Below are 72,089 nucleotides of genomic sequence, written 5' to 3'. Positions count from 1 at the left end.
TCCTCTTCATAATTTCCTTATAAACTAAGTAGGACGATTTAAAACTCACTTAATTGGGTTAATTTAGAAATTGCTTCAGTTTATCATCATAACAGATCAAAAAGTTCAGATTAATTTTACAATAAATCAAGGAATGATGCACTTCTACAAACAAAAACAACATAATTAAAACATTTAAACAAACTACTAAAAGTAGATGAACTACATTATTCAACAGTTTACAGTAACTTCTGATAACACAGGGGAAATAAACGAGGCATCTCTTTTCCTCTCTCTCTCTCCCTCTCCTGACAGCCCGTCAGTATCAGGGTTAGTCAAAATGAATCCCTTGGCGGTTCTAGTGTTCATTTACCGTTTTGTCTTCTCTTTGTAATGCTTAATCGATTTGAAACCAAGTCTAACGTAGCTTAAACTTAACGTTAGCTTTCTAGCTAACACAACACATTCACGCACCTTTCTCTGTGGGGTTTTTTGTAGTGACGAATGAAGTTGGATGTTGTGGTGGTCGTGTCACTGATCTTTATGCTGCAGACCCTGCATACCGCTGTTCTCTTCTTATTAGCGTCATCGACAACATAATCCTTGAATCCAAACTTCACTATTTGTGGAGTAACGCTAGCCGCTGCCATGTTAACTGACACTCCTGCCGTTTAGTGGGTTGCCAGGTTTGCGCGCACGGCGCTATAATCACCCAATCACGTTTCGAAAAAACTAAACGTAATATCTCACTACAAAAACAAACGCAAATATTTAATTTTAAACAGTCAAGTCCTTTCAAGTCATCTGTCTCAAGCTTAAGTCAAGTCTCAAGTCATGAACACCAAGTCAAAGTCAAGTCAAGTCTTTTATCAATGTTAGTCAAGCAAGTCTCAAGTCAAAAAATATGCGACTCGAGTCTGACTCGAGTCAAGTCATGTGACTCGAGTCCCCACCTCTGGTATTGGTTATAGTAAAATAATGCAGATATATTATATATATATATCCCAACAGGCCACCTTGTTTATGGTTAGATTCAGTTTTAGTAGAATATAAAATACATGAATGATGAAATGAGCACATAAAGTGCAGACATACTATAAAATCAGAGTTAATAGACCTGCATCTGATGATCACAGTGTTCTGGTGGGTGTGTAGTTTATTGAGTCAGCAATGTAGTAATGTAATAATGGCCACTTCTTGCTAAATTTACATTTCCATGTGATGCTTTTATCCGAGGCGACTCACAATAGGTAAATGAACAGCAGTAGACAGTATCTCATTTACTTAGACACTGTACTTAAGGACAATGTTGAGGTACTTGAGACTAATCCTGCAACTTTATACTGACAAATAAACAGATGAGATGAAAAACCGGACTTGACCAAACAAATCACGGAGCTCTCAGCAGAGGACAGCCGGGGACGCTCCCGCCGATATCAGAGATGTCCCTGCTTGATGTGTGGGAGGTAAGAGAGGACATTTAAGGGCTATGTTTGATGTCTTTAAGTATCACCTGCTGGGGTTTAGCTGCTGTCCTGTGCCTTCTTAAATTGTTTGTTTACGTCCCTCACTTCCGTTTCGCTTCTCATTTGCTAGCTGAACAGCTGATCAGAGTGGTTTCTTGGCCCGATAGCTTGTGTCCGACACACGGCCGATTCAACATGTTGAATCGGCCGTGTGTCGACCGTGAAAGGCCAAATAAGGCGTGTCGCGGCCGAGGGTTCGGGACACACCAAATTGACTTTGGGCGACAGGGCACGCTTCGTCGTCAGACAACCAAAGACGGCCGATTTCGGCCTGGTGTGTCTGGGCCTTAACGGTCAGAAAGAGGTGTCAACCATCAAAATCGAGCAAGGGAAGCCAGAGATATGGAAAATCCACCCAAATGACCCCAGAAGTGGTTTCTTTTTGCTAAATCTCTCTAAAAAGGTCAAATGTCACTTGTTTTGCATCAATCTTGATACAGGGTACTTATTATATGTTGTACTTTGGATTCCTAAAGCTTTTAGTCTACTAACCCATCATCCAAGGGTGGTTTTCACTATAAGTAAAAAAGAATTTTTGGACAGACACTATAATTTACAGTTTTTTACTATGTAAAATCTGAATTTTCTTTAAAATAAAAAACATCTATATTGATTCTGACTTTTCTACTTCCAACTCACAGGTTTATCATTACTTTGAGAAAAAAGATTATTAATTTAACCCTTTTAGAAGGGAAGATATGGTCAATTGTTCTGGGAATGTCATTTTCGAGCCTGAGACCTGAAAAACAGGCTCAGGGCTTAACAGGTTAAATGCTAATGAGCTGCTGCTGGCCACGCCCCTCTGCAAGATGATTTGTTAAAAAAACACAATGGTGCCCTAGGAGGAGATTCAGGTGATAAGGTGGGTTGGTGTTACCTGGGTTGGTTATTGGCTAATGGTTACACAACCCAAGATAACATTGTGACATCAAAAAGTGGCTAAAATCGTATCCGCTCAATTTCAGACAGGTTTTTATATAAATGGACCAGGACAAACAGAGAGAGGATCTTTTTCCTGAAACTTTCAGAGAGGGGACACATAGTTATGTATAAAAGACATGAAAAGTGGATTTTGAATAATAGGTGACCTTTAACACAATGTTGAAAACAGTGCTGAATCTTACAGTTTTCACACAAACAAGTAACAGAACACCTCAGGTATTTAACAAAATTAAACACACATATTTAATTAAAACTCAATCGTGTCACCATGTAGCACATATACAATCTGATTATATTAGAAGCAGTTACACACTGCTGTGCTCACTGCAAACTGATGGAAATATGTAATACCCTTCACAATTTTAAATGAGTCAACACATCTATTCATTTACAAAGAAAAAAAAATAATTCTCTATCCTTGAACAAGTGTACTTCACTACATTCCAACACTGCTTGACATGCAATATGCTATATAAAAAGATATTTAAAATGTGTAATGGGGAGCTAAGGGCGGCAGCATGTTCTACAATTTTACACACACACACGCGCACACACACACACACACACACACACACACACACACACACACACACACACACACACACACACACACACACACACACACACACACACACACACACACACACACACACACACACACACACACACACACACACACACAATAAAGGCCTCAAACCGATGTGTGTGTGGTGTGTGATGATCCTGTTAGTGTGTCAGAGCATCATTCCTCCCACTGTCTGACCTCAGAGGGGCTCAGTCACCGCTCTGTGGTGACACAAAGTTTAACTCCCCCACAGAAAGGGGGAGTCAGCCCCAGACAGCAGGCAGCATGTTCCACCCACTCTGTCATTTTCTTTTGTCACAAACCAAAGGCCTCCTCTAATGGGACCTTATTTTCTTTTCCATGTTTGTTTAAAGAATTGCCTCTATTACCCCAAAATGGAAGCAGGGTGTGTGCACAGTCAGATCCCCATCCTCTGTGTGACGCAGTGCCACAGTGACCCAGAGAGCAGAGAGGGGGTGGCAGAGCCTTTATCCCGTCTGGCTCGCCAAAATAGAACTCAAATGAAAGGGTTTTGGTTCAAAGAAAACCCCCTAACCTTTATTGAAACAGCGTAGTCTACCACAGCAGACAGAGGACACGACATAGGGAGGACTTCACATGATGACCAGACACAGAGACACAAGAGAAATAAAAAACAGTTCAAACATAAACCGCTCTTTCTTTTTCTTCATTTGGTGTTACAGTAGCATGTAGTGCTAATTGTTTTCCATATGTGTAATATAAAAATATTTAATTAAAGGGCCCTATTGTACTTTTTTGGGTTGTCCCTTTCCTGTAGTGTGTTTTATAGTTTTTTTTGCATGTAAATGGTCTTCAAAGGCTAAAATCCCAAAGTTCACGCCATCCGCCCCTGGGATCCATTGGACTCCTTGATTTTCTACCATAACATAGTGACGTTACTACGTAACACTCACGCTTCTATTGGCTAGCGCTCCAACACATTTTATGTGATGAGGGGCAGGAGATCTCTAATGCCCCTTTTCCACCAATCCAGTTCTAGCTCTGACCTAGTGCTCATCTGGTTCCGAACCGTTTCTTCTTTTAAGCCCCACTTGTGTTTCCACCGCTCAGAGCCCGACTGGTGCTGCCGCTACTGCGTCATGACATCACCGTTTACGTCACAGATTTTCTGCCCAACACCGCTCACAACAACAACAATAGGGGACTGCGTCGGGTCGATGATCGTGTTGCTTCTAATCAAACGAAGCCAGATTAAATTAAATAACTACTTCTCAACCCTTGTACTTTTCTCCATGGTTAATTGTTTATTAATGTGCTTCAGCGGCATTTACCGACCGCTGTAGTGCCGCTCGTCCACCGGAGTTTGGTCTACTTTTAACTCACGCCATGGCCGCTGGAAAGTATTCACTTTCATACTGTCACACAAGCAGCTGATAAATATCCCCCATCCCCATAAGTGAATGTGTTTCAGTATGAATTTACGCTTTTTGGCAACCTGTGTAGCCCATGTATTGATTCCATCCGATAGCTGCTATAATTAAAGGCCCTGACACACCAGGCCGTCACCAGAGAACTCGCCGACACCGACAGTTCCATCGACGAGTTCTCCTGCGTCTTGGCCATGTGTCGCACTGGAACACACCGCAAAGACTTCAGCCGAGCACGTACGAACTGCGCATGCGTGAGTGGCAATAACTGTCCTTACCAGCAGGCGGTGGTAGTGTGTATTCGTCATTCAAAATAGGCAACAACCGGAAGAAAGAGAAGAAGAACAGATTGTGATATAAACAAACAGCAAATAGCGTGTGCGTTCCATTTTCACTCTCGTCCATCGAAAACATGTATCGTGCGGCACTGGGGATATCAGCCATTGGAGTGTTGCTTGTGCAAGACATTATCAAGAAACAGTATCTCAAGAGGCAGAAGCGACGAATTACGAGAAACCGCACTAAATGGGTGAAATCATGGATACTGCAGCGAGAGGCTCATGGGGCTTTCCCGAACCTGTGTCGAGAGCTGGAGTTACATGAAATGCCAGATTTCAGACATTTTGCTCTGCTTTTTCCTGTTCAGTTCCACATGTTGGAGGAACTCATCACTCCAATCATCCAGAGGGAAAACACTAACTACTGGGATTGTATCTCCGTGGGGACACGTTTGATGGTTACGCTGCGATTTTTGGCAACAGATATGCAAGCTAAAGATGTTGCTATATCTGAAATTGCAGCACTTTGTATATTATTGTATATTGTGCTTTAGTAGTAATACCGCAGTGTAATGTAGATGTACTAGTGTAAGTACAAAACCAAAGTACCAAAGTACTGCTTGGTTGCTTGAGAATTTACCAAGGGATCAATAAAGCGTTATCTTCTTCCTATAATAATGCATGTTAAAATATTTCATTATTATATGTTGTATCATTTGTCTGAATCTTCATAGTACTTAAAGTAATCAACTATCTTGTAAACTATAACCTGTAGTTTTGTAGCTAATGAGTGTTTTGTTCAGCTGCTTGTGTAGATAACTCAGTTATGTGTTTGTTAATATTTGCAGGGGAAAGCTTCAGGAGCCTTTCCTACCAGTTCCGAGTGGGAGTGTCAACCATCCGGCAATTCGTTCCTGAGACCTGTACAGCCATCTACGAGGTTTTAAAAGAGAAATACCTGAAGATATGTGTGGATACTTACTAGTTTTACTGTGCAAACTGTATGTAATACAGTGAGGTCTGTAGGCATTTGAACAGCAAATGCCATATGAAACATGGCTCTTAAAAAAAATATATATATGTTTTTCAGTGCCCAGACACAGTGGAAGAGTGGCAGCAAGTAGCTGATGGATTCCAGGCTCAGTGGGACTTCCCAAACTGCCTAGGTGCCCTGGATGGGAAACACATCAACATCCGCCCCCCTCCAGGAACTGGATCAACATACTACAACTACAAACATACATTTTCCATTGTGCTAATGGCACTGGTCGACAGCAACTACAAGTTCTTGTATGTAGATGTAGGTTGTAATGGGAGGATTTCAGATGGTGGTGTGTTTGGTGGATGCTCACTGCAGGATGCCTTGGAGAATAGGACATGCAACATCCCTGCACCTGCACCACTTCCTGCTTCTGACCAGGCGGTTTGTTACCACATTGTGGCAGATGAGGCATTTCCCCTGAAAGAGTACCTCATGAAGCCCTATCCGAACCGCAGGCTAGCTGTAGAGCAACGCATCTTCAACTACAGGCTGTCGCGGGCTCGGAGGGTGGTAGAAAATGCCTTTGGCATCCTAACCACCATAAACATTCAAGACACTGCCAAAGTGGAGGCCATTGTTTTGGCTTGCTGTGCTCTGCACAACTTCCTGTGCACAGAGAACTGTAGCGCATACATGGCGGGAGTTGTTGACCAGGAAGGACCCGATCATGGCACTGTCCCAGGAAGCTGGAGACAAGACCCTGACCTACGGCAAGCCACCCTGCCACCCACCACCAATAATTCAGCTCGAGCCAAGCAGCACAGGGATGAACTGTGCCAATATTTTAACGGTATCGGTGCAGTGCCTTTTCAGTGGGATATAGTACCATCTTTTTCTCTCATGGTGGTTTGGCTCATAAAGGGGTTGTGTTGTGTTGTGATATTTTCCTCAAGCTTTGGGAAAGTGTCTTCTTTGAATGCAGATTTGGGTTCTGCCCGCTCTGTTGATAAAAGCTCATTCTAATGTTGTGTTATGTGTGTATGAAGGTACTAAATAAAGTTGTGCATTGCCTATCCTGCTATTTGTGTTTATTCTTTTAATCACACAGCGATAAGAAACAATAACAATGTGCCTACATAACTGTCAGTTGCAGCCCTAGCATTAGTATTGGTTATAGTAACAGCTACAACATTAAAATACTTCTAGGCAGATTGAGGAGGATAATGGGAGAATGAACAGAGGGGCAGAAACATCCATCTGAATAATAATAATAACTTTATTTGTATAGCACCTTTCATATAGGGGATTGCAGTTCAAAGTGCTTTACATCAGTTAAAAATAAGACATAAAATCAGTGTAAAACAAGCAGCAAAGCATAAAGTGGGATAAAATAATGCAGATATATACATATACATATATATATGTATATGTATATATCACACCCTCACACTAAGCCTGGTTAGTGTTGCCGGACTTAATAAAGTGTGTGGTCGCGTTCTAGTCAACTTGTATTTGCCGTACTCCCCATGAACTGTTATGGCTCAGGTTACTCCCTGAAGTCACCTGACCTGTTGTTCACTTCAGCCCAGTGTTTCCGCCAGGGGGGCGTCTGTAAGAAATTAAAATCAATGTTTATATGGCGTTGGCGTCATTTGAAAAAATAAATAATTTGAGAGAAGATCGCAAGTTTTTATCGCTTGAAATGACGAATAGGAAAAAGGACAAGGACATCCCTCTGTTGGAGGGGCAAAGGAGTCTGGTGGGATTATTTTCGCCGCCAGCAAAGCACGTTCCTGTGACGAAAAAAAACAAAAACACCGCCGCATCTTTCAAGGACCATGCCAGGAGGGGTGTCCCTGTCGGCAGGGAGACGTAAAGAGATAGTATAAGGGACGGCGCAATTCAAAATTGTGTGTGTGTGCATACGTAAAGAGATAGTAGGCTCGTTTGAGATGAGCGAGACCGACGCAGACCTGCGCAATTGCGACCGCCGTCTTGCTAGTGCGTTGCATGATGGTTAGTAATTTTGTCCGACTTGCTCTGGAGGCTCGACTGCATGACTCTCGCGGGACAAAGACGCCGGCAGCCTTGAGAGCGAGGCGGAGCAGTTTCTCTCCACGAGCTGCAGAAGCGAAATGCTTGATGGGAAACGACTCACTGAGCGCTCATTGTTGTTTTTTGCTGGTGATGAAACTCTCCAATTGGCTCCGCAAAGGTTTGATGTTGTTTTGTGTCAGTTTTACTTCGCCACTTCCATTCACATTTTTCATCATTGTTCCACAATGTTTATCATCATGAAATTAATATCTATATATTTTATACTATACTTGCACTGCTTACCGTTTTCATACTTTATATATCTTAGCATATTCATACACACTGTTAATACTGCTCATACTGCTCATAGGCTACTGTGTATATCTAGTGTATACCTCACTGTTTATTCATCATTCAATTCATTCTATATTTTATTCTGTAGATTGTGTACATTACTTTTCACTTTACTGCTTTTTGCACTCCTGGTTAGAAGCTAAACTGCATTTTGTTGTCTCAATACCTGTAATCTGTGCAATAATAATAAAGTTGAATCTAATCTTGAGCAGGAACAAATGTATTTACTGAGTCAAGCCGACTCCGAGCTGTCCGACTTCAGGCGAGCCTTTTGAGACCTCCCCCGGCTGCAATCGGCTATTCTCGTCTACTTTCGAGGCGAGCCGCAGTTCATCTCAAACAAGCCTACTATCTATAAAGGACGGCTCAATTCAAAATCCCCCCCAGCTCTCGGGGTGGACGCCCTGGTCTGGCGGAAAAACTGCTTCAGCCCTTTATTGGTTTCAGCTTGTCCTGGTTTTCTGCTCGTTTGTCTGATTTTTTAACAGTATGTCAGTGTATGTCATAAAACGTGTAGCAGTTATGTTACAAACCAAATGTATTTTCAGTTAAATGTGCCTGACTCCTGCACTGGTTCCACCTTGCTCCACTCCATCCTGCCACACACTGCTTCTGTGACCTATGATGCTCCTACACTCCCTTTAAGTGTAGCCCCCCCCCCCCCCGCTCTTGTTAGTGCTCTTGGGGTATCTGTCATACTTACATGTGTAGTCGTCATCCATATTTAGCAGCCTGACATCTTTTCCACTCATTAAACCATTAACCAACAGACTCCATGACTGACGTCAGCGTGCAGGCCCCACACACTCTTGTGGTGTGTGAGTATGAGACACTGCAGGGTCCTGGTAGCTCGCTCACTGCTGATTGGGTCGAGAGGATAAGAGTGTGTGAATTGTGTGCACATTCCGCGGTTGCAGCCTTTTTATTTCATGAAGCGACACATAGTAGGTGTTGAGACAGAGCTTCACACACTGGGTGTCTTAAAGGGATTAACATGACACGACAAGGCAGAACAGCAATAAAGAAGGGAACGTGTGTGTGTGTGTGTGTGTGTGTGTGTGTGTGTGTGTGTGTGTGTGTGTGTGTGTGTGTGTGTGTGTGTGTGTGTGTGTGTGTGTGTGTGTGTGTGTGTGTGTGTGTGTGTGTGTGTGTGTGTGTGTGTGTGTGTGTGTGTAAATAAGCGTGCAGGGCAGACTACTGTGTGAGGTTTTGTGAGTGTGTGTGCAAGTGAAGAGAAGACAAAGCGGGAAGGGTTTTTTGAGAGGGAGAATACGGTGGCCGGCCATGGGACAAGTCCCCCCCACTTTTTCAAATGATTAGTTTAGACCCCCCCACTTTTACTATGCGGAAAGTCCGTGAATCGGTCTATCCACTCGCCGCACTTTGTAGAGCGCTGTGTCAGTGCTTCACTATCAAATGAAATCCATTCCACTTGCTTATTGAGAGAATGCCCAAATCAATGAAACTCCGTACCATGTTTTCACTGCTACTTTGTACCAAGGCAGATTCTCACATAGCACGCGCATGTTCAAGGAGTGTTGTCATAGACAGCTCAGATCTATCAACTAGTTTTCTCGTTAAGAACTGCGTGATCGCTGTGTATGCTTTGGATACCATTAGTGTTGTCAAGGACAAGGTACACAGAAAACTAGTTGCTAAAACAAAACACGGGAGAGTACCTTGTTAGCTAATGTTAGCTAGCTGACATTACCGTTAGCTAGCTGACATTAACGTTACACATTACACTTGTTTAACACTCACCGAAACCTTGTACAGCCGGTCCCACATACATGCTGGCTCTTACGGAACGGACTAACTCCCCTTTTGTGTAACAGCAGCTCTCAAAATGCCCAGACGTGTAATGATTTTCACCTCGTTTAATACTTTTCACCTCATTCTGGTGTTGGTGACGTGTATTGTGTGAGACCAGAGATGTAGTTCATTGAGCGGTTTCACACACAAATAAGTGTTACTTCACAGTTTTACGACAAACTGACTTTTTTGACTTGGAAATTATTTTTTAAGATTGACAAACATCTTATGTGTAATTCATGGCACAATTCAAACGGGATCAAAAGATAATTTCTCTCTCGCCATTGACTTCAATACATATTTTTTACGAAATAAGGTCCCATGGTGGATCACCGGAAAGGGAGGGACTTCGGCTCTCTATACACGTTTCAAAATGATGCCGAAGTAACAACATACTGATACCGGTTAGTAAAAACCATGAATTAATGCTTTGACAAGTGTGCAGACAAGATGGCAGGCGAAAAAACATTTAAAATGCGTGTTTTCTGAATGGAGATCTGATCGATCAGGCTAAACTAAAGAAACATTTTCACAACTTGCAATGTTTTAATTGTTTTATACCATTTATCAAGACCTGTACCGGCAATGCTGGAGAAGAGGGGGGATGGGAGAGTTGTCACATTCCGATGGGCCATTATTTGAAACAAAGAGAGTCCACAACATACTACTTGCACTCCAAGCTTAGGTTGTAGCCACACGGAGACGAAACGGGTCGTATCCGCTACAGTTCTTTATCATATTGGTTCGGCCACACGAGGCCGACAGGGAAACGCAGAAACGATAACGATAACGGGTCCCAAGGTGGGTAGTTCTGCAGACGCAACGCTCTGGGGGGCCAAACGGCATCGTGAGTACGCCCTATACCAGGGGTGCCCAACCTTTTTTGAACCGAGAGCTACTTTTAAAGTTGCCAGTCTGCCGAGATCTACCAGTCCAAATAGAGAGGCGTAGCCATTACTGACAGCCTACTACCAGGTAAATACACACTTCTACTTGTATACAACTGACCTTTGTACGATTAATACTTCATAAAATACTGCAGATCCTTTATCTTACCTCTTTCTAATCTACTCACATAGTAACTGAAGTTACACAACAGTGTTGTTGATACAGAGTTGGAGTTTATTCACACGTCACATACTACAGTGGGTAATGTTTTCAAGAAACATTGAACAGTGCTGCCACATATGACACAGGAAAAAAAGAAAAGACTCTGAACCCTTTCTTTGCCATTATATAAAAATAGTGTTGCTACAAAAGTATAAATTAGGCTTGCTCATAAGACAACTCAGATCTGAAGCTACACAGGAATCTGCTGCCAAAGTGCAATAAAAAAGACAAAATTAATAGAATCAAACCCTTTTTTTGTTGCATTTTAGTAGAGTATAAAAATAAATGCCTTTAAAATAGGATGCAAGCAACACTAGTTTCTTAACCTGAATTGATAATAGACTATAATTAATTTAAGTTTGCATTCTTATACCATTTTGTACAATAATTATAATGAATAAGTTCAAACAAACTAAAACTTACAGCTGATTAATAACGGTATCTAACTTGAGTTTTTATTATATCAAAAACCTGTTATTTGTACTGTCCCCAAAAAGCGCGTCGGCAGCCTCCAGGAATGCTTCTTTCACAACTTCGCCGTCTTTGAAATACTTCATGTGTTTCGCAAGAACGTGACTGACACGATAAGATGCTATGGTAGCAGCCTTGCTCTTTTTGTTGGGCCTGGTGAAAATGGACTGCTGTGCATTTAGCTGTCCTTTCAGGTCCCTCACCTTTTGGGAGCGTAGGGCAGAATTAGGAGGGAATCCCGTCTCGTAGCGTTTGTGCACTGTTTTGAAATGCCGCTCCTAAATTACCCTTCTTCGATAAAGCCACGCTCGCATTGCAGATGAGACAGAATGGACTTTGAATTGGAATAGATACAAAAATAATCATCCTCCCACTCGGAGTGAAAATTATATATTTTGGGCTTTTTTGCTTCTGCCATAATTGCGGTCTTGTGTGTGTGCGGACTGTCACTCCTGTTGACACCAAGCCCCCAGGAAGTGCGCCGGACTCTGATGAAAATATTCGTGCTGGCCAAACGGCGGTACTACACTTCCTTTTGGTTGCCAGGCCCGGAAACACTTTTTCCCATTGACTTACATGGGGAAAGAGTGGTCTGTAAATCGTTGGATAATTTTTTTTAAACTAAATAAACTGCCCAGTATGAACACTTGTATAGCCCTTATTAAAAACATTCGTTCCTCAAGTTGTAAAATGTGCTAATAACGTTATTCTGAGAGTTATTTCCCTCTGCATTATGAACGCGCATCTAACCCACGGGACCGCGCCGCCCGGCACGTTCATGTTACGTGTTCAGCACTACATGCGTTTATCTTTACCCATTGTTGGAGCAGAACACCTATCTGGTGGCTGATAGCCCCCCCCTCCGCGCCGTTCGTTGGATGAGGCTGATCTCTATTTAATAAAGAAAGGAATTGAAAACACCGGAATCAAAAGTTATAACAATTATCTGAGTTTACTGGTAGGAAATAGAAACACGTATACAAGTTTTACAGAGTACTCCGGACTTCAGGTTTGTGATGCGGTTTACAGGTAGACAGACCAGCTTTCAGAAAACGAGAAGTACGGACTTCAGGTTTGTGATGCGGTTTACCGTCTCTAGACCAGCTTTCAGCAAACAAAAAGCATTTTACATTCAAAAACAACAGTATTCATAATCATATTTTGGGGCGGAGATGTGTTGACTTTTTCCTTCCCATTTTACTCCGAAGCGAATTAGAGAGTCCGTGGGGAGGAGCTGTGTGAGCTGCTCACATCCCCCAGGTGTTTTTACTGGTTGGATTCACTTCTGGTCGGGTTCAATACAGCGAATCAGAGTTCTGACCAGAACGTGAGATTCTAAGGTTCCACAAGGTCAAAGTCAATTTTATCTCTGCCCCGATATCCACTCCCTTACTTTCCCATGGCATCTTTCACATACAATTAAACCTTGTGCACAAATATAATGATGCCCATAAAGAACCTTGAAAAGAATATGTGTGTGTGTGCTGGTAAAAAGGAGGAGTGTGTGAAACAGGATCTCTGGGTCAGTGAGTTGTAAGTGAGAATATCATTTCTATATATGTGATTACTTAAAACAGTTCAAACAATACATGTTCACTAAAATACAATTCAAAATAATACATGTTTACTTCAATACAGTTTAGAATCATATCTTTTTACTTCACCATGGATGCACAATAAGAACGGACCCATATCGCCTTACTGCCAGCCCACGGAGCTGTAATAATGGATATATTGCACATGTTTGCTGTAATTCATCATTTGTAAAATATTATACTACATGGGCTGTATGATTAAATCTTGTACCGTAAATGTTGTATTAAATAAAGTTAATATTACCGACGTAGATTAACGTCCCTGTAGCTTCTTATTGCACTAAGAAGCTTATTGCACTGTGTATATATATATATATATATACAGTGCAATAATTCTTTCATGCTAAATGAAGCTCTGTTGCTTGGATATCACTAGATCCTGTTACAGCGTAATATAAAAGTACATAACGATTGATGTGTAAATTAGCATAATTACTAGCTAACCGCTAGCTGCTAACTGCCGCCTCGTTAATATCAAATCTATCATAACAAACATTACCATGCTGTCATGAACGTGCGGTGCTGTTACGTGTACGCAAATTGACGTGCTTGATGTGAACGAGCATTTTGGGGAGCATGGTTAAAGTTGCGCATGTGCTATGAGCGCACATACGGGTACTTCTCAGGCATGCCGGGTAATCTGTGACGTTTTGCTCTCTCAAGTTGGGCCATTTTATCATCATGCGCGAATGAGCAACTCTCATAGGAATGAATGAGGCCCCGCCTCCCACGCTGTATCCAGTTATTATTATACATCCATGGTTGACACGGACAACGTCAGCGAAATAGTGCCCACCAGCCACGCCCCGACACATGGGGTCACGCCGGCCAATCACAAAGCTTTGATGCGTTCAAGTGCATTATTCTGGCACAGGAAGATTATGTTATAGGACATTAACGATAAAACAGAATATTGTTGTTCTATTTTTAGACACATCTCGCGATCGACTGGGAATCTCCGGTCGATCGCGATCGACTGGTTGGGCACCCCTGCCCTATACGATCATTTCCTGATAACGAAAATACTGACGGGCTGTCAGGAGAGGGGGAGGAAAAGAGAGACTCCGTATATTATTCTTATATTATTATATAGAGTCGTTATTCATTTGTTTTAAAGCTCAATAAATAACAAAGAAGACCTTTGACCGGCACTTTTATAATTTTGTCTGGAAGATTTAAACTTTAACGGACATGTTGACCTGCGGAAAAAAATTATATCGGAAACTCTGCCGCACGGTTCCCTCGTCCCTTGGAAGAGGCGGAGAGGTGGGTGTTTTTCATCTGCTGGTGGACTACCGGGGAGATTTACAGCAGGAGCACACGCTTGCCTCGAGGAGGGAGAAAAAGAGCCAGAGCCCTGGCCCCTTAAATCCACCGCGGAGAATAAACAGAAGGGCAACCATGGCAACCATGCATGCTCGTGAAGTCTTCTTCGCTGCTTTTGGTGTATTTTGTGCCACTTACAGGCCCGGCATCTGTACTACAGCGGGTCGAGCGGTCTCGTGTGGACGGACACGTTTCTGGTGCCGATTGCGTGTGGACGGTAGACTTTTTTGATATCGAATTCGGTTCGTTTTCGTTACCGTCTCCGTGTGGCTAGGGTCTTAGTTAACAGAGGGGGGATGGGAGAGTTTTGTCAAATTCCGTGGATAGGAGAATTCAAAAGGATTTAGGAGAAGAGACTGCGGTGCTTTGAGAATCCGACTGCACTTACACTATCAACGTATTTATGATGCGCCAGCGGACGTTATGAATATGCGTCTGCTGCTGTGGGGAAACTGAGAGCTGTGGCTGATGGGCCATTAGGTGTGTAAACAAAGAGAGTCACACACACAGCTGATCACCTGAAAGCTGCCGTTTCATTCAGACTATTAAAAAAAAAAAACGGTCTGATTTGAACATTGCACAACAATGAACTCAATGTGTGATTGTTATAGCAGCAATATTAAACACGAATTATACAGTAAACTGTTAACAATAGTATAATATTATAGTAAATATTATTGTTTGCCCGTGGTGAGATGACGAGGCTCCATTAAAAATAAACCTCTTTTTAGTGAATTACTGAGTTTAGGCAAGTTAATAAAGTTGTAATGAAGTTGACTACAGCATATTCATATTTGTTAGTGCTTTCATGTCAATTCGGCGAACATAAATATAAATGATCGTGAAGATGATGATTAAATTATGATTACAAATCGGTAGTGAGAGCCGTGCTGCATTTCCTCCCGTCGGATGTGATACAAAAACAAACTGATTATTTTTGTAGTTGTAAACTCACGTGGATTAAACCACATTTATTTTGTTAAATAGAAAGGAAATATGATTTTTTTTAAATGATTAAATGTATCTTATTCAATGCAGAATATGATTATATCCGTGACAGTGGGAATAAAAAACGATATGCTACAGTATAGTAATCAAATATAAATCCCACTTGTTGTACCTGGCAGAGCAAGAAACACTCCAGCCTTTTATTTAAACTTGTTTAAAACGTATCTAAATAAATATGTGTTTCCCTGGCAAGCGGCAAACTCTGGGGCAGAGCCGGGACGCCAATAAGGAAGTGCCACAAACTGCAGTTCATCTATTGGCCGATAGGCGATGACTGCAGAAAGGATCAATTTTCATGGACCCCCATGTTAAAATGCCCAACTTTACAGCAGAAATAAACATGTTTCTAACCCTGGATGCAATAAAATTATTCGGAATATAGTTAGATTCCACCTTCATGATTATGAATTGGTGAGTGAATTGTTTTATAACATGAACCTTTTATTTATATTAGGTCTTAACGTTTTTGCATAAATTAGGGCGTGGTCACATTGAGTGACAGCTCTGTCAAGTGACTGCTGCTGTAAGCTTCTTGTCTCTCTGCTAGCTGCTCCGTGAAGCATGCTACAGGGACTCTGCCTGCTCAGCTCATCCAGGGAACACAACTTGAACCCGGCCGCGTTTGTTTGTTCTTCATGCTTATATCGGACTATTGTGACTCGCTCTGCGGTTAAAACAGACGGTGCATGAATGCGGTTTTGCGGTAAGTGAAATTCGAGTACTTGATTTATGTGTTTATGATTTTAATCAGCTACGTAAGGAATATTAAAGAGCCTGTGACACGGGTTTCCCCCATCATCCAAACCCATCAATTTTAGTAAATAGTGTCCCCTTGAAACCGTTACTGAACTGATTTGGGATATTTGTACTTTGATAACCATTAATCTGCCCTTCAATGTTGGCCATATTCTGGATTTTCTCTGGGATTCTTCAAATCCCGCCAAATTATGTGTGACGTAATTGCGGGCCAAGAGCTCCAGCTGCACCGTTCCGGATCCCAGCATCTGCATGCAAACGCACGATGGTGCACACAGCAGCAAGCTCAGACAGCGATGACAGTTTAATTTTGAACGTGTCTGAGAGCTCATATGAGGCTGAAGGATCGGAAAGTGATAGTCATGACATCGTAGACGATATTGGCTATATGCCCTACAGATTCTAACCATATGCCTCTGAGTCTGAATCGGATTAAACGAACTCCGAGTCGGACAGTGGAGACGACAACCCGCCCGACGATCGTGAGATACCTCTCGATCTACAACGCTTGAACAATGTGGAATGGTTTGTAAACTATTTTATTTACGGAGTTTGACTAAATAACGATTCGGTTTTAAAATAATGGCAGTGGACACTAATCAGTTTATGTTTTATCTGTTAGAAGTTTAGGAATTAGGTGCGTCAATATGGGCGATAATACGGTCATGTAGCCAGTGGCGGACTGGGACAAAAAATCTGCCCGGGACTCTCGACCAGCCCACTTCGGTACCGCTAGTAAATTGTCAACGGGGGGAGTGGGGGATGTGCTAGTGACTTATCCGACCGGCCCACTTCGGTACCGGCCCATCGGGATTCGTCCCGATGGCCAGTCCGCCACTGCACCCAGCCCAGCCCACGTAAACTGTCAACGGGGGGAGCCTCGCTGCGGGGAAACGCTGGACCTAGTGGCCCGATCGGAGTGGGAATAATAATAATAATCATGATCATAAATCATAATCCGTGCATTTTATCCATTAATTTCCCCAACATTGTGGTAAAAAAACAAAACAGAAATGGGGTGGTCATGTCCAAGCTTGGTCACGCATCACTGCCAAAAGTGCCTTTGACCACTTGTGAATGGGGTGCTCTACAAATTGTGCATAATAATTATATTTCAAATGGATGTTACCCCTACCCCTGAAAATCTATAGCTTCTGGAGTAAAATATATTCCATTAGGCAACAATTAATTGTTGGCTTCCTATTAATTAATGCATGTTAATAAAATAAAGATGTGGTAGATTACAAACAGCAAATATGTGATGAATCATGTTTACAATGATATTTATTACACACAATATATACCACATTTTACTGATGTTTATTACAATTCATGCAGCATTTCTAAAAATACAACTGTTGTTTTCAAGGTGCACATGTGGATGCTGCAGAGCAGACAACCTGGAAGCAGTACAGGAGTGTATATGCTGCAGAGAGCTGGCAAAGGTCCAGGCACTCATTAGGCGCGTTCACACCAAGCGGCAAACTCTGGGGCAGAGCCGGGACGCCAATACGGAAGTGCCACAAATTGCAGTTCATATATTGGCCGATAGGCGCTGACTGCAGAAAGGAGCAATTTCCATAGACCCCCATGTTAAAATGCCCAATTTTACAGCCTAAAAAAAACATGTTTCTACCCATGGATCCAATAAATATTATTATAGATATAGTTAGATTCCACCTTCATGATTATGAATCTGTGAGTGAATTGTTTTCTAACGCGACCCTTTTATTTATATTAGGTCTTAAAGTTTTTGCATAAATTAGGGCGTGGTCACATTGAGTGACAGCTCTGTCAAGTCACTGCTGCTGTTAGCTTCTTGTCTCTCTGCTAGCTGCTCCGTGAAGCTACAGGGACTCTGCCTGCTCAGTTCATCCAGGGAACACAACTTGACCCCGGCCGTGTTTGTTTGTTCTTCATGCTTATATATCGGACTATTGTGACTCGCTCTGCGGTTAAAACAGACGGTCCATGAATGCGGTTTTGCGGTAAGTGAGATTCGAGTACTTTATTTATGTGTTTATGATTTTAATCAGCTACGTAATGAATGTGTTAGCGTGTAAGCGAGTGGTAGCTACATCGGTGCTAACGATGCTAATCGTAGCCTCCAAGTTAAAACCATAGACCGTATATATAAAGGTTAAAACGAAATAGACAAGTGTTAAGCGTTAAGTGGGATAATACTGTAGAACAAACGGCTTCTGTTTGAGGTTGATAAAATAAGGTCATCCTTGTAACTTAGAGAGATATTTTATTATGTAGGTAGGAACTTTATGCATCGCTAAGGTTAATTTAAATTGGCTATGCTCGAGTATGTAGACAAGCTAATGTCGAAGTAGTGTATGTGAAATCAACCTCACAATAAGATGTTGAAGTAAAAAGATATGATTCTAAACTGTATTGAAGTAAACATGTATTATTTTGAATTGTATTTTAGTGAACATGTATTGTTTGAACTGTTTTAAGTAATCACATATATAGAAATGATATTCTCACTTACAACTCACTGACCCAGGGATCCTGTTTCACACACACACCGCTCCTTTTCACCCCCACACACAGATGTTCTTCTCAAGGCCCTTATGGACATCATTATATTTGTGCACAAAGGTTTAATTGTATGAGAAAGAATAATTTATGTGAAAAACTCCCATGGGAAAGTAAGGGAGTGAATACCGGTGCAGAGATAAAGATTGACTTTTGACCTTGTGAAACTTTAGAATCTCACGTTCTGGTCAGAACTCTGATTCGCTGTATTGAACCCGACCAGGAGTGAATCCAACCAGTAAAAACACCTGGGGGATGTGAGCAGCTCATACAGCTCCTCCTCACGGACTCTCTAATTCGCTTTGGAGTAAAAGGGGAAGGGAAAAGTAAACACATCTCCGCCCCAAAATATGATTATGAATACTGTTGTTTTTGAGTGTAAAATGCTTCTGGTTTGTTGAAAGCTGGTGCTAGAAGACGGTAAACCGCATCACAAACCTGGAGTCCATACTTCTCGTTTTCTGAAAGCTGGTCTGTCTACCTGTAAAACCGCATCACAAGCCTGAAGTCCGGAGTACTCTGTATAACTTGTATATGTGTTTGGTTTCCTACCAGTAAACTCAGATAATTGTTATAACTTTTGATTCCGGTGTTTTCAATTCCTTTCTTTATTTAATAGAGATTTCAGCCTCATCCAACGAACAGCGCGTAGCAGAGGGGGTGGCTATCAGTCACCACAATAGGTGTTCTGCTCCAACAATGTGTGTATATTACAATTATTAATGTCATATTTCAAGATGATTACTTGGATATTACAATATGGTTGGTTGAGCTGGAGTTCATTATTGAGCTTACACGTTAACGTCACAGTCATCTGAAGAACAAACCCAAACCTTGTTGTTTTTATTAATTGCATTACCAAATTGGTATCAAATAAATAGTAAGCATTGGTAACACAACTTCCAAAGTTACAGTAAAATAAAAAGGACCCTGACTCGGGCAATACACAATCCAACATGTTCAACAAAAGAGAATAAGTTATATTGTTTGTACACATGGTACTTTACATATATATCTGTTTGTTTAAAGTGTCCAGGTGATGCAGACAGGCTGGACCAGAGAGTGAGAGACAGAACTGGACTCCTCACAGCAGTGAACTTCAGCACAGGTAAAAAGACTCTTTTTTCATACTGTACAAAGAATCAAGAAAGATATTGGTTTAAATAAATGAAGTATTGACTTTAATACACTGATATGCATTCCATTAAACAATACTAAATACTAGATCACCTACACATCAGTGAAGTTGAGGGTTTCTTCCATGCAAAAGGTTACATTTAGATGTTAACAAGCAATATGACTTGTCAGCTTTCTAATTTAATGTATTGAAAGCAAAGCTATTTGACACATAGTGAGAACTGCTACTATTTATCTCTCAATATTGTCTGTAAAAAACATGGTAAAAGTTATTCTTTCAGTGAGACAACAGAGCAAGCTTCTACAGTTGCACTACGTTTTGATAACAGTTCAATATTATTTTGATAATAAAATATATTTCAATGTTGATGAATTTCATACTGTTCATTCATAATCTGATTGTCTTTGTAGCTCAATGTTGAAATAAAAAAAAAACATACAAAACATATAAAATAATTATATCTACAGCCCCTAAACACACAAACACACCGCTTTCATAAATAACACAATAATATGTTTGTTTCCTGTAATTTTTGTTAGGAAAGGACATGCCTGAAAGACACGACTCAACATTTTCTCCTTCTGAGGGTCAAGAAAAACATCCAATAGGAAAATTAAAAGCTGATGTTATGAGATTTTAAGACCAGTACAGGACATTCACTAAGAAACTACTTTTATTGTGAAAACAAAGTCAGCTGATCGAATGCACCTATTTCCACATCTACACTCCATCAGCTGATTATTTCTATTTGCCTCACTTTATGAGCTTCACATCACTTGTGCCTTGTACCGCAGAGTTTGCAACGTCACAAATAAATGGGGCCAATCTTCAGTCAGATGTGGATGTGTAATCTAACATTTTCAGTAAGAATAATGGACAAAAGGAGTGCAAATACAAATTCAATTTATTGAAATGTGAACCAAAAGTTAATCAAACATGTTTTAAATAAAAAAGCACATATGGACAGAAGGTGTAAACCTATTAAATGTATAAGTAAACACATTTAGTCAAATAAAGTGACAGACAAGGCCTGTGCAGTTGGTATCAGCTATGCATGGGCTCCTCCATCAGGCCTGGTCCTCCTCGCAGAGGAAAGAGCCTCAGTCCTCTCCGGCCAAACCAACAGACAGGACGTCCATCACACGGAGGTTTCTCCCTGAAGTCTCTGCAGCTCCCCGGACACCACGCTGTCTCAATCCCTCCACACTCCACACTGAATATGAGAGGGGAAAAATGAAAATAATAAATGCTTTAGACAATAAGAAATATAAAGTTGACTGTTGAGTTGCTCAGCTTTTTTAGATTGTCAATACTATTACTGTATAACTAATATCTCAGGTTAAGAGGCACATTCAAATAAAGATTGGTCTTTAAATACATTTTGTCTTTAGAATTGTTTGTCTAAAGTCAAGGATCTAGAACTGGTACTTGTAGTTTTAATGGTACAGTCTGGTTATAATGCTGTTTGGAGGAGGCCTCAGAGGTAAGAGCACTTACTAGCTACCATCACATGTACCTTAGCTTGACTTAAATGTATTAAACGTATAATTAAGTGATAGCAAAATATAAATAACTAATGTCATGCAAACATATTAATATTTGCTTGATTCCAGTGTTGCATTTAGCACATTGCATACAAACGTTAAGGGATTTTAAGATTCTGAAGTATTATGCTAAAAACTCAATAACTTAGATTATTATTTATAGTTTTGCTGAATAGTTTCATGTCCGCTTACCTTAGAAACGTAAAATGTGACAGCAGTGTGCAGATGGGGAGCATGTTAGCTTATGGCGCGTTTCCACTACAGCGCGGAGCACGGTTTAAGAGGGCTGTGACGTCAGCGGCCCGTTTGTGGTTGCGTTTCCACTTGGCCTAGTACCGGCCGGCGGGTCCTAATTCACAGTTTTTCTGGCCTCATAAAATCGTGGGGCTAGGGCCAGAGACAACCGGGCTGAGTTTGTGACGTCAACGCTCTCGGCTGCTGATTGGTCGGAGAGAATCGTCACAATCGGCGCGCGAGATAATCCCTAGCGTCGCATATATACAGCGATGCTTGCAGCATTTTTACAAACAGCATTTTTGTTAACAGAGGACTAAGAAGTTAACAATGGCAAAGAAAAGCACACCATGGTCGGTCGAGGAAGTGACGACGTTCCTCCATTACATTGCTGATGATAAGATCCAGCGGGAGCTCGACAGGACAACTCGCAATATTAAAGTATTTCAGGAGGTGTCTACACTGATGTCTACAAGCGGGTACTCAAGGACTGTCGTGCAGTGTAGGGAAAAACTGAAAAAGATGAAGGGTGAATATCGCTTGGTAAAGGACAATAACAACACCAGTGGCGCCAGTAGGAAAAACTGGAAGTGGTTTGACCTAATGGACAGCATTTACGGCCATAGACCGGCTAGCGCTGGGAGGGAGGGAGGCCTGGACTCAGCAACAGCGTTACTGGAGTCTCTGCATGGTAAGTTTTTGCTAACGCTCTGTTATTTTCTTGAAACCTTTGTGTCCCTATCTGTTCTAAAGCTCACTTCTAACAAATAAGTCTATTTTATCCTTACATTTATGTTCGACAACCCATGCTTTTATGGAGCCCCGAAGGCTAGCTAGCTAGCTAAGGCAGATGTGCCATTGTTTACGTTCAGTTTGTCTTTTCTATAGTTGTTGTTGCTATTTATAGTATTGTGCTGCAGTAGTTTGTGGAATTAACAAGTCATGTTTCTGTTCTAGATGATTACGTTTTGACTAGCGAGGAGGAACCAACACCGTCCGGTGCATCGATATCTTCCATATCAACAGCACAAACTCCAGCTCGAGCACAGACACCAACACGAGCACAGACACCAACGCCGAGTGCCAGCTCGACACCGCGTGTGGTTCTAGGTAAGAAATAGGCTGGAATTGTGACTTTAAAAAAAAAATGTAGACCATCCATCGTCAGCAAGTAAATTAAGCTGTACCACTGTGTGGGAATGCTCTGTTACAAGTAAAGTAACTAGCTAGTAAGCAGCTAGTATCTAGGGCCAGAACTTTCTTTAATTCATCCTTACTGTTGTTCTGTTTATACATTTTATTCTTATATCCTTGTGTGACCTGTACCTGTCCTGTGTTTTTTCATTCTTATTGCTAATTATTATTTATATAATTATCTTGTCACCCAGGCAAGAGGAGACGAGGAGGAGAGGAACTGGCCCTGCTGGAACGGCAACTGGCCCAGCAGAAGGAACACCAGGAGCAGAACCTGGCCCAGCAGGAGAAGATCCTGGCCGAGCAGAGGGAAGACCGGGCCCTGCAGGCTCAGTACATGAACCAGACCATGGTGGAGGCGAGGGAGGCGAGGGTGTTGGAAGCCGCCTTGAGAAGGGAGGAGATGGCTCACGCAGAGAGCTTTAATGCATCCTTCATGCGCACTATTTGCCAGGTGCTAGTGGGAACGGGCAGCCAACGTGCCCCGTCTCCTCCGCCTCTGTGATCCAATAACCTCTGGCTGAGATGATATAGTTTACCGTATTTACATTTGTACTTTCTTGTATATTTTTTATCTTTAAATGCAATACAATCATTTTTTTTTTTGTATTGTACAATGCCATGCCTTTTTTATGCTGCTGCAAGAAAACACTTTGTTTGTGTTAAATAAAGTACTTCTTTGACTTATCTTATTGCTTGTTGATAAATAATTGCACCCAACAGCGATCACACAGAAAGATGGCATCATCTAGGCGTCCCTCTTCAGTCAGAAATATCTTAAACACCATCATCGCCCACAAAGCACTGCACAGTGAAACCTTTATCATCTGTTGCAATTAAAGCAAATAAGAGAATAAATACTTGGTTAAATAAAACATTTTAAGTCTTTAGCAGGACAACTCTGCATACTGTTTGAAATTGAGTTTGCTCGCTTGAGGTCCTCTAAAACATAACATTACATATTTTGTAATGGTATTAAGAATACATGATAAATAATACATTTAGTAAAAATTACTCAATTGTAATGCCCTCGTTGTGCTAGACTCAAACACATTGCTTATATATTTAAAAGAGAAGAGAACAAAAGAAAAACTATAACTACACTGTAGCTATGTTCGTATGACAAAATACAAAACCTTGAAGCTGAATATAGTTCTGCTGTGTTTTACACTTTTGTATTTATGTTTATAGTTTGCTTTGATATTTGCTTAATTTTTTAGATTATTATTTTTATGGGGCAGTAAATACTGGTGCTTGAAATTCAAATATTTACTATATAGTCAATTCTGATAACATTTCTTGGGTTTAAATAATTTGACAAACACATGTATGTGAAACATTATTTTTTTATTTATGTTCAATACCATACAATGACTATTTATGTATTCAGGTAGCGCATCAGACCCTCTCGTATGTCCCTGCCCTCCTCCTCTGCACCTTGTGCCACTGCTACCCCTGGCTCTGCTGCTGCTGGTGCATCCCACCCATCATCATAGGTCTCTCCATGACTCTCGCAGAGGTTATGCAGAGCACAGCATGTCAGCACCATTGATTTAACAAGTTTCACATCACAGTCATTTCTTTTCATGAGGCAACGCCACCTTCCCTTCAGTCTACCAAAAGCGTTTTCAACCACTACCCGTGCTCTGCAAATCTTCTTGTTGTATGTCACATGTTCTTCTGTTAGCCGTCCAGTGTCAGCGAAGGGTTTTAGGAGCCAGTTTTGCAAGGGATAGGCATTGTCTCCCAGGATGTAATAGCCAGCATTCACCCCACCAATGTTCCTGGTGCAAGCTGGAAAGTAGTTGCCACGACTGGCCAACTCCCACAATGTGGACAGTCTCAAAACCCGAGCGTCATGCAAGCTCCCAGGCATTCCTGCAAACACATTCCAGAAATGTCCCTTACCATCAACAACTCCTTGAAGGATGATGGAGTGCCAGCCTTTACGGTTGAAATAGTCACAGTGGTATTCCTGTGGTGCCAAGATGGGTATGTGTGACCCATCAATAGCACCTACACACTGAGGGAGCCCCCACCTGTTCTCAGTGTAGGCAGCCATTTCTGCAAATTTCTCCCGGTCTGGTGAACGAATTAGTTCCGGTACTAACAACGTCTCTGCAGCAGCACAGAAGTCTTGCACACACCGGCACACAGTTGTCTTGCTCACTCCGAAAAGATGTCCTATGCTTCTGTACTCTGAGCCGGTAGCAAGCTTCCACAGTGCGATGGCCACTCTCTTCTTAAAAGGTATACACATGCGGAATGGTGTGTCCTGTCTCTCCATCGCTGGCCGCAGTTTGTTGCACAGGTAGACGTAGGTTTCTTCAGACATCCTGAAGTTCTCCACCCACTGAGTGTGTGAAAGATGGAACAATCACATTCCACCACTCGGTAGCTCAGTCGAGCATCCAAACACATGGTCTAGGGCGGCGAAGTAACTTCTGAAATACACAAACAAAAGCATACATATTTTAATACGTAAAAGTGGTAGCTACAATTAATTAAATACTTGAAATACTTTGGTCGTATGGGGAGCGTGAGCCTAAACACATTGCTAGTTAGCGAACGTTAGCTTACCAAGTAGCATTGTAGTCTCGAAGAAGAAGTATTAGTAGTAGTAGTTCGAGTCCTCCTGTAGTCTCTGCGGGCTGCCAGAACTCACGCGTCAGCTTCCTCTATACCTCGTCTTGCTACGAGTCGCCTCTTTCGAAACATCTCTTGCCTATTTCTTGTGATAAAGAACCACACAGCAAGCAACAAGCAAACGATTCCACATCCTCCATTGTTGTGTGTTGTGTCGCTTTGTCGCATTGAAGATGACGTCACGGCAGTTTTAAGCAGCGTCGCTCCGCCTACACTGCGTTACTATAGATACTACCCCGGTTCCTAAACTGTAATGGAAACGCGCCACAAAGTGAGCTGGTCCTAACGAGGCCGGGTGAGGCCAAAGGAGGCCAAAGGAGGCCGTGTAGTGGAAACGCGCCATTAGCTTCTTAGCTTGAGCTAGCTCTGTTACTTCCAGCTCGAAGGCAGCAGATCCCGCCTCGGCTCTGCCTCTTTGCCCTTATTTGGAGCAGGCGGGAGTTAGACTCTGACGTCACTGTCGAGCCGTTAGTGGCCGACTCCGCCTACTAAGGGCTTCTCGGCAACTCTGCAGAATCCTATGGGTGACGTCACGGACCCTACGTCCATTTATATATACAGTCTATGGTTCACACCAAGTACTTTGCCGTATTTAGTGCTGGCACTTATTACCCCAGGGCATTTAGTACAGATCGCGTTCACACCGGAGTACTGTTCCCTGAGGGAAGATTACGCAAATGAGCCGATGACGTCACTTCGTCTTCTTCTGCTTTGGGTTTACTGGCACGCCGCAAACAACTTCACGGCGTATACTGCCACCCGGAGTCCCCGGCCGGAAGTCCCCGGAACGCCGACACCTCCTCATCTCCACCGCTCCCATGTTTTATTTTGTGTTGCCATAAGTTAGTCTCTCTGCGTTTGTGCACTGGGCGAATGCTAATGCTAATAATGCTAATGCCAGGATAATAAAATGGCGGCTCTACAACACATTTCAGAGTTGTACGGGGCGTGGTTTGCAATTCGCCCAGCCAATCAGAACTGGGGCACTTTTTTCCCCCAGGAAAGTACCATCTCTCAGCAGGCACTAAAAATGGGGGTAAAAGTTCCCGAGATTAAGTGCTCTTTTTGGTGTGAACGCGACATAAGGGGTACTAACGGAACTAAACGCGAAAAGTACTCCGGTGTGAACGTGGCTAATGGCAACCATGGGGGATCCTGCATCACACAGCACCCTGGATTTGAGGCAGTCTGCCTCAATGAATATGTGCTGGACGTGGCCTATTCATACTACAAGCAGAACCATGGCCACCTCAACAAATCTCCACACGAGTATGTATAATCTGACAACAAATTAAAATTCTGATGTGCAAACACTATACACTGTTCGTGCGTACGGGTGCTGGAAATCCTTGAAAATGCTTGAAATTGTACGAGATGTTTTCAAGGTTTGAAAAGTGCTTGAATTTGGGATAAGGTGCTTGAATTTGGGATAAAGTGCTTGAAAATGTAAATGCTTTACTTCGCTTTTTAGATTAAAAGAAAATGAAGAAGTCGGAGCGCGCTTAAATGCTTCGCTTTTACATAAAACAGCTCCGCCCCGGCCTTCCCGCGCTATGCGCGTGACCGGCAAGTGTTTGTGTTACGTGTGACCTGGGCATTCTGATGAGAGTGATAGATGACAGTAGTATGCCAGGATGTTGCCGTTTCAACGAGCGTTGGCTAGCAGCAGACAAATACAAGCCATGGCTAAGACGAGGGTCAAGCCCACGAGTAGCCTCCTGCAAAGTTTGCAAAAATAACGATGCGAGAGTCTGCGCTGACGAGCCACATGAAAGGTACGCCGTAGTAGAGCATTTTAGATTAGGCTAACGTTGCATGTTACGTTTGTTTAAGCTAACGTTAGCAAGCTGAATAGCGAACTCGATGAGGGATAATAATAATTGCAGGGGACAATCATTTCAGAGGAGCGTACCTATGTTAATATGTGCGTTACAGTCGCCATTGTGTGGTGTTCAGAGGATGAAGCACTCACTGTTGTAATTCAACCCAGTCTCACGGCATTTCGTGTTATAGTCACAAAATATAATCTATTGATTCGACACAGAGCGATTTTAAAAGCAATGTATTTCTACTGGTAGTATGTTTCGTGTCTAAACCAAATGTGACTTGCTCTATCGAAATCAGTCACATTGACCCGCAGACACATTTTCGTTTGTATTACTGGTCTGGGGGAAGCTCGCAAGTGTGTATGTCTTTGTGTTTGTGTATTTTTGCGTTTGTGTGTATTGTGTTTGTGTACCGGGGAAACACTCACAAGAAACACCGGCTGTTATGCTTGCTGTGACGTTAAATTACTCCGTTCTCCGCTTGTAATTATGCCATTACAAGCTTCAAAGTTGTATTTATCATCTGAATTTGCCGAAACAAGTTTAATATTCTGAAAGCCAATACTTTGTTTATTTGAAAATAAACAAAGTATTAACTCTTCTTCCATTTACAAGCTTCAAACATGTATTTATCATGAGATTTTGGCAATAATAGTTTCATATTCTGAAAGCCAAGACTTTGTTTATTTAAAATCAAACAAAACACCCGAACCCTGAACAACTAGTTTTTTTATACAAATCCACGTTTATTTTTTAAATGAGCCGTTACGACTTTTGACTGATTTCGATAGAGCGGGTCACAAATAATAACAAATTAGAAGGAAAAAAATATATACAGATTTCAGTATTCTGAGGCTCTGAGCCCCATTTCTTTTCCTCACAGACGGTAAAAGAAAACGACATTATCCGATTTAAAATAAAAACAATAATTGTGGCTTGATATTGAGTAAGAACCGTATATATAAAGGTAAGAACATGTTTTTATGAACCACACAGCTTCCGGTCTTCCAAGACCCGACCGGACAAAAAGACGCAGGCACGAAACATACTACCAATAGAAATACATTGCTTTTAAAATCGTTCTGTGTGACACGAAAAAAAGGGGGAAATCGTGTTGGTGAACACGAATCAATAGATTACATTTATTTCGTGACTATAACACGAAATGCCGTGAGACTTGGTTGCGTAATTAGACCTTAGCTTGTTAGTATGTTGTTATAAATTATAAACTGAGGATTTGACCGCGTCGCTATGGTTGATACTTTTAGAAACAGTCTTTTATATAAAATCTTGAAGTATTATACAAGTAAAACTACATTTTGCTTTAATCCCATGTAATTGTAGAATGAACACAGTCTTCCTTTGAAGATGTATAAGTCAGGTGTCTTGAGTAGTCAAAATGACCTACAAATCATTGTACACATTTGTAAATATTATTTTCCACTTGTTACCATTGTGAGTCTATTTTTATGCAGCTCTGCGTGATTTTGTGGCTACAATTCAGGCTAATACGCTACCAGAGGTGGAATAAGCACTCAGATATTGTACTTGAGTAAAAGTATAAGTACTCAGATCTTGTAGTGTGGAAGTACTCAGATCTTGTACTTGAGTAATAGTAGAAGTACTCAGATCTTGTACTTGAGTAAAAGTAGAAGTACTCAGGTCTTGTACTTGAGTAAAAGTAGAAGTACCAGAGTGTAGGAATACTCTGTTACAGTAAAAGTCCTGCATTCAAAATGTTCCTCAAGTAAAAGTATAAAAGTATTATCATCAAAATATAGTTAAAGTAGCAACAGCAAAAGTAGTCATTGTGCAGATTGGTCCATTTCAGAATAATATCTATGATATGTTTTATAATGATTGATCATGAAAGTGTTCTCAAAGCTGGTAAAAGTGCAGCTAGTTTGAATGACTTTGTATACTGCAGGGTAGCTTGTGAATTTACTCCAGGGGCCTATACTACGAATCAAGATTTTCGTTTAGCAAGCTAACTTCAGGGGTTTCCGGTCCTACGAAGCTGGTTCACTTTTTAGCAGGCTAGATAACTTATTCTGAACGGCTATCCTCCGGAGCCAGGATAGGTTCCAGGATAAGAGCTCAGCCTATAAAAGCTCCGCCTATCGACCAATGAAATCTCTGTGAAAATGACGTCGCCTTTTCTCGAAAACACTGTGGAGCTCGGAGCTCGGATTGCGAGAGGCGCTCTCAGGCGGGAGAGGATCTTTAGGGAAAGAATAAACCCTTTGGCTTTCTCTGAAGAGTATTTGTATGGAAGATACAGGTTCTCGTCAGAAGGGCTGACTTATCTTAGTCAGCTCCTTGAGCCACATATTGCTAATGCCACACATCAGAGTTGTGCCCTTACAGTGCCGCAGACTGTATGTATTGCTTTGCGATTTTTTGCGACCGGAAGTTTTTTGTATTCTGTGGGTGATGCAGAGAACCTCAGCAAGAATACAGTCTGCAGTGCTATTCATAAGGTCACACAAGCTCTGACAGGGCTCGCAGAGTCCTTTATTGTGTTTCCTGGCACATGTCCCACGCAGATGATCAAAGAGGGATTTTACAGCATGGCAGGTATGTGATTATATCTTTACAGTGAATGTTGTTCCTATGACGTACACGTCCCGATGGCCAGTCAGAAGCTAGAATGCCAACCTAGAGAGCCAATCAGAACCTATAACGGGCTAAAGGGTGGTCCGCACGAATGGGCCGGTGCGTCTGAACGTCCCGGGCTGAATTTGTGTCCCTGTACACTGTTGTATAATAAATGCAACCTACTATTTCATAGGGTTTCCCAGGGTGCTTGGCTGTATATACTGTACACACATACCCATCTCTGCGTCCCTGGGAGAAAATGAAGGCGATTATGTAAATCGCAAATCCTTCCACAGCCTCAACATTCAGGTAAATCTTGCACATTCACTTATAGAACACACATTGAAGTCTGGGTGATTAAAGGAAATCACACATTTAAATATTCACACAGTACATGTTTCACACTTGGACTATCTTTCTCTATAACATGGACTCATTTCAAATGAACATTGATGCTACACTGACTAGATGCTCTTATTGTGGAAGTAGGCTTGTTAACCCCAAATTCTTTTGCAGGCCACATGTGACCACAGGTGTCTCATCACCAGCCTTGATGCAAAGTGGCCTGGGTCAGTCCATGACTCGAGGATCTTCTCAGAGTCATCACTGTGTCACAAACTCGAACAGGGTATGGCAACTGTACATTCTTATTGTTTTGTGCTTCTTAAGCTGCCTTTTGTGTATACTTATGGAAATGTTTCTTTATCTTCAGGAGTCTTCAGTGGAGTGCTGCTCGGGGACAGGGGTTATGCCTGCCAGCCTTTCCTAATGACCCCATATCCTGACCCTGGTGAAGGGCCACAAACGACTTTCAATGTGGCCCATACCAAAACCAGGGTCAGGATAGAAATGACCTTTGGACTACTGAAGGCCCGATTCACCTGCCTGCGAGGGCTCAGAGTGGCCCTTGAAAGAGCGGTTCCCATCATAACGGCCTGTGTTGTGCTGCACAACATTGCAACCATGAGGAATGAGAGGGCCCCTCATGCAATCCCCCAACCTCCTGATGTGGTAGACCCCATCACCCTGGACTACCCTACTGGCAGGGCTGTCAGAGATGCTATTGCATGTTATATTGGCCAATAACAAAAGAACACACAGAGAGAGAGAGACCTTGGGTGATTTATGTCGGAGTTTTTATTTTGTGAGGTATTCCTGACGGAAAAAGAGAAAAAAAACATATTTCTTGGTTTACTTTTTCTTTAACCTGTTCCACTCTGAGCCTGTTTTTCAGGTCTCAGGCTCAAAAATGACATTCCCAGAACAAATGACCATATCTTCCCTTCTAAAAGGGTTAAATTAATAATCTTTGTTCTCAAAGTAATGATAAACCTGTGAGTTGGATGTAGAAGTGTCAGAATCAATATAAATGTTTTTTATTTTAAAGAAAATTCAGATTTTACATAGTAAAAAACTGTAAATTATAGTGTCCGTCCAAATATTATTTTTTACAGATAGTGAAAACTACCCTTGGATGATGGGTTAGTAGACTAAAAGCTTTAGGAATCCAAAGTACAACATATAATAAGTACCCTGTATCAAGATTGATGCAAAACAAGTGAAATTTGACCTTTTTAGAGAGATTTAGCCAAAAACACCCACTTCTGGGGTCATTTGGGTGGATTTGACCTATCTCTGGCCCCCCTTGGTCGATTTGGTTGGTTGACATACCCTTGTGACCGTTAGAGCAAATAGAATCAAAGGGGGAAGCACACACCCACACACGTTGTAAAGAAAAAATGTGGGCGCTTCGCGTGTGGAAAACGAAACCAAAGTGGAGGAATGTCTCCTTCTGGAGTTTGGAAACTAAAACGCAGTTGTATTGCTTATGGATTATCAGAAATAATTTCAAAGAAGGCACAGACACATAGGATGAACCTATGGATTAACTGCAGCATCGTTTTTTTTATCGTTTTAATGCCATTGAAGACCACTTTTGACCAAGGTAAGGCATATTTACGTTTTTTAGCTACTTAGCTCCACATGTGATGATGTACGCTTTCGTTTATAGCGTCGCGAATGTTTATCACTGAGTGTTGAGGTTTTTTACACAGATTCAGTGTCTCCAGGACACCAAAAACGAGTGGTTGGCTGTGCATCTAGGATAAGTAATAAGGGAGTTATGAGTGAGTTTAAGTGCCTTTGTAGGTTCCGTTTTTTCGATCGAGGCTAATTCAGAGGCTGAGTGCTAGCATTGTGGTTTTTTTTTGAAAAAAAAAATTAAAAAGATCAGTTAGCTGAGTTTCTTCCCGTTACATGGATATAACACATTCATCGTTTTATTCAATATTAAGATTCCTTAGACGTTGTTTCCTGCAAATGACGCGTTTATCCGCCCGGTACCGGGGGGATGGTGTGAAACAGGTTAAAGACAAAAGGGATTTGTGTTTTAGGTATCCTAAAAGATGTAAAGGTCACCTTATGCACCTTTCATTTGACTTGAAAAAAAATTACTGAATGTTACAAAATTACCTGTCTTTCTCTCTCCAATTTCTCCACCTCCAGCTTTGTTTTTTCCATCAACAGCTTCTGGTGCTCTATGAGGAGGTCATTCAATTGGATGCTTTGGACTAGGGTCCGTTTGTACAGGGCCCGCACAGTGTCTGCTTCAGCCTGAAACACATATATGTTGCTTTAACATTCAAGCATGGCTCACAGCAAGAAAGCTGACAATTTTAAACTTGACTATACTTTTACGTTTTGTTTAATTAATTACTTGTCGTGAGGGCCTAGATGAGGGCCTAGATGAGGGCCCAGGCTGCGGGGGAGGAATCTGCACCTGCTGTGGGGGAGGAATCAGCACCTGTAGCTGCGGGGGAGGAATCAGCACCTGTAGATGCGGGGGAGGAATCAGCACCTGTAGCTGCGGGGGAGGAAGAGTTCCTTCTTCCTGCGAATTGAGCAAAGCAAATATATTTTCAATACATAGTAGTTTTTTGTCCCATGTGCAGACCACCACCATGTGCAAGTAATCAGAAAGAATCAATTAAAGCAACGTGTCCACACCATCTCTGCGCTCTCTGACAGTGTGTCATCCTCATCTAGGCCCCCCTGAAAAGAAGAATAAATGTAAATGGTCTATTTTATCCATATTCAGCTCAAGGTGACATACCAAAGGTTACGTTACCTCTGTATGAGGTATAGTTGTTGATTTTGGGGGGGGGGGGGGGGGGGGGCAGCAACACCACGTTCTTCCCATCATCTGCAGAACAATAAAATACATGTTACTTACTCCCACAAAAATAGATATATAATTGTGTTTTATAGCAACCCAGCTGTTTAAAGCTCCCTGACTCTTACCCTGTATAAAAACGTGGTGGGACCTGCTGCAACCAGGGTCTGTAGAGAACCCCCCTTCCACCCCTTCCACCCCTACCATCAAGGGCCGACCCTCATTGTTGCTGAGGGCCAGCTCCTCGGCAGGGGTGAACTCTGCTGGAGGAGGGCCCCCTCCTGTCTTCCTCTGGTCCTTTTTTTTCTTGTTGGCTGCAAGAATTGGGAAAAAATGTGACCGCTTTCCTATACAGTTATGAAACACAGACCAATTGAAGCAATACAAAACGTGTATTTTCAAGATCTCAAAAGAGGGAAATTGACCAGATTGAAGGATGTTCTTGTATTTTATTTTGGTCTGTTCCCAGGTCCTTTTGGAGCCGCCGGGATTACATCTGAAAAACGAAACGAAAATGTCATGTACAGCTTGAATTAAAAATAAATGCTATAAATTAAAAGGATAAAAAAAAACATTAGGCTTAAAGCATGGCTCAAAGTCCACTTGTGACCCTCGGGCGATGATATGATAAAGACAAAAAGGCTGCCATTCAATGATCAATTTGGTATTTTAATGACTATTTATCCGCTGAACTAGAAAATTAATCTGGAAGCGTGACATGACTGCCGTGCATTCAATACACTTTTTAAAGATGTGCAGCTGTGCACGCTGTTACATAGGACGTAATTTACTTACGCATTCACAGAGTCAGCAATTTGTTGCCAACCACTTTGGCGACTTTTGGCAGCCGCAACCGTGTTGCTTTTAACTTTTATCATGTGCTTGAAGTCCTCAAAGCGGCTCATTATAACACTTTGCTCCTCCGCTGTGAAGTACGCTGCTCTAGCCTTGTCCATGTTTGTGATTGGTCGAATGCTCCAAATACAACCCCTTTCATGTGAACGCGCACCTAACTAGATAGGACACGGCTGGCTTACGATCGAGGTGATAGCCAGCGTCGTAGGACAGTTTAGCGAGAGCGTTTTTTTTTTTTGGATTTAGTCAGCCGGATAACTCAAAACATATCCAGGATATGTTGAACTAGATTCGTAGTATACCCCCCTGGTGGAACTAAAGTCTGATTTAACACTTGATTATATTTCACAAAAGTACACCATTTCCCTCTGACTTGTGTTTACTGCCAACCTAAAATTACCTCAAAAATAGTAATCAATAATGTATTGAAAGGTTATGTGGCTGATTGTTTTATATTGGCTCAGCCAGGTTATATGGGATGCCCAGTCTACGTACAGATGGGTCACTCATTTTGAAATATTAAACTTAGTTTTCTTTAATTTTTCATCCTCATGTAGAATGCTATTATGAAACACACATTTGGTTGTTTATAGCATAAAAACATCTGATTTAATGTGAGGTAGGGAAATAATCATTTGAGTATAAGTATGTGTATATAAATATGTAATTTACAACAGCTGTAAGATGCTTGAAAAGCTTGAAAATTCACCTTGAAAATGCTTGAAAAGTGCTTGAATTTGACTTTGGAAAAGGTGTAAGAACCCTGCATATTGATGCAAGTAGTCCATGTACACTGATGACAATACCACTACAGATTTTAGCTTGCCCACTGAAACATTACTACTACTAGTGGTAACAGACATATTTCACTGTCACTTTTGTGGGCATTTGCCATAGTACTTATTATATTTGCCACATGTTACGTTCCCTACTGGACTAGGGGAACCAAAGAGAAGTAACAAAACACAAAAACAACCTGGCAAGAGAAAAAGGAGGAAACCGGTTTGTGAAGCCACAAGATGGACTTTTAATTAAACAAAGAAAAAGGGCTCACCAGCCAACTTGCAAAATAAACTATAACAACTTTCTTTAAAGGGGACCTATCATGCAAAATGCACTTTTGTACGTCTTTTACACATGAATATGTGTCCCCGGTGTTCCAGGGAACTCACCAAGTGTCAGAAAACACAACCCTCTCTATTTTCCTCCATACCCAAATCTCTAAAAAAGGGGCTGCAACGGATCTGATAAAAACTGATCCAGATTTGAACACTGTCCTGACGTCAGGACAGTGGCGCTACGGCTATTGGGCCAACTCCACCAATCAGGAGGAGACAGCCACGGCCATTGCCGTTCGAAAGCGCTGGAGACGCTGTAGTACATATGCCAGGCCTGTAGATGGTGCTGTTCTCACATAATCTGCCCTTGCAAAAACAGAGCTAAAAAAGTACAAACTGAGCGAAATGAGGCATGGCTAAAATGCATGATCTGTTTGGTATTTTGAAAAAAAAGAAGTATAAATATGCCTTATATAGGTATGGTCCTACCCTATATTATTCAAATATAGCATGATAGGTCCACTTTAAACAGAAAGTGACTACATTAAACAAGGTACAAAGGTACACTGGAGCACATCTAACAATGAGCAACACACACATTAAACTAGGCCTCACACAGAGACACAGACACCATGCTGCACACATGCAGCCAGAGGAGAAGGGGAGAGGGCCACTGCAGCCTTCCTCAGGTCCTTTATGGAGGCCCTGATTAGGGATTGGGAGCACCTGGGGGAGAGGCTGCACCTGGAGACAATCAGGGAGAGAGAGAGACACACACACACACAAGCACCCACTATGGCACGTAACACACATCACAAAACTATTTTACAGATATGAACATCTTAAATTTCGTAATGTATGATGCATATTAAAGCTAATAACTAACTCTCCCTATGTTTTTCACTACAGACGTTGACGCTACACTGCCTACCGCCAATTTGTACGATGGTGCTGGGGATACCTCGGCAAGCAAATCAGGGTACCACTGCCTGCCTGTGTCGTGGTAAAGATCCGTGATACATTCCCATCACCCGACTACCAGGGATTTCAAGAGCCACAGCCAGAACCTATATAATTTTTTTCTTGAAGCGGCTTACCCCTAGATTCCACCGGGTCCGTCTGCGCCGCGTTACGGCTGCGCCGCGGTTTTGGTCCGGCCTCCTCCGGCGTCATACCCTACCAGGCGCGTTTCAGAAGCATTTCAGAAGCGGAGCGTCTTGCCTGCCGGCTCGCAGTTTTTGTTGATTTGGGCATATTTCCTGGACAGGCTACTTTGTACAGACAAAGTTAATAATAACTGTAATATTCCAGTTATAAACGACATGAATTAAAGATGTGTTGCTGTATTTTAGTGGTAAAAAAAATGCATTCATCATCATAATTATTCTATATATATAATTTACAGTGCCTGTAAACCGGAGGAGAACGCTGGCATTTCTCCTCCTACTTGAAAGACTACGGAGGGATAGGGTCTGCAAAATTAATTTGTGTGTGTGTATATATATAGGTCTATATAGCTCTGAACGTTCCACTTCCTGCCTGCCCGACCTTACGTTACGGCTGCGCCGCGACAAAAATAGGATTCGATCCTAATTTTAGAAAAGCCCTGCGCCGAGCTGCTTCTGGGACGCGTCTGAGCCGTAACGCGCCGCGTGTGGTGGAATAGCACCCATTGACTAGAGTGGCCGCGATCACCTTGAGCACCGCGGCGCAGCCGTAACGCGTCCGTAACGCGTCCGTAACGCGCCGCAGACGGACCCGGTGGAATCTAGGGGTTAGCCCACAGTGGCGGCGGCACTACAGTGGCATTTTTTACTGCAACACTCCGCACACGCACACACACAGTACACCCGCGACTGTTACAATGAAGGCTCGATAATCAGCTCAGGCATATAGGCAGGGGTAAAGTGGTATTTTTTATGAGTGGGGGGCTCACCTCCTCTAGGGGGGTCCGGGGGGATGCTCCCCCGGGAAGATTTTTTTTAAATATTGAAGTTAAATGCATCAATCTGGTGCACTTTGAGAGCAAAATGAAGAGATCTATGGATACCTCTCTCAACACCCATATGAAGCAGAACTGTAAACAGATGTACTTTTTCTTTATGGATATTTTACTAATCACTCCCCTTTTAAACTCTATTCTTGTTTTACTGCCATATAGTATTTCATAACTGTTTTTCCTTTATTCTCTTTTTTTTAATAACTATAATGATCATATGAAGGTGTGCCGCGGAAATAATCTTTTGAATAATTTGTGACCAAACCGTTTGAGACCCACTGAGATAACTTAGACTAAAGTTAACTATCTAAACACTCAGAGAGTCCTTTAGCTCACCTGAGTCTCTCAGTCTGAGAGGAGAGGACTCTCCTCCAGCTTCTTGTGGAACAAACAGCTCCTTATGTCCGTTAGTGCAGCTAGCTAACCAGATGCTAACAACACGGTCCATGCTGACACGGTCCCTCTCTCCCCCTCTCTCCCCCTCTCTCCCCCTCTCTCCCTCTCTCTCTCTCTATCACAATAAATGCGCTATTGCCACACACACACACACACAGAGCCGAGCTTGAATGACACAAGCACACGTTTATTTCCATGCAACTCTCTGATTGGTCTGGTGTCATGCCTCTGTTGCATTCACTGAACACGGGAAATTACAGTGCTGCCGTCCTCTCTTGTGTCATGATGAGATTCACGTAAAGCACGGTTAATGTATTATATTATTGAGGGAGAATTGTCCGGGGCTACAGAAAAAACATTCGGGGCTAAAGCCCCGGATGCCCAGGCCAGGCGACGCCACTGGTGTGGACGGAAGCTTTTTGGCGATTGCGTTTGCGTTAATCCTATGCGTTTTGCCGTATGCGTTCCCGTGGGGCCGGGGCCTCAGATTGTTTGCAAGGCGTCAGTCGTTCATGGAGAGGGAGGCTTTTGGCTTGTAGTTTGTGATCTGTCTAAAGGCCGCTACACACCCACCTGAGACCAAAGAACGCGTACCGAAGGCGTCCCGACTTTTACGTCAGCTACGTCGCCTGCGTCGGCTACGCCGCCCGCCTACGCCGCCCGCCTACGAACACACCGCAAATACTTCAGTCGACGAGTGGCAATAACTGTCCTTACCAGCAGGCAGCGGTAGTGTGAACAGCCAATCAGAGTGATTGCTTGGGCCGACTTTCTCTGACCTCCCGCGGGAGGTGTGAAAAGGTGCCGTAAAGAGACGACGGTGCGGGACACACCAACCTGAGTAGGGCGCCGAGAATGCCTGACGGCCTCTGACTCCCAAAATTGGTGTGTAGCCAGCTTTAGACCACGCCAGACAGAAGCAGAGTCGTTTGCTATAGTTTAAACTTTAATATGATCCTATCCGTGACATATGGATCTTAACAAATATCCGCTATATCAGATACCTGTACTGTAGATCTATCAGCTGTTTTCCAGTGTGGCAGCTTTTTAATCATTGCTCCCCCTGGTGGATCCATGATCCATTGCAGCTGGTTTCATTATAATTTAATTTATTTATCAAGGGGGCGTATCAAGTCATGCGGGGGGTTTTCCTTTCAGCGAGGGCCGACCCTGTGCCGATCACGGCCCCACTACGGTAGGGGCGTCCGAAATGAAGTGCTACATCTGTAAATGAACAAACTTTTCAGAAGGTCGAAATATCTGTATTATAAATCCTGTTTTGATTGGTCTTATCTAATATTATACTATTTTGAGATACAGGATTATTGATTTTCATGAATTCAGGGGCGCCGCCAGGGATTTTGGGACCCATGAAAAGATAATCACATTGGTTACTTAAACATTTTTTTCTTAATGTTCTACAATTGTTTGGGCCCCTGTCAGTCACGGGCCCTTAGAATCGTTCTAACTTTTCACCCCCTTACGGCGCCCCTAGTGGGGGGCATAGTTTATGGGCGCTGTACGCAATATAGGCGTAGTTCTGTTAAGATAATATAATAAGATGTACTTTGTTGATTCCAACTCAGTTTAATGGTCCCCTATCATACTGTTTTACATCAATATATTATAGGTCTCAGATATATACAAAACATGTCTCTGAAGTGTTTGGCTCGAAATACTAAACAGATCATGCATTGTAGCATCCCGTAAACCCCTCTGTTTCAGCCCTGTTTCAAAAGTGCTGATTCTCTGTCTGTTACTTTAGATGAAAATAAGGAGCCACTCCCCACGCCCCTCTGAGAGATATTTGGTTAAAAATAACACAATGGTGCTAGGAGGAGATTCAGGTGATAAGGTGGTGGGTGATTGGCTAATGGTTACACAAGCCAAAAAATCGTTATGACATCATAAAGTGGCCAAAATCTGATCAGCTCATTTTCAGACAGGTTTTTATATAAATGGACACAGAGGGGACACATGTTTATGTATAAAAGACATGAAAAAGTGGATTTTGCATAATAGGTGACCTTTAAAATGTGTGCAGATACAGCTGAATAGTACCAAACAGGAAATACGTGGCGCTGTCGGGTGCTGACCAATCACGAAGCGTAATTTCTTGACTGGCAGCAAAACAACCAATCACAGCAGTGCTTCTCCGGCTGGCTCTGTCCAATCACAAACAAGAAGTGTTCTCCCTAAAGGAATACCCTTTCCGTCATTTCTGAAATGCTGTGGTGTTTTGTGAAATGCTGTAGCGTTTTGTGAAATGCTGTAGTGTTTTGTGAAATGTTGTTTTGACTTGCACTTCAGGGCCACCGTAGGAGAAGGATATATTAAACAAATATATAGAGAGTTGTTTTTGGGCTGGGCCTTGGTCCAACCATTTATTTAGTCTTGTTTTGAATTGTGTTTTTCACATTTTTTCCTTTCCCTGCTACCTCTCCTTGCTATTTCCTTTTCCATGGTGTGTTGGTATGTTAATCATTTCTAATAATAATGAGTGATAAATAAAAAGTAAATGAATTGCAATGAATGACTTAGTAAATACAAGATAGCAATAACAAATACATGCAAGAAAGTAAGCATGTACACAATCTGAGTACTTCTCCCATCTCTGATAATATCTGACTCTTAAACCTATAAACATAGGATAACATATGATATTTTTCACATGATTGCTTTGTTTATGATGAACGATAATTGGGTAGTCGTGTATCTGTTGAATCTCTGCTTCACAGGATGGATAGGATCATCATAGAACATACAGAGGAGTTAACCTGTCTTTCTCTGTGTCTCAAGTATACACACATAAAATGAGGTTAAAGCAACCAGGATTTCTAAAGACACTCATGTCATAGTCCCTGACCCTAACCCATGTGCAGGTCTGTGTGCAGAAGGTGGGACCAACACACTGTGGCTCTCAGCAGCAGAGTGGACATGTGGAGCCCCCTGTTGGAACATGAAGGAAACAGTGAGTGAAGATAAGATGAGCCTTATTTATTTATATAATTCAGTTTTCACTCTGGTTTTATATTGTTTTTAATACCAGAAAAAAGTGTAATCAGTAACTTAATCTGAGAATCAAAATATAAAAGTGAACCGGATTACTTTTCCTGATTACTAACCTGTATCATTCTGTATTCTAAAATGTAATGTTACATTGTAATCCTTCTCGTAATCATTTAAAAAATAAAAAAGGGGGGCTTTTTTATTTTTTAAATGTAACAGCAATCTGATAATGCATTTTTATGTGACTGTCAGAGAATACAGTTACTTTTGTTTTTGTATCCTGATTGCTTATCCCATTTCTTGTATTTCAAACCTGAACAATATAAGGCAAATAACCATCGATACAAAAATATGTGTAGATACTTTCAGGACATGATTTGAAAAACCCCATGACGATTATGCTTGAAACTTTATATCCTGAACTCTGCCTCTGTCCTGTAAGGTTCTACTTATCTACTTCATTTATCATGTCTTTCATTCCCTTACATTTCTAATTTCTCTTTCTCATAGAAATAGTAACATGATACACATTTTGAGCTAGATCGTGGTAAAACCTGTTTAAAATAAACTAAGTGAAGGCCCACCTCAGCCTCACTGAGCATTCTGGGATTCACAGACGGTCAGGATCATGTAGCACAAAGAACAACATTTTGTATTCATATTTATATTTTATTTCTTCTTTCATTCCACCAAATTAGTTACAATAATCTGGGCATCATTTAAAAGATTAATTCACATTTTTGTACATCAGCTGGGCAACATTTGCAGTAAATGTTTAAATAAACGTCTTCATAAAATATGGGCCGGTCTATATTCTGCTGTAATAACATGTCATCACACATCCCCCTGCTTCCTATGGACTGTAAGCACTGTTGTGATGTCATATTGAGTTAACATTGGGCATCCTTGTCAAAGTTAACATGCCTTTATAAATGCTTTATCAACAGTCCTTAAACAGAGGGCTGTGACATCTGGATGGAAGACATAAGAAGCACTTATTCAGAGGCTGATTTAGAGGGTCAGTGTGTACAAAACACCGAACCAGACTCATTATGTGTCATTCATTTGCAAATGTGTACACTGTTCTTTAAATATGTCGATAAAAGATCCCACACTTTAAATATTCACGAACCTGAGCCCTCCAACTCTCTGAACATGATTCAAGAAAAGATTAAGAATAATTGATAGAGATCAAAGTAACCCCCCCAGTCTGTCCTGGTGAGAGGAACCACCCTGAGGGAGCTGAGGGCCATGATGTCAGCAGAGAGGCTGTACAGTGGGGGGGCTGCTGATGTTGACAGATCCTGACCTGTGACATCACTCGCATGACTTAAATAAATCCTGGGAAGAGGTACTGCAGCAGGAGGACGACCCCCACCACCATGAGGCCGCAGCAGAACAGCACCAGCCAGATAGGAAAAGATCCTGGAGGTTATGGAAAACAGACAATAAGGTCAGTAGGTCAGAGGTCATGAATCATGGCTGCTCATTGGACGTCGATGCAGGACTCACTTCGGTTGGGGACGGTGTGTATCTGGCAGCGGCTGTCCACGGCGACACTCAGCATGGCCGTTTCATTATTCCCTTTGATGTCTTTGCCTTTCAGCGAGTCAGGCAGGAAGGCCAGATCTGTCACCACAATGCCGTGAGACTCCTGCACGTAATACAGCTTCTACACACACACACACACACACACACAGACAGACAGACAGACAGACAGAGGGAGGGAGCACAGGTGAGCGTCACACAGAAGGCTTGGTATACCTGACTTTAAGATGTGTGTATGCACTGTGTTTACCTGCAGGGAGAAAGCGATGTAGATAGCCACTGATCCTGTTACAGTTCCAAGGCCGAGAAATGTTCCGGAGTCACTGTCAAACAAACGGTTCAAGTTCAAATGTGAGCTGGAAGTTAAAGAGGATTTCATCCTAAAAAAGTCTGATTAACCTTTCCAAACAAAATGACACTTTAAAGCAGTGGTTCTCAACTGGTGGGGGACCCGTTTCGAGTGGGTCGCGATGTTGGAGTGAAGAAAATAAAAATAATATCTTTTTTTTTTTTTTGGAAAAAAGTCTATCTTTTATTTTGAAGGCCCGATTTTCTAACAATCTGCATGCAGTAGGCGTTGGAATGGAAGTACCGGAGACCATACACGGTTTTGAAAACTTCTGTCACGTAGTGATCATCTTCTCAATAAAACATCTTTGCTGATGTTTTTTCTAGTCTTCTGGCCAATCAGAATCAAGATTGTTGCCGGAAGTCCCCACGGAGAATAACTTTGCAGTATAACTATTCTTTATACATCCATGGGTACAACTTCAGATAAAAATGAACACTTAATGAAATATGACCCCCGGTTTGATGACTGACAGGTCACAGAACAATGGGAGCTACCTACCCTTACCCACAATTTAAAGTAATTCACACAGACTATCTCCTCTTTGCTCTTCTCTCTGTGTGGAGCAGCAAGCTGTCAGAACAAAGTGAAAAACAAACAATGGCATAACATATTATTAATATGTCGGGTAGTAATAGATATATTTATTTTCTTCTCAGAGTGTACCAGAATGCGTAGTTTATATGAGAATCCCCCCAGACCCCCCTTATGGGGTTGGGTTTTCAGCGTGTGTGCCTTTTTATAATACAGTTCAGCTTCGATTCCATCATCAAACCTTTTTTAAAAGCATACTTTAGTTCTGTGAAGTGATATATGCACTGTACTTCACTTTAATTAATAATGTAAGCTGTAATATTACAGCACGATTTTTTGTTGAATAGATTTGAGTCGGTCAAATTTTGGGTCGCGATTTATTGACAAAGGAAAAAGTGGGTCCCGAGGCCTGACCAGTTGAGAACCACTGCTTTAAAGTATAGTAGATTACACCATCCTTCCCATAGTGTCCAATTAAAAAGACTTCAGCTAGAAATAACATTCCTCACTTTCCGACTCAGGTAAACACTCTAGATCAGAAATCTACCTGCCCTTAGGGGACTATACCAGTGGGTTTTGCTAAATTAACCCAATAAATCCAATAAACAAATAGAAATAGAGGACATATTGTGCATTTTCAGGGTCAATATTTGTATTTTGTGCAAACTCTATGTTAGGAGAGTAATCAAACGAGTCCAATGGAGGTGTTTTAGGCAGGGGGGGGGGGGGGGGGGGGGGGGGGGGGAGGAAACACAGACCTATATAACACACTACAGGAAAGGGGAAACCCCAAAAATAATAGGGCCTCTTTAAAGAATGTCATTTTAGAGTAGATAGTAGATTTTGTTGGTGTGTGAATGCTAACCTTTTGCTAAGTGCCATAACAAACAAATAAATGCCAAGATGACATTGAACACAAATTGTGGCAGGCGACTTATTAATAATAAGAACCATAATTCTAGTGACTGAGTCGTGTCTGTACACCTCTCAGCTCATGTGAACATGTTTCAATAAGTCCATAAACCCATCAGTCACCTGACTGCCAGACTGGAGATGACCTCAGAGCCGCAGGGGGCCGTCAGCATGGGCAGGAAGCTCTTTCCGTCCCACTTGGTGAGGTAGCAGGGGGGGGGTTTTCTGTCCCGTTTGTGGGGGATCTGCACGGTGTAAAGCCTCAGGGCGTCTTTTTGGTCTTCTACCTTTCCAAACCTGAAATACATCAGAACACAATCATGTATAGTCACTGTCAAATCCTTCTGATGGATATGCCCAGAACAGCTGGGATGCTCTTTAATAGATTTTGTACCTGCATGCCATGTATCGATAAGACTTCTCTGCTATTTGAGGCGTGGTCTCCAGCCAGTTGAGACCCATGGCCAGCTGACTGCCGCTCCACACGCTGCAGGAGAAGTCTCTGCCCACGGTCACCAGGTGCTGCGGCACAACACAAACAATAACACTGTTATTATCGTTATTTGGGTAGGGCTCAGCTCATCGGCAGTGCCAGTCTTTATTGGATATTAAACATCAAAATAGTGTCACCTTGTTCCCTGGACTCATATCCAAGTCTTCAATCTCCCCCTCATGTGCTTTGAAGTCATACTTCTTCTTCAGGGATGGAAACTTCAGAAGGACAGACGGACAGAGTCAACACATCGATGCAAATGTCCAGGAGGGGGGTTACATTTTAATTATAAATTGAAAATGGTTTCAAATGGGCTTTCAATATTGATCATAGAAAACAAAAGCAGGGTAACTTTTATTCTCAACTTACTTTCCTTGCATGTAAGAAAGAAAAAAAACACAATGCATCTTGCTTAGATATACCAGGTATCACACTTGATAGCATGTAGCTAATGTGAAAATGTAAATGACAGTTGTATATCTTAACAATTCTATATATTATGATTCATAAATCATACTGTTACTCAAAATATATTTGTTAGAAATACTCACAATATTCAAAAGCTATAAATGGCTCCAATTCTTATTTAGTATAATTGCATTGTTTATATTTGCCTGTTAGTGGCGTCCGCCTGTAGAAAGAAACCCAGTGAAGACACTAGTGGTGACAGAATGTGGGCAGTGTTTACCTCCCAGACCCGTATGTGTCCGTCGGAGCCCCCCGTCAGCAGCAGGCTCAGGTCGGGGCTGAAGCGGACCACCTTCTGGAGGGGGTCCTTGGGGTTCAGGTCTGACTGCACCTCAGCCAGCGGAGTCACAGAGATGTGGGACGTCTCGTCCTTCGTGTCCGACTTGTCTCCAGATGCTGCCGCCTCATCCTGTCCTCTTCTGTCTCCTTTCCCCCCCCGTCGCCGGGCCTTCCCCTCGCTGTTCCCTGCTGCACAGTTTATTAAATACAACAAGTCAGGTCGATTTTGTTTTTCAGGTCTTTTATACGTTACCTCTTTGCTTTGGTGGCAAAGAAATTCTTACTTTATTCAAACAGTTTTTATCTTATCATTACTCTTTGTACAGAAGAAAAACAGCATGTGTCTCAATGGAATATTAATGGATAATCTGTTCATTTACAAGGCAGATGTATTTACTCACAATCTTGGCCTTACTTTTAATGTTAGGACTGTATTCGCCCCTGCAGTTGTGTGATTATATTGGATATGTTTCACCTTACTGAATGTCCCTTTTTGCTACTGCTGAAACCTAATTAGCCCATTTAATGTCACCTTAGATACTATAACTGTACTCATAGTTCTGAGAAACTCCCTCTGGTGGGAACACAGGGATTTTAGCCTTTACAGACCATTTACATGCACCAAAACCTATATTACACACTACAGGAAATGGAAAACCAAAAAAGCATAACAGGGCCTCTTTAAAAATAAATGCTGTATGGCAAAATGAAGATGCACACATTTGTGATTGCCATCAACAAATAAAAAAAGTTGAACAAACATAATGCATGATATTATGTAGCATGCTTTTTGATGTATGTGGTATACGGGTTATATTTCTGACCGTAGTCCTCACCCTGCTTGGCCGCAGCGCTGTCCTCCTCTCTCTGCGAGCTGTGTCTGAACCTCATCAGGCTGCAGCTGCCGTCCTGCCCCGCAGCGATCACCCCGTCTCCCACCGCAAGGTTCATGGTGGCACGGGTGTCCGTGTCGTGAGCGTGGAGCAGGCTGGCGCTGTACTGCTGCTCTCCAACCAGCTGCAGATCCAGGAAGTGCTGGAAGAAAAATCAAGAGTTAATACTGCAAACTCTCGCAACGTCATCCAGATTTCTAAACACACACTCAGAATAACATGTTACAGTGTTGACACTTAAATGTTACTTGTGTGTTAAAAATGTACTGTATACTTATGCAAGTTACAGAACATGCATAAAATACATATTTTGTTACGTCTACAAGAAAAACGTTTTGTGAGTAATTTCAGCTTCATTTGATAGTTGTAAGGTGTATATAAGTGTTATACTACTATTTTATTATTTACTTGGTTATTAGTTTACACAGTCACCGGGGGAACTGGTCAGTGTGGCTTGTATCCGCCACAATGTGGTTGAAGAAATACTCAAAACCTTTACTTAAAGGTGGGGTAGGTAAGTTTGAGAAACCGGCTCGAGATACACTTTTTGTTATATTCCATGGAATGCTCTTAACATCCCGATAGCAATGAATATCTTAAGTGCTTTGACAAAAAATCCATAAAAAAATGTCATCTGTGGAAGCCGTAATACTGTAAAAAGCACGACCAATCATTTTAGCCGGCCCGGCTAAAATAACTGGATGGCCTACCTGCCTGTCAGCCTTCCATCTGTGCACAAACTTATCTCGTGCCCTCATTGGTCATGTGCGCGTTCGTGTGTGTTGGAGGAGGGGCTCTGTAAGGAAGTGGCAGATTTTTTCCGGTTGTGTATTTTCAAATTCTAGCGATCTCGAGCCGGTTTCTCAAAATTACCTACCCTACCTTTAAGTAAAAGTAGTAATACTACAGTGTAGAAATAATCTGTTACAAGTACAAATCCTGCATTCAAAATTGTACGTACGCACAAAGTATTTAGAATCCAAATGTACTAAAAGTATTCCTTATGCAGAATATCTCTGGATTAATGTGATCATCCTTATATTTTTGCAGCTGGTAAAGGAGGACTAAATTTACTTGGTTACTTTCCAACACAAGTTGAGTGTGTGACTGCTTGATGAAAACCTGGTAATATACAGTCAAACTAAGAAAATAGTTATAATGATATAGAGAGTAATTATTTATTCATGTGTATTAATTGTATCTTTTTGTCATTTGTAATTATTGATAGAAAGCTGTTTGTTAACTCTTACGCAGCGTCCACACGGCAGCGTGCGTTGAAGCTTGCCGGCGGGCGTGTCTGAAACTCGACCAACAACCAATCACATGAATCTCCCGCCCCGGACACACAAGCACGTGGTTTGATTGGCTAGAGCTTGTACTGGCATATGGTTTGATTGGCTGACGCTTCCGCCGAAGCTTCAAAAGTTGAACATTGCTCAACTTTTGAAGCAAGCAAAGCGAAGCAACGCTCCCACAATGCAGTTCGGCAAAGCGTGACGTCACCCCATTCAAAGTGAATGGGCAGAAGCGTTGAAGCTTCAACGCACGCCACCGTGTGGACGGGCCGCTATTGAGTTGAGCTTTGCTACAGAAAGCAGTCATTAGGAGTGTAACTCAAATAGCTGTTTTATTTTACAGTGAATTCAGTGTGACTGAGACCTGGCTTGTTTGCCCAAGGTCAATCTTTGAAATGACATCTCAACGGTTGATGTTGTTCATTGGAGCAAACTGTCAGCAGTTAGTCAACCGCCCAAAACATAAATACACCAGACTGTGCAGAGTTATCTGAGGAGTTTAAAAAGGGCCGTTATGAACTGTGCAAAGACATAGTCAAGAGAAGAGGAAAAAGCCCTTTACACTAATCAATACAATTTAAGAAAAACCTCTAGGGGGGTCCGGGGGTATGCCCCCCTGGGAAGATTTGTTTTAACATTTTAAAGTAAAATGCTTCAAACTGGTGCACTTTGAGCACACAATTACTAGAGACCTGATCTAGGGGTACAACTCTAAACACCCATCTGAAAAAGATCGGTTTCATTTTAATAATCAATAAGTATATGAACATAACCTACCATAGCCAATAACAAATAAATGTAACTTATTTGATTTTTGTTGTTCATTTATATCTTATTTTACCTTAACATTTATTTATTCATGCATATTTTTGTATCTCTCCAACTTTAAACAATATTTTTGGTTTACTGTCCTATAGTATACATTGGAATGATTTCAAACCTGTTTTTATTTATCCTAATAATTATAAAGGAGTGCCTTGGAAATATGCGTTTACATAATTTGTAAACACATTTGTTTGAGACCCACTGAGATGACTTAGACTAAAATGAACTATCTAAACACTCAGAGAGTCCTTTACCTCACTGAGCCTCTCAGTCTGACAGGAGAGCTCTCCTCCACCCTGGTTGTAGAAACATCTACTTCTTATATCCGTTAGCACAGCTAGCACCAGATTCTAATAACAACAGCGCCGGTATCGGTGCGCCCTCTCTCTCTCTCTCCCTCGCTCACTCTCTCGCTACCACGCTCGCACTTTGGCTGTGAGCTGCGGGCGCCTGATAAGCCAACATCCCCCACTTTCATCACTTACAGCGCCCATCGTACAGGGCAAATGAAAAGTGTAACCGGGGTGAAAAGGGTGTTACATTTACTTAATTATGAATGTTGTTACATCAAGGCCAAAAATGAGGATGAGCGCCAATGGTCAAAAATGTTTTTTCCCCTCCCAGAGCTACCAGCGCAGCGCCCCCCAGATCTGGCGCCCTAGGCGACCGCCTATGTCTCCTATGCCAAAAATTGGCCCTGCCAGTACATACAGTGGCAATGTCTCAAGATTTAGCAAAAATACACCTTTATTGAGCATACAGTAACACAAATACTACAAATCCACATAACAAACAATCAAAAAGGAAACTTATTGTTATTTTAATAAAATAAAAAAAAGTAAAAAATAAAAAGTGTATATAGGGGAAACACTGCAGTTGAACCACCTAAACTTGACCCTCAGTACTTACCATAGCATTCTTAATGCCCGTCTTGGAAGCCCCGCCTCCTCCTGCTGTGATCACCAGCCCTGTTTTGGGGTCCACTTTAATGGTGTATAAGGGAAAGGGGGCTCTGTACAGATCTGGCACCCTCCTCCTACCCATTGTTGCTGTGCACGTCACTCACACTTCTTCATAAAACTGCTGCATTCAAGCACACCTGCAGGAAGACAGAGTGTTAGTTAATCATGTGTCCTCCATCTACTGGGGCGGAGAGTGCTTCACCTCTGGAACAGCAAGCTTCAGGTTTATTACGGAGGCCTACAGTGGGGTTTACAACACAACACTATCGTAGAACTGTTCCATACACATTTCAAGTCATTATGAATCCATAAAATATTAGCTAGAGGAAACAAGATGATGGTTCCTGAACGAAGGAATCAATGAAGCCGAGTTTGTGTTAAATCAACATGTAGGCTAAATGCAAGAGCAATAGATCCAAGCAAGGCATGTGCAAAACGCACGAGGTGGGTCTTTTGCAATTTCAAAAAATGTGAATAATTCTTCAATCGACAACAAATGAATTTAGAAAAAAAAATGCAACAGTTTTATAAAAAATGAATATAAATATAATATAATTAGTTACAGCCCTAGTCTAGTGTAAAATAATGCAATGAGAGTTGAACCCGAGTAGTGAGACTTGGAGTTTGTGGGGATCAAAATGAATCAGATGGGTGATCCCCAATATTGATATCACAATATGTGGTTTATAAATGGAGGAGTACAAGTCAGCTGTTTAGTTGAGGGTGGTCCCACTGATGTGTTATGAAAAGTCACACTGGAACAGCTGATATTCTGCATTCGGAAACCTGATCCATACTGGAGTTTTTGAGGCTGATTTATATTAAGAGTTCATACTTCTATAATAATTCATAATCAGATTAAATGCTTTGAATAAACTCATAACCAAGATAAATATGTGACTTTTGTGTTGCACTGCATTAGCTTCTGCTTGACCTGATCAACTGGGAGAATATTCCTAATCCTATGACATTCTGTAACCATTAATGTTAATCAGGGAGTAAACAACAATAAATGCCTTTGCAAGAGAATGTAAGATAGGAATAAGGTTACGTGATTTAAATGACACGTCTTATTTTGATTTGTTGCATCTCTTTGCTTTTGCTTTATGTTGTGCAGCTTTCCTCATCGAGCTATGATGCATATGAGCTAATTGTAGTGCTCAGCAGATAACATAACAAACACTGTCAACACCATAGGGTAAATAAGAATTTAACACTATAAATATAAAAGCATTTGTTTTCCACAATAACGTAAAAAAGCGTAATGACAACCGTTAAATGTGTCAACTACGATGTAAATACCGTTTAGCTGTACACTAAGCTACTGGCTGCTATTAGCTCCTGCCGGTGGTTGATAAAGAGTCCCCTACCTGTGCAATAGGCTCGGTTCGTCTTCCTTTGTTATCAGACAGCTAACATAGCACCCAACTGTTGGATTTCATATTGGTCTGTCAATGTTAAAGGCTTGTGAAGAAGAGGAATATCAAGAGGTTCTGGCTACATGCTACCTCCACTCAACAGCCACTTCCTGACCTACACGTCAGCAGCGTGCGGTGCGTTCTGACGTCACCACAACATTGCAAAAGTTGTATTCTTCTTCTGTGGTGTTTAACGGCAGCTGGGATCTTTTATGTTGCGTTGCTGCCATCTTCTGGAAGTAATCCATCACTGCAGCCTCTCCATTTAGATCAGGGGTGTCCAAAACATTTTCACTGAGGGCCGCATACAGACAAATATACTAAGGGCCACTCAGGTCAGGTATTATTTCGCCTCATAAGTCAAGTTAAAAGTTAGCAAAATCAATCAAATGCAGGTAAATAATTCTTGATAATTGAATATGCTTAAAAAATCAGCCTACATCACAGCTTTCCAATAACGTTTAATTTATTTAGTTACAAAAAGTGTTGGCAGCTCATTCTTTAAAACAGAAGCTGGTGCTTCAAAGCCCCGTATAAAGGGGAGAATACGCAGAAATAGAAACGGTATATTTCTAACTTGTCATGCAAACTAAGATTTGTTAGAAAATGTTTTCAACTTTAATTGACTGAATGTATGTGATGCTTATTAAAACTGACATATGTTGAATACTGTATAATATATTTAACATTATATTTAAGAAGTATAATATAAGACAAGCACAAGTTTCATGTGTGGGACATATTCCATTATACTTTTAGAATTCGCTGCGGGCCGATAAAGAAATTACCATGGGCTGCAGTTGGCCACCTGATCGTATGGGAACCCCTGAGTTAGATCCTATTTCCAAAGCGGTGTCTCTCAAAAAAGTCAAACAACTATATATATTTATTTTTATTTCACTCTACTCCTGAAGCTTTTTATTGATGTTTCTGTTAACTTAATTTTTGTTACCATCACTTATCTTTCTGCCCCATAATACTGTAGGTATTGAACTATTGCTTAAAACATTTATTAAGCCAATACAACTTTTTTGATACTTGTACTTTACTTGAGTATTGAGTACAATGTTATGCTACTTTGCACTTCTACTCCACTACAATTCAGAGGTAAATAGTTAACTTTTACTCCACTACATTTATTTAATACCTTTAGTTACTTTACAGATTTGGATTAATGATGTGAAATATAATCAACTCTTAAATCAGACTTTAGTTCCAGTAAATTCACAAGCTACCCTGCAGTATACAAAGTTATTAAAACTAGCTGCACCTTTACCAGCTTTGATAACACTTTAATGATCAATAATTATTATCAAAACACATCATATTACTCTGAAATAGACCAATCTGCATAATGAGTCATATTCATTTTGGGACTTTAAGGATATTTTGATTTAAATACTTTTCTACTTGTACTTGAGTTACATCTCCAAAACAGTTAAGCATGAATTCCTAATCTTAGAAATGGTAATCATACACAAGGGTCACTTCAACATAATCGAATGGCCTTCAGCAATGGATGGAATTTAATCATGGAGACTTAAAGTGAATTTGTGAGACCTAATGCTCAGATTGTTTCAAAACAGAGGCCCAATCCCAAACCACTCCCTCGACCCACCCCTCCGTGACGGGTGAACTCCGTCTGTAGCCACACTCGTAGCTCAACGAGGCTCCCTCCTGTCAGATGGAGGGAGTAAATACAGCAGCAAGCTTTGGAACAAACTCCCCTCTCTCCAGCAGAAACAGCAAATGCCGTAACTGTATGTAACAACGGTTTGAAATCAGCATCTCTTAGACAAAAAATGTAAATTAATAACTCAAATAAAACTCCAAACATCTTTCATTGTGTTACTTTTTCTGTAAAGCTCTTTTAGTTTTAAACCTGATGTTTATAAGCTTCTTAGTTTTTGCAACAGTCTGTAAATATACACAACTTTATAATAAAATGCACACATTTACCTTTTTCTAGACTAACCACAGGTATGATCCTAAGTGAAAAACATATGAGGTTATCATGAGGTTGTTAACATCGCAGTTTATCAATGGATGTTAGCTGGAACTACTTTTTAACAGCGTGTTTCCTGACGGACACACACAGCGTGACTCCGGTCAGGTAGAGACCGGTCTCAAGTCAGCACCGCTGCAGACCATGGATGTATAATAACTGCAGACTCGCTGTTTGAGGGCTTGATAGCCCACTACTCCACTCCCCCTCCACACCGCTCCACACTAGAGATGGCAAATCCGGATCCTTTTACGGACTCAGGGTCTTCTGAGTCAGTCATTGAAGAGATCCGGATCATACGAGTCATTTGAGTCATATGAGTCAGCATCACCAAGACCGTAGAAATCCTATCGGTGAAACCGAAAAGTTGTTGCATTTCACGAGCATATTATTATTCCATATATTTTGAATATATATATATATATATATATATGTAATATCTGCATGTATATTTTCTATTTCGACATGTATATTTTATATTTTATTTTATTTTTCTTTCTATTCTTGTATATTTTGTAGTTTTGTTTTATTGTAAAATGCCTTATGCTGCTGTAACAACAACAATTTCCCAATTTGGGATCAATAAAGTACTATCTATCTATCTATTAAACTGACGTTATATTAACCTCCGCTACACAGTGTATTTTGCTTTAATAAAAAATGTTGATCACAAAAAAAAGGGTTATTTTGCGATTTGGCAAATCTGAGTCTGCTGTTGACTCGTGCATGAGGACGAGTCTGCTGGATCTCTGGCTCTGCTGCTATATGGTTACGGCTCCGAGTCCGCACGAGTCTGCTCTGCTGTGTGTTGCAGAACAGTGAGTCAGGATTTGCGAATCTGAGTCTGCTGTTGACTCGTGCATGAGGACGAGTCTGCTGGATCTCTGGCTCTGCTGCTATATACGGCTCCGAGTCCGCTCTGCTGTGTGTTGCACAGTGAGTCAGGATTTGCGAATCTGAGTCTGCTGTTGACTCGTGCATGAGGACGAGTCTGCTGGATCTCTGGATCTGCTGCTATATGGTTACGGCTCCGAGTCCGCACGAGTCTGCTCTGCTGTGTGTTGCACAGCGAGTCAGGATTTGCGAATCTGCGAATCTGCGAGTCTGCGAGTCTGCTGTTGATAGCGCGGGAGCCGGGTGCTGGAGGAGGGGCTATGCTCGTGCACATGACGAGTATGGATCTCTGGATCTGCTATGCTATAGAGTGGCGAAGTCCCTCCCACTTACTTCCGGGGTATGGGACCTTATTTCGGAAAAATTATGCATTGAAGTCAATGGGGAGAGAAAACTTATCTTTCGATCCCGTTTGAATTGTGCCATGAATTACACATATGATGTTTGTCAATCTTAAAAAATCATTTCCATGTCAAAAAAGTCACAGTTTGTCGTAAAACTGTTGAAATATAAGACTATGAAAAATACGTAACTAGAAAGACTACAAATCCCAGAGTCGCGTAAGTGATGTCACAATTGTTTACCTCCACCATTCAGATACCTAAGATCAGCGCAATATAGATATAATCTATCTATATGGCGCTGGCTAAGATAAGATAACTTTAACAAGATGCCTGTGTGCTTAGTACCAGGTTGTTATTATACCAGCAATGGCTCTTGCTCGTTCTTTTGCTTCCCGTCTGATGAAACGACCAGGAGTGGCTTGATCAAGTTAGCTACCTAGCTAGTAGCTAGCACGTTAGTTAGCATTACAGCCTTGTCATTTTTATTAGCCTTAACATGAAGTAACATTAAGTAACCCAAAATGTTAAACAGTAAGAGTAGTAGTCATATTTCGTGAACCCTTTGAATAGTACTGTCACCGGTGTGATCATTCTATAATACACCATTTAATTCCGGGGGAGAAATGCTAACGCTAACGTTAGCATCGGCGATCTTTTCTACTTCATGCTATCTGCACAAATGGTTGACATTAAACATTAAAACGACCAGGCAGTTCAGAGAGAATCAAAGGAAGGCAGGCAGGCAGCTTTGCATGACATTCTTCAGGACGTGTTTCATTGTGGTGATAGTCAATCGTTTGTTGACATGACAGTAGTGACGGCCATCTTGGTGACGTGTGTGGTTGACCAGAGATGTAGTTCATTTAGCGTTTCACACAAACAAATGTGTTACTTCACAGTTTTACGACACATTTTTTTTTTTTTGACTTGCAAAATTATCTTTTAAATTGACAAACATCATATGTGTAATTCGTGGCACAATTCAAACGGGATCGAAAGATAATCTTTCTCTCTCCATTGACTTCAATGCATAACTTTTCCGAAATAAGGTCCCATGGGGCTCAACCGGAAGGGGAGGGACTTCGCCACTCTATTACGGTTAGGAGCCGTCGGCTCCTCCGAGTCCCCACGAGTCTGCAGGAAGTTTCACTGATCCGCGTCCCCTCCCCTGAGCCAAACGATAACTTCTGGCAGGCAGCTATCCTGTATACTTGCTAAAGGGTAGGCAGATGGACTGGGGTACGTTGTAATGTGATTTTACATGTTATAAAGAGAGTAGCGAGTGACGCAATTTATAGTTTTAATTTGTACGTCACACCAAGTGTGGGACTCAAGGACTCGGGTTAATGGAGAGGGGAGACTCGTCACGACCAGCTCATTTCTAGGATCCGGGTTAATGATCCGGATGAATCAGGACTCGCCCATCTCTACTCCACACTCGTTGGTTTGGAACAGCACTTAATGTGGCGGACCCTCCGCGCGAACGCGCAAACGGAGGGGTCGTGTGTAGGGGTAGGGTGTAGGGGGCGGTTTGGGATTGGGCCAGACTGAGTCCATTCTCCAGGAGCCATTTTTATTTTTTTTTAAAACCAGTTTGCAGTGAGACCTGGGGCCTCATTTATAACGCCTTGGGTAGGATTGACGTGGGAAAGTTGCTTACGTAGTACAAAGCAAAAAAATAGGTACAGACATTTTCTGACATTTTCCGATTCACAAAACATTGCGTACCAGCGAGGGAAGTGCGTACGGGACTTCCTACGCCTGTTTCCCTTTATAAATCACAATCGACTCGTAACGCCCATATTTGCCTATAAATAGTCAAACAAACGCCCATTCATTCATTCATTCTGACTGACTGCATGAAGAAGATCGCAGGAAAGAGGACAGAACAGCTAAAAAAGACATCTCACACCGTGTCAGATTTTGGTTATTTTGGGGAGGTCGAGATAAATCATATTGTTTGGTGGATGCAGTTTGAACCAGAGTAGCAGCATGGAGGTCGGATCGTCACCAAAATAAATAAATAAGTGGTCCAAAAAAAGTTAATGACAAACAAATACACATAACCTTCCTCAGGCAGTGTGTTTGTACCGGGGACAGGAGACCCCCCCTTGATGAGAAACTGTAAGAAATGATCGGGGAATCCCTCCGGAGTGGAGTCATGACGACTGGATCTGAATTATTTTGTTGTATTTGGTGGTTTGTGTTCCAGCTGTCGATCAGCAACTATATATCCATAATCCACCAGTTAAAGGAAATACAACTAATGTGTTGTGTTATATTAGCTGTACAATTTAACACATAGCCTATGGTGTTAAACCAGTTTCCATACCTCCTGTGTTTTACGAGCGACTTATCAAGTCTTGGCAAACGTCATAAAACACGATTAAACGTGATAGGATATCAAACCATGCTCGTATCTACAACCTATAGAAATGCAAAACGGCGTCAGTTTAGACGTAATTCTGTCCTCCTGCTAACTGCATCATTTATGAGAAAACATTTCATAACATTAACACAACATATTCGAGGTGGTTTTAAATAACATATCCGTATTTATTTATTTCTCCAAGTTTTTGTGTGCACTGAGGAGTCTCAAACAGGCGTTTGTTTAATCATTTTAAGATTGGCTTTAATCAATGTTTGAAAATGAATTCTTCATATGATAAATGAGAGGTAACATTTTATTTATTTCCACATATTTCTCTCCATTCTTCCTTCTGCCAACGGTGTCGCAGTTTCTCGTCTCTCCCGTTGTTGTGCTTAGTGCGTACGCATGGGTTAGAGTTTGCGTGGAGGACCGCACATTTTCCCGTCAAGTTAGTATTTTATAAATCGCAAACATTGCGTAGAAACTGGCGTACGCCATTTTTTGAGCGTATATCCCTTTATAAATGAGGCCCCTGATCTTGTAGGATATGTGTCTGCAGAAGGTAGTAAAACACTTACAGTGGGATCATGTATTTGTGCAGCAACCTGTCTGTGACCAGCTCCTCTCAATAACACCACGCTGCCAGTAGGCCTGTATTGATTGTTCCAATGAAAGCCTGTGAACATCTGATCATTACGCAGATTGTTGGCCATCGACCAGAAACATTTCATCAGCATCACCTCCCATTTTCTGTGTCCCAAACACAGTGTCAAGGTCACACTGCTGAAAAACAGAGACACACACTGACTCAGGATGTGTGTGTGGATTCAGAGGATAAACAACATGATAGCAACATGTCAACTACAGTCTGGGGACCATGTTGAATAAGCCTGAGTCTCAGTACATCATCAGTAATTAATTTGCCTCTGGAATTCTGTAATGTTGTTACTGTGGGATTCCTACAAAGAACAGCCTCATGATTAATAAACTGTATGCTTCAACATGAGGAACCAGGACACAAAGGGAGGAGACAGATTATGTGTTGGATTAAAGTGTGCTGCAGCATTTGACATCCGACATATTAAGAGAAATGCTGGAATATTTTAGCTTTTTTTTTCTCATTAATGAATTGACAAGTCATACTTCATCATGCTTCAGATTGAAGGACCAGGAAATAAACGCAAACACACAAGTCCAATCCATATCTGATTCTGATCGATGCAAACTTTAGCACTCCAAAAAACATGTGTGTAAATGTGTCTTCTTTACATTTACTCTCATCGACATCTCCAGAAATGTAGTCGCATTTATAATATGAATGTGTTTAAATACCCTCTGTTATTGTACTTTTAAACAGAGGTGTGGATCTGAGTCACATGACTTGGATTCCAACCAGACTTGATTCATGGATCTGAAGCATTCAGACATCATCCCTGTCTTGGAATGACTTGTTAAAGCTTTTCAAAGTTATGTCATTAAAGTTATTACAGTGAATCCATTCTTCATTTTCCTGACAATAAAAACTGTTATTTATTGTAGGTTCGCAGACAATAGAGGATCCAGGAGGGAATGAAGAGGGTAAGAAGGGATGGAAAGCTGTAGTTTTTACGCCGGTTATTGGAGATTTTATCACTCCTCGATCCTGATGCTCCATGAACCGGAAGATGTTCTGTGTGCTATCCAAAAAACTATGGTTAAGGCGGGGAGATGGATCTTTGACTAAATGTGAGTGTCATTTATGCTCATTTCCATCCCGTCACATGTGAGGTTTATTATTACTAAATGCCAGTTAGCAAAGAAGAAATGTCCTTTCCCTTGAAGCAATTCAGCTATATCATATAAAAGCTGAGGACACCATGGTCAAAAACACTTCCATTGGTAACAAATGCACAGAGAAAGAAAGTTGAGCAGGAAAATGTTTATTAGGACTAGAATGTAGTTTCATTTTGGACCAGATTACATTATACTTGGTTAAAGGTAGAAAGACTAATGTGAAGCATACAGTTTATTAATCATGAGGCTGTTGTTTGTGGGAATCCCACTGTAACAACATTACAGAATTCCAGAGGAAAATTAATTACTGATGATGTACTGAGACTCAGGCTTATCCAACATGGTCCCCAGACTGTAGTTGACATGTTGCTATCATGTTGTTTATCCTCTGTTTTTCAGCAGTGTGACCTTGACACTGTGTTTGGGACACAGAAACTGGGAGGTGATGCTGATGAAATGTTTCTGGTCGATGGCCAACAATCTGCGTAATGATCAGATGTCCACAGGCTTTCATTGGAACAATCAATACAGGCCTACTGGCAGCGTGGTGTCAGACAGGTTGTGTTAGGATTTCTTAAGCCCCGAGACTAGGATAAACTGAAAAGAGTTCAAGGAAGCTTATAAAAGTTAACAGCATTTAATTAAACAAATGATGATGAGAATATATTTAATCTAAATTACGCCATATAAACATTGATTTTAATTTCTTACAATCCCTCCTTACATACCTTTTAAGGTATGTAAATAATACTGAAATCAATGAGTTCTTCATCTGAACATTGCATGGTACATAACTCATATAAAAAGTAGAAAATAAAAATAGTAGGAACAATACATATTCATCCTAAATAGGAAGTTTTTCATTGTGCATAACTTCTAGCTTAATCCTTTAATGTCACTTCGTAAAATAGCAGCAAGCTTGGTATGGAAAACGTCTAATTCCCTCCTTTCACATCATAAATCATCTTCATACTGTATCTGGTGTAAAAGCACTTGTTCTTTCACAAAATATAAGAAAGATTGAACTACTGTATCTGAAAATAGAAAAATATGACTCTTTATTTAAACAATCTTATCCTCTTCAGCTTTTGCATCCACCCCCTTTTTCAACTAATGTCTAGCGCCATTCTATCGGTCTGTTTTTATCTAACTGTTCGTGTCATCTTTTCTGCTGTCTGTGGGGTGTTCTGCAAGTATGGTTAATTTAAGATTGAGTTACAGCCCTTTGATTGTTCATTAGATTTTCTAGTAACATTTCATACTTTCACATGTCAAACACATTTATACTTTTCTCTTTAAATCTCACATTATTTTCAAGTTTATCTTAAACTTCCTGTTTTAGAAGAAATAACACATTCTGTTAGCTAACTGTAAACTTTCTTTTCTCCAAATTAGCTTTCATAAAGTTAACATTTTGAATGCTGCGTTCAGTTACATTATCAACATTACTTTTACTTTTCGTACTTAACTTTGTGTTTAAACCACATGTATGTCTTTTCTTATCTCTGTCAATTATAAATGGTGTGCTTATTATTTCTAATATTAATGTTTTCCAAATTAACTGTAGACCTTCTAATTTTCCAGGGCAACTTCAATCTTAATACTTGGCCTGCACTGTTACAAACTAAATAAAACTCCAACATCTTCAGGTGAACTAAATCACATATTTCAATAGCTCTGAATTTCTGATGAGCATCTGTGTTATTCCTAAATAAAATCCTTGAAATCCTTTTAAAAATCTAAATCAACTACTCCTGTTTCTGGTAAAAACACACACTAATGTTATGGATGTAACAACTGCTAAAGTCTGTCCTGTATGGTACATCATTCTCTGCTTGGATCGTGTGCAGAAATCCCATCAATTGCACCTGGCAATACTGCTTCTACCTGTCGTTTAACAAGCTGAAAAAATGAATACAGTATTCCAACATACTGTCATCAAATGTCTTTGTATTATGAATTTAAATTGCCCTTGTAAAACTAGTCTTGTGTTCATTTCTATCCCCATAATGACCTAGAAAATAAAGTCTATGGCTTTTACTTCTAATTATTTACCAGGCTAGAGACAGGATGTTGTCTAAATTAAATTCCTTCTCATTACATTACTATGTTTTAGCTTAACTTAACTGTAATATGTTCTTTCTACATTTCAAACCTCAGTTACTCTAATATCTGTTAAAATATTACAAAATTGTTTCATTATCACATTTCAACTTCTTTGGTATTCCCATTCTGGAATTACATCTCTCAGAGTAGCCCCTTGGCCACTGATTCTGCATCTGTTTTGCCTGTTCAAAATTCAATCAATAGTTAGAAACATGTCAACATTCATCAAACTGTATTTTATACCCAGATATGGAGCAGGTTCATTCTAAAACTATCATTCAATGCTCAGTTTGAACATCTGGGTTGGGGCGGAAGGTTTCTTTCAATCCCTTAAAGAAATGTTTTAATTTGGCAGCCTTGTTGACATTATACATTATACACACTCCCCCTTTTTACACATGAATACATGTGTAACATAATCCTGTAATGTGGAAAAAACGTTCAGGTTATCGTTTGTTATAGGGACATACCAAAAATTATTTACAATTTTACATCCATTATTTTTCCATTGTAAACACTCCAGTGAAAAGAAGTGTTTCTCTCCATCTTTCAGTCCTAAAAGAAACAGAATCTTCAGATTTTAGTTTGAGCTTCACATTTTGCAAACCGCCTCCTCCTGTGGGAGTAAAATATCATCAAGTAGATTAGAAACGGGTCACATGTGCGGTTTTCCATTTTTGTGGAATTTTGGGAAACCTCTCGTTTCCCATAGAGCCCCAGAATAATGTGTTAGTCCAAAAACATGCTTGTTAGTTATTGTTTTAGAATCATGCAGTTACACTGATCACATGCCGGCATACATTCACACGGCTGCTTTTACACGGGAACGTTTGCATTTATGCACAGTATGCGCTTTCAAAAAAGTCTTCCGTTCACATGCATTCGTTTCATTTAACGTGTCTGTTCAAACGAGACCGCTGGAAACGCTGTAGTACATATGCCGGGACTGTAAGTGGCGCTGTACTTCCACACGAGACCGCTCAAAAGCGCTGGACACGCTGTAGTACATATGCCGGGACTGTAAGTGGCGCCGTAACTTCCGCCACAAAATACACCAAAAGCAGCGAAGAAGACCCCGGAGCAGCCCCGCAGCAATGTTGTTCTGTTTATGCCCCGCGGTGGATTTAGCAACATGTTGTAGTTCATGTAATTCTCCATGTCCACTTGTTGCTGATGGTTGTGGTAGAGGAGCTGTAGATTTTGCACTAACATCTGTAGCATGGTCGAGCTGTAGATGTTGTACTAACATCTGTAGCATGGTCAGTAGCAGTAGCACTAGCAGTAGCTACTGACAGTAGCTACTGGCCATGCTACAGCAGTGAGCAGCAGAGGCGGGGAGAGGTGGGGCTATCGTTATTTTTTCAGGAAATATTCGTATAGAGGCGATTACACGGACTCGTTTGACCCCCGAGAGCGTTTCGTTTGCAAATCTATCCACCTTGGGACCCGTTATCGTTTGTGGGGTCCGTTTGTTACGGCTTCGTGTAAATAATAGGGCTATACGCAAGAGAAACTATGCAGATACTTAAGCCGTTTCGTTCTCGTGTAAATGTGGCCTGACACTGTCTGGTTGTAAAGTCAGGTTTGGTCAGGTACACCCCAGAGTCAGTCATTGACAGTGCTTTTGTCACACTGTCAGTCAGGGTCAAAGGTCATTTGGTCTCGGTCTTTTGGCCATGTGTCGTGCTCTGCAGAGTCTTTTCAGAGATATTTCAGCATAGGCAGGTATCCTTTTTCTACAAAAACCTGTCATATGTGGAGCGCCATTCCTTATTCATTCACGATTTCAACTATCATTTTCAAGATGGTTCTAACTTTTCATTGGGACATCTGCTTCCCATATTTCCTGAAACTTGGTACAAAATTCACTTCCTTATAGTACTACTACTGCAGTTTATTTACATCTAATTTGTATTAGAAATGTCTAATAGATCTATTTCAGAAACTTGTGTACTTAACTATTATCTTGAGTCAAAACATTATTAGGATCTGTGTAGCTCTGCTATGTATTTCATAACTCATTATACTCATTTATCTTCAATTCCGGTCTACTTAAAGAACAATGTAAACCCCTTTAACAGTGTGTGGAACCTTGGGTGTCCGAACATGTAACAATTACTCCCTCCTTTATCAAGGATTTAAACACAGAAGTCATTTCATCAATGGTTTGTAGTTGAATTTAGGAATTTTCACTTATGGCAGGTATGTTTTTACTTTAAATAACATCTCTAAATTTCAGGTCATCACTGATTAAATGAATGTCCATTAGGAGGTGGTGGCAGTTGTCTTTTAAACTCATAGTCTGGTGCCGTGCGCTCCCTGTGAAGCTGCAAGTAAGATTTAAAAACAACTGCAGGGTGGGTTGAGTGACCGCTTCTCCCTATCAGATATTGATTGTCAATAATATGCACCATTACAATGAGTGATCATGTTTTACTCCCAATTATATTGCTTTTTCAAAATAAAATTTGCAATCGCTCTTTGCCCAGTGTCTTTTTAAAACTCTACATCTTGGACTACAAACAACAGTTATTTCCACCTTAAAAGTTCTCCTATGGTACTGTAATAACTATGCTACAACGGTGAAATCAATACTTTAGATTGGAATACTATATTTGGCTTGGTACTAGCTTTTCCTTTAACATTATCCATACAAATAAAGATTTGTCTGATTTTATAGAGTGGTTACTAAAACTCTCCCTTTAAACTGTAGATCAATATTGTAACAAATTAAATCACTACCAAATTCACACATGAATAAGAATCTCTTAACCTGTTCCACTCTGAGCCTGTTTTTCAGGTCTCAGGCTCGAAAATGACATTCCCAGAACAAATGACCATATCTTCCCTTCTAAAAGGGTTAAATTAATAATCTTTGTTCTCAAAGTAATGATAAACCTGTGAGTTGGATGTAGAAGTGTCAGAATCAATATAAATGTTTTTTATTTTAAAGAAAATTCAGATTTTACATAGTAAAAAACTGTAAATTATAGTGTCCGTCCAAAAATTATTTTTTACAGATAGTGAAAACTACCCTTGGATGATGGGTTAGTAGACTAAAAGCTTTAGGAATCCAAAGTACAACATATAATAAGTACCCTGTATCAAGATTGATGCAAAACAAGTGAAATTTGACCTTTTTAGAGAGATTTAGCCAAAAACCCCCACTTTTGGGGTCATTTGGGTGGATTTGACCTATCTCTGGCCCCCCTTGGTCGATTTGGTTGGTTGACACACCCTTGTGACCGTTAGAGCCAATAGAATCGAAGGAGGAGACTCACATACACACACAGGGGCCGTGTCTCAATTCAAGGGCTGCACCCAGGGTTCCTGCAGGTTTCGCCAACTCAAATTTAAGACTTTTTAAGACCTTTTTAAGACCACTTCGAATAGAATTTAAGACCTATTTCACGGCAAGAAAGTATGAAGGAAAATTGCTATGAAAGAAGAAATACGTCCCATAATTACTTACAAATCAAATGTATTCATGTTCAACATAAGAACAATGACTGAACATAACAGCATAACAGTACAGAACTGTGTTAGCCAAAAAGTGTGTATGTGTCTCTGTGTGTGCTTGTGTGTGTGTTAGGGCTGTGCAATTAATCGTATTTTAATCGCAATTACGATTTTGGCCTGCCACAATTACAAAAACATAATCGAAAAAACCTATTATTTAGCTTTGCTAGGTTGTGACAGTGCACTACGACATATTTGATCTAATTAATTTTAGTCTAATTTATTTTTATTTATCATATTTATATATGTTTAGTAGCTTGTGGAAGTGCGCTCCAAAATATTTGTTGATCTTGTTTATTGGTATTTATTATTTTGATATTATTTATTTAAATATATCATTTATTTAATTTATTTTTGTATTGGTTTTTCAGTTGAATTATACGTTCAGGGTAATCAACAGTTAAAAAGATACTGTTCAAATTATTATTTGTTTTAAAGTTCAATAAATGGATGTTTTCAAAGTCAATGAATAATCTTATTTAATAATCGTGATATCAATTATTGACCTAAATAATCGTGATTATGATTTTTGCCATAATCAAGCAGCCCTAGTGTGTGTGTGTGTGTGTGTGTGTGTGTGTGTGTGTGTGTGTGTGTGTGTGTGTGTGTGTGTGTGTGTGTGTGTGTGTGTGTGTGTGTGTGTGTGTGTGTGTGTGAGAGAGAGAGAGAGAGTAACAAGAGCTATATTCAGAGCTCTGCTGCCTTGGCTACAATCTTTCATCGTTGCTGTTGTATGATTGGTGTTTAACTACGGTATTTAGCGTATACACTACAGCACCTCCGCTTTTAGGGTTGACGTCGAAGACCCAAACGTCGCCCGGAGGTCCAACGGTGTTGTTGCGGGAGCTGCTGCACTAGCTAACGCTGCACTAGCTAACGCTACATTAGCCAAACAAACGCTAATTTATTTTGCAAAAGGTGCAGCAGGCTTCAAACACGTTCCCCTCCACTGGTTTCAACCAAGCACTAAATTCGATGTTTTCCAACCAAATACGGTTGAACTTACACTTCCCCATATTTATTTGTAAGTAGATTCGAAGAGACATGAGTTTCTGACTGCCGCTTGCTGAAGCTTGGTTGCTAGGTTACTAGCTGGGTGTTCTCCGTTAAGGGGCCGGGGGAAACAGAGTTAGTGATTACTGGTTCCATGTTGATTTATTTCAATACAAATTGTTGGGGGGAACTGAAAGGCTATTACCGTTACTTTGCAGCCCGGACATTTCCCCCAAAACACATTTTAGACGCGAACGCAACACAGAAGTACCTTTCAAATCTCATCATTTTTAAGACCTTCTAAATCATATTTAAGACCTTTCTTATTTTTTTGGTCATATTTAAGACCTTTTTAAGGCCTTAAATTCAGATTATCAAATTTAAGACTTTTTAAGACTTTTTAAGACCCCGCGGGAACCCTGTGCACCCTTCGGAGTACGCAGCCTACGCGGTCCATGGAGGACCCAGCCCACGTAGACCGGGTAGGCTGGACCGAGCGGCCTACGAAATGAGACGGTCTAGCCTACGGAGGGCTTCGTATTTACGTCACGTGATACGCGCTGTTTGGTTGCGCTGCTCCAGCAGCCTGCTAGCAAATTAGCTTACAAGCTAACTCAGCTGAAAAGGATCCAGAAACGTTACTTTTACTTTTACATTTTTTAGAGATCACCGTCGGCGATGAATTAAAGAGGACCATGGCCAGGTAAATAAGATGAAGCTGTTCCTTTAGCCCCCAGTAATGTTACATTAGTAAGTTAACAAGTAAATGATATAGCTGATGTAATTTAATCATATTATTTCATATTTAAAATAAGTCTTAATTTTTCTGTACTAAAACAATATGTTTTTTAAATGAACAAAAGCATGTTGTATAGATTGATTCTTAACAATATTAGTGTTCTAATCTTAATAGCTGTGATCATAACAGTTTATATTCTCCTTCTTCCCCTAAACCTGCCCAGATGATGTCCCACTGACCCCAGGTCAGCACCTCCAGGTCCAGCAGCACCGTGACCCCCCGCTCTGCTGAAATACACAATTAAACATTTTCTATTACCTATTTTTTGTATTAATAAAATTAAACTGAAGAGTTTAATGACCTAGAGATATCCTATTATTCCACTGCTTATGTACACATGTTGGAAATAATGGTTAAAACCTCAGTAAATGAAATAAACAATGTGTTTAACAATTACAATTTAATATTGTATTTTCATCTTATCACAAAGTAGAGGTAAGAATATATCCATCCTCTCTCTGCAGCTTCATGTCTTCTATTATTATAACTTTCATCATTGAGACAGAGGAAATCAATCATGTTATTTAACATCATCAGCAGTAAAACAAATATCAGCAAAAGTGTGTTTATGGAGTTGTTTATTTGTATTATATGTGCAGCAAGTATATAGAAGCAGTTGTTTGGGGAATCAGACAGACTCAAGCTGTAATCGTTACATATCTATTAAAAGAAAGGACACATACAAAATCTAATTCTGAAACTAAGACACAAGTCTGTAGGACGGCAGTAAGCAGAGGTCTTGGTCGAGGATGTTCCTGATCGCGTTTTGCTTTCTCCAGCACCACGGGGGGTCCAGGTGGATGGCAGCTCTGTCCTGATGATCCGCTGTGCACTTTTCAGATTAGGGGTCCTTCTCCAGCAGATCCATTTCTCCAGAATTTTACGAATTACAGAGAAAAACAAGAGAAAAAGAAAAAAGTGAATTAATCATATTAAAACACAGGATTGCAGAAGTATTATTGCAAAATTTAACTCTAAGCATTTCAGACAAACAATCCCTAAAGGATCATTTAAAATGATGTACTGTTCTGGTTTTTAAAAAACTAAAGAGATGAAGACAGTCACACTTGCATCCCTTTGACAGCACGGCACAAACTAACATCAAGCAAAAGGCTGCTGTCTATTTTTGATTGTCTTATTATTATGGGATTAGGATACATTAAATAAACTTTAACCTTATAAAAGATGATCAAATCTGGTGGAAATAGGCTTTTCTTTTAGCCCTACCTCAAAGCAGCATGAGCTGAACACAAAGGTTGTAATGTTGTCCCAAAGTTTAATAAACAGTAAAACATTGCAACATGTCAGAGAAATAAATAAAGCTAACAGCAGCTACACATCAGGGTAGCCTTTTATAAATCCCACCATACTGTAGGCTATACCGGTCTAAATGTTTTCACTTTGGTCTATTTATGTAATATAAATGATAACGTATCTATAACAGAGCCAAGATCTCTGTATGACTTTAGTAAACTTCTGAATTGAATTAAAAATAAGTGTAAACAACAGTGCAGTACGTCCAGCTAGCTAGTTAGCGTCACATATTTATCCGTATTATTTAACGAAAATGTACGTTTTAATGCCCCTTGGGTTTGACGTGTGTGACGTTAGTTAATTTAAAGTAAGTTAAAACCCAATACTCACATTCATTAGTGATTCCTCCGCTTGCTGCTGCTTTTAAATCCACTCTGCTGGGGAGACCGGAAGCCATTTCATTTGAAAAAAACTCACTCTTCCCTGCGCGCATTGCACCCTGGGATATGGTAGGCCGCGGAGTGTACATCAGATGTATCCTTCAAATTGGGGAAAAGTAGGCTGCATTCGTGGGCCGCATTCGGAGGAGTCTCTTCTTTTTTTTTAATTGGGACAGCCTTCTTTCGGTGGAAGTGACGTATGCGGTCTACGAATGCACCCTTCGAAGGATGAAACCCCTGAATTGAGACACGGCCATTGTAAAGAAAAAATGTGGCCGCTTCGCGTGTGGAAAACGAAACCAAGGTGGAGGAATGTCTCCTTCTGGAGTTTGGAAACTAAAATGCAGTTGTATTGCTTATGGATTATCAGAAATAATTTCAAAGAAGGCACAGACACATAGGATGAACCTATGGATTAACTGCAGCATCGTTTTTTTATCGTTTTAATGCCATTGAAGACCACTTTTGACCAAGGTAAGCCATATTTACGTTTTTTAGCTACTTAGCTCCACATGTGATGATGTACGCTTTCGTTTAGAGCGTCGCAAATGTTTATCACTGAGTGTTGAGGAGGGCACCGTTAGATTCAGTGTCTCCAGGACACCAAAAAAGAGTGTTTGGTTGTGCATCTAGGATAAGTAATAAGGGAGTTCTGAGTGAGTTTAAGTGCCTTTGTAGGTTCCGTTTTTTCGCTCGAGGCTAATTCAGAGGCTGAGTGTTAGCATTGTGGGTTTTTTTTGAAAAAAAAAATTAAAAAGATCAGTTAGCTGAGTTTCTTCCCGTTACATGGATATAACACATTCATAGTTTTATTCAATATTAAGATTCCTTAGACGTTGTTTCCTGCAAATGACGCGTTTATCCGCCCGGTACCGGGGGGATGGTGTGAAACAGGTTAAAGAATAATTTGTTAACATGATGAAAAGATTGAAGAATATAGTTCTACTCTGTACTCTTGACTCCAAAACACCCACTGCTTAAGGTGTAGTGAATATTTCCATCATGTCTCTCCCCCTTTATCCCACAGTACCTTCATTGTGTTTAGGTTTATTTTCTCATTTTTCTTTAACCTGTTAAGCCCGAGAGACCCACGGTACCGGGGCCCTCCCGCAACATCTTGCAGGAAACAGTGTCTGAGGGCATGTTCATTTAATAAACTATGAATGTTTTATATCCATGTAATGGGAAGAAACTCATCTAACTGATCATTTAGATTTTTTTTTTTTTTAAAAACCCACAATGCTAACGCTGAGCCTCTGAATTAGCAACGAGCGAAAGATGCTAACAGATTTACTGCACCGAAACTCACTCATAAAACCTTATTATTTATCTTTTCTGCACATCCAACCCATCGATCTGATTGTGAGATGACACAGAATCGATGGGTACATACATTATCACTCTATGATACGAACTCGCGACTTTATAAACAAAAACAGACATCAAAACATGTGGCGCTAGGTAGCTAAAAATGCTAACATGGTTACCTTGGCTCTGTAGTCTCTCCAAAGTGGTCTTCAATGGCATTAAAACGATAAAAACGCTGCTGAAGTTAATCCATAGGTTAATCCAATGTGTCTGTGTCCCTTTGAAATGATTTCTGATAATCCATAAGCAATAAAACTGCTTTTCCGTTTCCAGATGTCAGAGCTAGAGATAGGTTCGCTCTGATGCAAAACTGCATGCGCGAAGCCCCCACCTTTTTTTTTTACCATGTGTGTGTGTGGGGAAATTTCCCTTCGATTCTATTGGCTTTAACGGTCAGAAAGAGATTTCATTCGTCAAAATCGACAAAGGGGGGCCAGAGATATGGAAAATCCACCCAAATGACCCCAGAAGTGTTTTTTTTGGCTAAATCTCTCTATAAAGGTCAGATTTCACTTGTTTTGCATCAATCTTGATACAGGGTACTTATTATATGTTGTACTTTGGATTCCTAAAGCTTTTAGTCTACTAACCCATCATCCAAGGGTAGTTTTCACTATAAGTAAAATATAATTTACAGTTTTTTACTATGTTCAATCTGAATTTTCTTTAAAATAATAAACATCTATATTGATTCTGACTTTTCTACATCCAACTCACACGTTTATCATTACTTTGAGAAAAAAGATTATTAATTTAACCCTTTTAGAAGGGAAGATATGGTCATTTGTTCTGGGAATGTCATTTTCGAGCCTGAGACCTTAAAAACAGGCTCAGGGCTTAACAGGTTAATAGTTTCCTCTTTACTGCTATTTTTAATTAATTAATTGTTAATAAATCTTTTTGTCTTTACGTATTTATCAAGTCAATTCAAGTTCTTTAAATGTGGTCCTTTTTTATGTGCGTTTGTGAATATGTGTGTTTGTACAAAACTCACTCATTCCGATTCCCTTCCCGTCTCCTGTTTGTCTCAAGCCGTGACCCCGGCCTCCTCACTTCTAATCGACCATGCCAACTCCTCTGATTCTGTCTTCTCCCCTGGTCCATCAGCTCTTGAATCCATCCGCTGTAACTCTTTTAGGCAGCCTTTGGCCCAGTTACATCTGCAGCCCACATCATGCCACTGCCACATGCTACTGCTTTGCATTTCATCTCCTCCTTTACAGTCTCTTCGCTGTTTTTATGGAGGGCGGATTCTGCTCTCATGTCCCACACTTTGCTTCTTGTGCCAAATCTCGTGGCTCAGCTTGGAACTTCATGCCCTGTCTGAGGGACTGATGAGAGTATCTCTCTGTATGTCAGCATGCTGTTTGGTTCTGGATGCCTCAGGTGGAGATAGTTCTGGCTGCAGTTCTGGATGCAGTCTTGTTGTTGTTGTTGGTTCAGCTCTGGTTCTCTGTCTGTTCGATGGAGAAGGAGGAGTCTCCTGCTTGGGTTAGGTCTTTTGTCTGCTTGGAGGGTAGGGGTCTTAGCCGTCTGACGCAGAGGGAGAGTCCAGGTCTCGGGACGCATTGCCTATAGAAATTCTAGCACACTGAGGTTAAATAAATCCAACCCTTTCCACTCTGTCTTTTTCTAATCATACTATCTGTCTTGGTTGTTAATTTCCATCTAAACAACACAATTAATGTCTACTAATGATATTACAAAAACTGTAAACTGTAAACTCTATGTATTTATATTAAGGATTCTTGAGTTTACTAATTTCCTGGTGCAGTTTCTAAAAATGTTCCATTACTTATTGTTTTGTTCCAGCTTCTGTCAAATCAGTTCTAACTGCCATGCCATTTCTGGAAGGTGGCAGAGCGGGTACACAATGTGTAAGATGGTACCAATATATTCCTGTTTTAATTTTTACCCGGAGTGCGTTTGGAGTGCGTTCTACAATTTCCCATGGTCCACTCCATTTCTCTTTGTGGTTTTTTACTTTTACCCAATCACCTGGTTCAACAGAAGTCTCTGGTATTTTCTCTGCTGCCTGAACCTGTGTAGACAAAACTTGGAAAATATTCGTCATGGCCCTGGCATTTGCTTCCGCCTCAATTTTTCTAATATCTAACACTGGTTCTCCTCTGTATTGTTAAGTGCTAAATTCTGGTGGATATTGCCGGGAGGAACAGTCTCTGCTCCAATGTCCCATCTGTCCACATGTAAAACACCCATTGTTCCCTCTTCCTCTTGGGTGTCCCTGAAATCCTCTGCTGTTACCATTTGTTGATGCTGTATGGGTGTGTATACAGGTGCTTGTGGCTGCTGGTTTTGTGGACATTCTCTGGACCAATGTGTTGGCTGACCACATCTGTAGCACCCTGTTCCTCTTATTCGAAAACTTCCTCTTCCTCTTTGTTGACTTTGTATGCAGTCTGCAGTTGAGCCTGGCTCTGAGAATGCTCTTAATAGACCCCAAGCCTGTTTTTCAGGTTTCAGGCTCGAAAATGACATGCCCAGAACAAATGACTATAACTTCACTTCTAAAAGGGTTAAATTAATCATCTTTTTTCTCAAAGCAAGGTTACATCTGTGAGATGGATGTAGAAGTGTCAGAATCAATATAGATGTTTCTGTGTCAGAGTGAATTCAGATGGAACATAGTAAAAAAGTGTAAATTCTTACCTCCGCCTAACAAAAAACCATTACTTATAGTGAAAACCACCATTGAATGATGGGTTAGTAGCCTAAAAGCTTTAGGAATCAAAATTATAACATATAATAAGTACCCTGTATCAAGATTGAGGCCAAACAAGTGAAAATTGACCTTTTTAGAGATATTTAGGGAAAAAAATTCCAGGCGGAATAAGCTTTGGGCACATTTGGGCACATCTGGTTCCATCAGTGCCATTTGACCTTTTTCAGGTACCAGACTGTAAAAATCATTTTATAACATTGAATCATCACTATAGTTATTCATTCCATAAAAAAAATAAAAAATAAAAAATAAAAAATTATTGTAAAATTTAACCTGCTAATTATTGTCATGGATTTGACAACTGATGTTGTTTATTTGCTATGTTCTGGCTGCTAGCTCAGTGAGTTCTGGCCGTGCAGTGATGAGACCTATGCCAATGGAATCTGTGGAATCTCAGCTTTCAGATGATGTGTTGTTTGTGCAGAAAGTATAATTATAAATGATAATTTTTGTGAGTTATGAGCAGAAATAGCATTAGTCCGTATTTGCTAAGGGCTCATTGAAAGGCTTCTTGTGGGAATTATTAATATTATTTTTTTATTTTTTTTCGTATAGTCAGTTAGCTGAGTTTCTTCCCGTCAGCTGGGTGTGGAACATTAATAGTTTCATAAATGACACTTCAGAGATCACACTGGTGCTAGCAGATGTAGCATTTTCGGACCCTTCGGCGGGTCCTTGGGGTTTAACAGGTTTTAACTTGGAATCTGTTAACGGCATATTTCTTAATTACTTGGACGGAATTATTAAAATGAATTACTAATCCACTGAATAGTACCGTTGTACTCCTTATAGACATATTCTATGTGTAATGCTTCAATGTGTCCACTAGAATTTATGAAAAAATGTATGTGGGTGCTTTTAACTGTTAGAATTAAAATGGAATTTATAATGTAAAAACACATTAATTGTAATGCATGAGTTCAAACAACAGTGTATCAAATGTATTCTCGAGTCTTGAAATAATATGATGTGCTATGTATTTTACGTAAAAATATGAATTGAAATGTAACTTTTCTAACTTTCCAGAATGTATTTAATGTAATACATTAAATCGAACACCAGTGTGTTTATACCAAGCGGCAAACTCTGGGGAAGAGCTGGGACGCCAATACGGAAGTGCCACAAACTGCAGTTCATA

The 72,089-nt window shown here is 40.8% G+C and overlaps 3 protein-coding genes and 2 long non-coding RNA genes across 5 annotated transcripts in view; 2 read left to right on the top strand and 3 right to left on the bottom strand.

The window, feature by feature from the left end:
* Window positions 1-6,740, top strand: part of LOC117470710 (protein ALP1-like) — a 13,407-nt gene extending 6,667 nt beyond the window's left edge. Inside the window, exons 2-3 of the mRNA XM_034115555.1 lie at window positions 5,548-5,663; window positions 5,790-6,740. Of these exons, the coding sequence (XP_033971446.1) occupies window positions 5,958-6,704 (747 nt within the window). The 5' untranslated portion in view covers window positions 5,548-5,663; window positions 5,790-5,957 and the 3' untranslated portion in view covers window positions 6,705-6,740. The remainder of the gene's footprint in view (window positions 1-5,547; window positions 5,664-5,789) is intronic.
* Window positions 6,741-29,423: 22,683 nt separating this feature from the next.
* Window positions 29,424-30,963, top strand: LOC117470720 (putative nuclease HARBI1). The gene is made up of 4 exons (XM_034115562.1): window positions 29,424-29,856; window positions 30,071-30,186; window positions 30,394-30,505; window positions 30,590-30,963. Exons 1-4 carry the CDS (start codon window positions 29,424-29,426, stop codon window positions 30,961-30,963), a joined length of 1,035 nt encoding a protein of 344 aa, XP_033971453.1.
* Window positions 30,964-32,242: 1,279 nt separating this feature from the next.
* Window positions 32,243-32,631, bottom strand: LOC117470700. The gene is made up of 2 exons (XR_004554717.1): window positions 32,594-32,631; window positions 32,243-32,490 (listed from the first exon to the last, which is right to left on the bottom strand). It is a non-coding gene; the product is annotated as an uncharacterized LOC117470700 (long non-coding RNA).
* An 87-nt stretch (window positions 32,632-32,718) lies between these two features.
* LOC117470709 lies at window positions 32,719-33,035 on the bottom strand. The gene is made up of 3 exons (XR_004554718.1): window positions 33,005-33,035; window positions 32,884-32,928; window positions 32,719-32,767 (listed from the first exon to the last, which is right to left on the bottom strand). It is a non-coding gene; the product is annotated as an uncharacterized LOC117470709 (long non-coding RNA).
* Window positions 33,036-41,014: 7,979 nt separating this feature from the next.
* preb (prolactin regulatory element binding) lies at window positions 41,015-50,483 on the bottom strand. The gene is made up of 10 exons (XM_034115642.1): window positions 50,295-50,483; window positions 48,872-49,061; window positions 45,786-45,984; window positions 44,891-45,138; window positions 44,340-44,420; window positions 44,104-44,231; window positions 43,833-44,006; window positions 42,165-42,237; window positions 41,879-42,038; window positions 41,015-41,791 (listed from the first exon to the last, which is right to left on the bottom strand). Exons 2-10 carry the CDS (start codon window positions 49,004-49,006, stop codon window positions 41,697-41,699), a joined length of 1,293 nt encoding a protein of 430 aa, XP_033971533.1. The 5' UTR covers window positions 49,007-49,061; window positions 50,295-50,483; the 3' UTR covers window positions 41,015-41,696.
* Between the last annotated feature and the right edge of the window lie 21,606 nt (window positions 50,484-72,089).

Source organism: Trematomus bernacchii, unplaced genomic scaffold (assembly GCF_902827165.1).
Source record: "Trematomus bernacchii unplaced genomic scaffold, fTreBer1.1, whole genome shotgun sequence".
Classification (NCBI taxonomy): domain Eukaryota; kingdom Metazoa; phylum Chordata; class Actinopteri; order Perciformes; family Nototheniidae; genus Trematomus; species Trematomus bernacchii.
The sequence above is the reverse complement of the archived record's forward strand: the minus strand, read 5'-3'. Positions and strand labels throughout refer to the sequence as shown.

Bases quoted from the DNA above. Each gene is read 5' to 3' on its own strand.
- LOC117470720 (XM_034115562.1), top strand. From the start codon at position 29,424: ATGACGTCGCCTTTTCTCGAAAACACTGTGGAGCTCGGAGCTCGGATT. The intron at 30,187-30,393 runs GTAAATCTTGCA...ATTCTTTTGCAG, and splicing joins TCCACAGCCTCAACATTCAG to GCCACATGTGACCACAGGTG. The intron at 30,506-30,589 runs GTATGGCAACTG...CTTTATCTTCAG, and splicing joins GTGTCACAAACTCGAACAGG to GAGTCTTCAGTGGAGTGCTG.
- preb (XM_034115642.1), bottom strand. From the start codon at position 49,006: ATGGGTAGGAGGAGGGTGCCAGATCTGTACAGAGCCCCCTTTCCCTTA. The intron at 44,421-44,890 runs GTAAACACTGCC...GTCCTTCTGAAG, and splicing joins GACACATACGGGTCTGGGAG to TTTCCATCCCTGAAGAAGAA. The intron at 44,232-44,339 runs GTGACACTATTT...GTTGTGCCGCAG, and splicing joins ATATGAGTCCAGGGAACAAG to CACCTGGTGACCGTGGGCAG.